This window comes from Myodes glareolus, chromosome 10 (genome assembly GCF_982192425.1).
Source record: "Myodes glareolus chromosome 10, mMyoGla1.1, whole genome shotgun sequence".
Lineage (NCBI taxonomy): Eukaryota > Metazoa > Chordata > Mammalia > Rodentia > Cricetidae > Myodes > Myodes glareolus.
The window spans coordinates 26,592,241-26,644,492 of NC_142035.1; the positions used below are offsets into that span (position 1 = coordinate 26,592,241).

A 52,252-nucleotide genomic window follows, 5' to 3' on the forward strand; every position below is an offset into this window, starting at 1 on the left:
CCTCCCTGCACACTTTCCATTCCCAGACTGAGCCTCAGCCAGGGCTCCTCAGGAAAATTGGCTGAAAGAGACATTTTCCATGCTCTTGACTCCTCCGGTCGTGCCGGCGCTCTCCAGCCTCTTCTCCCTGTAGTGACCCACACCCAGAAAGCTGCTGTCATTCAGCCACCACTTTGTCTCTCTGAGCTGCAGGGTTCTAGTCTGTGAAACAAGCTCCTCAGGCTGCATGTGGTGTTGCAGGCTCTGTGAACCCAGTACGGGAGAGAAGAAGGTGGGAGAAGAGAAAGTTGAGGCTAGCCCGGGGGTGTGGTGAGACCTTGCTTCAAAATCAAACCCAGGAGGCTGAGATGATGTCTCCATTGGAACTGAGCTTGCTGTGCAGATATGGGGACCAGACTTGGACCTCCATCCCTGACAGGTCGTCATGACAGCACACCAGGATCCCAGCGCTCAAGGATATGGAGACAGGATCCCTGGGCAAGCTGGTGAGCTGCACCAGGCTAATTGGTAAGTTCTGGGTTCAAGTAAGAGACCCTGTCTCAACAAATAAGGTGGAGAGAGATTTCAGAAGACAGCTGCTGTCAATCTCTGGCCTCCACAAGCACATGTGCACATGTGGACCTGCATACATGCACCTGTACCCACGTATGTGAAGACATGTACAGGCAGGTACAACATATGAATGGAACACACGAACAAAAGAACCCATTAAATCCAACCAAACAACAATAAAATACCACACATACACACACACACACGCACGCACACACACACACACACACACACACACACAGAAAAAAGGGGACTGGGAGACAGTTTAGTTGATAGAGTATCTGCCATATAGGTAAAAGGGACTGAGTTCAGATCTTCAGAATTCACATAAAAATCTGGGGACAAAGGCACAGGCCTTTATGCCCTAGCCTTGGGGGTAAGGGGCAGGGACAAGGAGATCCCTGAAGCTCATTGACTGACCATCTTAGCCAAACCAATAAGCTGCAGGTTGAGTGAGAGACCCTGCCTCAAAGAGTAAAGGTGAAACCAGGCGTGGTGGCGCAGACCTTTAATCCCAGCACTCTGGAGGCAGAGGCAGGCGAATCTCTGTGAGTCTGAAGCTAACCGGGTCTACAGAGTGAATCCAGGACAGCCAGGTAGCAATACCCTGTCTCAAACAAACAAACAGAAGGTAAAGGTAGAGAGTGACTGAGGAAGGACACCTGATAGTGACTTTGGACCATTACATGCCTGTGCACACATGTTCATGTACACACCCACAGACAGGTTTCTCGGTGTAACAGTTCTGATCATCTTTAAACTCCCTTTGTAGACCAGGCTGACCTTAAGCTCATAGTGATCTATTTGTCTCTGCGTCCCGAGTGCTAGAATTAAAGGTATGCATCACTGCTACCTGACTGGCCTTTTGTTTTGTCTCTCACATCATATATGGCCTGTGACTTTGCACAAGGTTTGAGTCTCTACTCTCATCTTTGGTTGTTGCAAGTCTTAGGGCTCAGTGATATCTACTTCAACCTGGTGTCATGAGACAGGGTCTTATTACATAACCAAGCCAGACTTTGAACTTGGGATCTTCCTGCCTTCTGGGTATTGGGCTACAGGTATGCCTCCCTGCACACTTCATTGATCTGAACTAGATTCCCTTTAGATCAGTCTCTCGCTAGATGTAATCAGGATTTCGTCTTGATCCCACAAAGGAGAACAACATTGCATTTTTGGTAATGTGGAAGAAATGGGGGAAATGCCAGATATATTCTCCAGGATCTATGGAGGTGGTGGGATGGAAGGATAAGCATCATGGAGTGACAGACACCTCCAGGGAGATGTGGGGCCTAGGGGGGAGTTCTATGGCAGATACTGTGGCTCTGTCCAATGGCCCTCACGTCGTTACGGAAGCTATCTTGTTTGGAAAAGTGAGGGAATGAAGCAGGATTGGCCCAAAGCAGGTGTGGTAACCTCGTTCTCATTCCCTTCTGCCATATAGTGACTTTCCATCTTCCCTTGCAACTAGAGGGAGTAAGATTCATTGTGGCCAGTGAGCTACAAAGAAAAGTCTCTTGGCAAACAATTTCCCCTTTGATTGAAAGAAAGAGGAGAGAGGAGGGAGGAGAGAGAGAGAGAGAGTGAGAGAGAGAGAGCAAGAGAAAGAGAAAAGGGGAGAGGGAGGGAAAGAGAGAAAGAGGAGAGAGAGAGGAGAGAGAAACGTCTTTCTGACATTGTTCTTTCTGACAGTGTTTGGGATACCAGTCTGAGGATGGAATGCTTGGCATTGTGGTAGTCATATTACAGTCATGAGGAAAAGCCTGGCACAATTACAAAGTTGCAGACCAGGATCCTCATCTGTTAGGGCTGATGAATCAACCTGAAATTGCCCACCTCTAGACATCTTGGTAGAAAATGTTCTTAGAAGGATTCCCTTCATGCATAGCTACAGGCAGCGTCATAGATAAAGGCATCTTTGAAATTTCACACCATATATTCATCATTGTTTTGATTTATCATTCGGATGAAAATGTATTATCACTGTAATTCTAAGCTCAATTTGAAATATACAGCACCTGGCACTGGGCATCCTTGGTATTCCAAGTGGCAGGGAGTGGCACTGTTGGAGAGAGAAAGATAGTGAGGAATGAATAAAGGAACACACAGTCCCTTGTAATCAGGTCCTAATGGCGAGGAGGGGCCTTGTAGACTGGACGTGGGGGTGATAATCCATTTCTCATCTCTGTTTGGGCTTTCATCAGAGGTTGTAAAATGTTAGCCTCTGGATGCACTTTAGATGAGGGATGTGTACAACTGGGGACTGGTAGACAGTCTCGCCTGGTTTTTATTCTTTTTAAATTTTATTTTATATGTGAGTGTTTTGCCTGAGCGCATGTCTGTGCACCATGTGTATGCCTGGTGCCCTCAGAGGCATGGTGATTGTCTTAATTAGGGTTCCTATTTCTGTGGAGAGACACCATGACAAAGGCAGCTCTTATAAAGAAAAACATTTAATTGGGTGACTTATAGTTCAGAGGTTTAGTCCATTATCATCATGGTGGGACATGGTGGCGTGCAGGCAGACATGATGCTGGAGAGATAGCTGAGAGTTTTACATCTTTTGCAGGCAACAGGATGTGGTCTGTCTCACTGGACATAGCTTGAGCGTATGTGAGACCTCAAAGCTGTCCTGTAGCAGACTTTCTTTTGGGCCACATACCAGCTCCCAAACCATGACACAGAGGCTTATTATTAGTTATGAATGCTCGGCCTTAGGCTTAGGCTTGTCCCACTAGCTCTTATAATTTAATCTAACCCGTTTCTCTTCATCCACATTTTGCCTTGGGGATTTTTACCTCTCTCTCATTCTATATGGCTAGCTGGTGACTGCCTGGCTTCCTGGCCCTAGGCATCCTCCTTTTTCTCCCTTTTTCTCTCTCTTTCTCTTCTTGAGCCTAGATTCCTCCTTCTCTTTATTGCCTCTGCCTGCCAGCCCTGCCTATCCCTCTACTGCTTAGTTATTGTCCATCCAGCTTCTTATTAGACTAATCAGGTGCTTTAGGCAGGCAAGGTAACACATTTTTACATCATTAAACAAATACGGCATCAACAGATGTAACACATCTTTGCCTAGTTAAAGTAATATTCCACCACATAAACAAATGTAACACATCTTTACATAGTTAAATTAATTGTGTAATATTCCTTAACACTGTATAAATATATGTCATTGTGATTGTGTTACTAAAGAAACTGACCAGTCAATACCTGGACAGGACAAGTTAGGTGGGGCTTGCAGACTAGGAGGATGCTGGGCAGAGGGTGGAGTCTGAGGAGTTTGAAGAGAGATGTAGAGGAAGCTGGAGATAAACATGCCATGTTGAAAGAAAGTACCGCAAGTGGCAGAGGGTAAATAAGAAATATGGGTTAATTTAGAATGTAAGAGTTAGCTAGTAATAAGCCTGAACTATCAGTCAAGCATTTACAATTAATAATGTCTCAATCTGGTTATTTGGGAACAGCACTGCTGGGGCACAGAGGAACTCTGCCTACAAGTCATATTCCACAACATACCTCCACAGTGACACATTTCTTCTAATAAGACCACAACTACTCCAACAAGGCACACATCCTAATTGTACCACTCCCTTTGGGGCCCATTTTCTTTCAAGCATCACAGTGAAACACATCTTTAATCTCATCACATAGAAGCCAGAGGCAGAAAAATTCTGTGAGTTCACGTCCAACCTGGTCTACCTAGTGAATTTTAGGCCAGCCAGAGACGCAATGAGATTCTGTCTCTAAAACCAAAACAAAACAAAAATAAAAATATTGAGGATGGATAGATGGTTCAGTGATTAAGAGCATAGGTTGTTCTAGAGGACCTGTGTTCAATTCCTAGGTCCTGAATGGTAGCTTACAACTGTTTGTAACTCCAGTTCTGGAGGACATGATGCCATCTCTCTGGCCTCTGTATGCTCCAGGCACATATATGGTACATAGACACACATATGGGCAAAACATCTATGTACATCAAATAAATAAATACATTAAAGATTTGAGATATTTCACAGAGACATCTGTGTCCTGTTTTCTTAGGAAAATAGATTACCTGTGATGCCGGGCTCATATCCTGACAGCCAAGGGTCAACAGACAGCCCAGTCCCCTCTTCCCTTTAAGAGGCTGTGTTATTTACTTTTCTACTGATGTAATTAAACACATGACCAAGGCAACTTAAAGCAGTAAGCATGTATTTGGGTTTAAAGTTTGTCTGTCTGTCTGTCTGTCTATCTATCTATCTTCTTCCACTGTGTGGGTCCTGGGGCTTGAACTCATGTTTTTTGGGTCAGTGGCAAGTACCTTTACTTGCAGAACTATCTTGTCAGACCCATTGGGCAGCTTTGCTCGGGGGTAAACCATGATTAATCCAAGTTGAAGACTGGCTTAAAGGTGGCTGTACGACTATGTCCTGCCAATGGGAAACTACACTTTCTAGAAGCTTCTGGGAGAGACTCCCAGATGACGAAAGGGATGTGCCCAGGAAGCAGCACCTTTCTCGCGTCCCCTGGAATTGTCATGCTCATACTTGCTATTTAGAGCTGGGTTGGCCACACTGACACCTTAAATGTCGTGAGCCCAGATAAGCTGGGACTTAGAAGACGGCAGAGAGAGCCACGTGGTGGTAGCACACACCTTTAAGCCCAGAGGCAGAGGCAGGCAGATCTCTGAGTTCCAGGCTAGCCTGGTCTATAGAGTGAGCTCCAGGATAGCCAGGGCTACACAGAGAGAAACCCTGTATCCAAAACAACAAACAAACAAAGCAGAGGGCAGAGGGGAAAGACGATAAAAGAAAGTCTGACGTAGGTACTCCATAGTTATAGCAGTGCTGTTTGCAATAGCAAAAGAAGCACAATGTGAAGAAAGAGGAAAAAATCCTGCATGTTTAAAAGTCACGCAATGGAATACTATACAGTGCTAAAAAGTATGAACTTTCATCAGTGCAAACAAATCTCATAAATGCAATATTGGATATGAAAAGCAAAGCCGGAGGATATATACAGTACATCTGAGTAAAGTCTGAAAGCATCCTTCAGAGAGCATACAAACGGGAAAAGGTGTAACGAATTGAACAAACATGTAACTGCAGAGTACGGAGTGCTCACTGCGTGTGAGAAGCATCATGCTAAGAAACAGAAATCTGCATTCTCACACTGACCTGAAGAGAGGGAAGGGTGAGCAAGAGGCGGGTGATATCAAGGAGACAACGTTTTCCAGACATCACAGGGCGGATGCACAGATGAGCCCCCAGCCTATGACAGCACGTACGTGACCCACACAGGTCAAGTCACACCAAGTCCCAGAGAAGGGGAAGTGACCCAATGCCTCATAGCTAGTCAAGAGGCTATTTGTGATCACTAGCCGTTAGAAAAGGAAAAAATTACTTTTCCTCAGTGGAATGACACTGGGCCAACCATACTCCAGGGCACACACACTGCTCAGTAGTTAGCCAACACAGACCAGATTCCATCTTTTTTATTTTGTGTGTGTTTAGAAAAATACCTTTTTCTTTTGGTTTCATTTATGTTATTATTTTATGTGTATGAGTGTTTTGGGTGTATGTGTGTCTGTACACCATGTGCATGCCTGGAAGAGGGCATTGGATCCCCTGGGACTGGAGTTACTGATGGTTGTGAATCATCTTGTGTCTGTGGGGAATTGAACTTGTGTCCTCTGTTTGAGCAACAAGTGGTCTTCGCTACTGAGCTAACTCTCCAGTCCCCCTTTTCCTTTTCAAGAGAGAAAGAACATGAAGATGGGTGGATAGGGAGGGGGTCCTGGGAGGAGCTGGGGTAAGAGAAAGAATATAATCAAAATATATTGTATGAAATTTTAGAAAAATAAATAAAAACATAAAAACAGAGAAAATACCCCACAGACACACTCATGGGCCAATCTGATGGAGGCAATTCCCCATCTGAGGTCCCCTCTTCCCAAGTGATTATAATTTGTGTCAAACTGACAAAAATACTAACCAACACAATGTCCTTGTTAGTCATAAAACTGAATAAATCTTCTCATCCACCCAAAAAAGAGAGGGAAAAGGGCGGCAGTACCCTCATTTTCCAGAGGGAAAAACTGAGTTCTGAGAGATGAAGGAAATTTGTGCTTCCAAATACTTAAAGTTCATTTCATTTTTTTTTTAATTAAAAAAAATTTTTTTTTTTTTGAGACAGGCTCTCTCATTGTAGTCTCAGCTGTCCTGGAACCCACTCTGTAGACCAGGCTGGCCTTAAATTCACAGAGATCCTCTTACCTCTGTCTCCTGAGTGCTGGGATTAAAGGTGTGCACCACTATACATCCGGCACCCTGAAATTCATTTCATTTTATGGATTGGAATTATCACTTCCAAAAGGCAGAGAGACTGAGTGAGCCTGGGGGTGCACAGAGGCCAAGATAAGACCAGCAAGGTGGGACCAAATGCTGATGTCTTCCAGTTCTAAGGCCTGGGTTTTCTCCCAACTGGTCTCATCCATGAAGCATGGGAAGTCTCTACACACACACACACACACACACACACACACACACACGCATGCACGCACACACATGCATGCACACACACATGCACACACACATACATGCACACACACACACACATATGCACATGCACACGCACAAGCATACACACACTTTGGCGAACCCAAAGCTTCCAGCCCATCACTAGTGTTATTTTTAACTGAACCCTGAACTGAAGGGGGGCAGTGCTCAAATTGAGATGAAACTTGTATATTTTTTCAAGCTCTTAAATCTGAATGTTCAAGTAGTTCTTGAGACAGAAACCACCATGTGACAAATTCCATCATAATCTCTCTCTTCTGTATATTTTGATTTGTCTAAGGTCACATGAGTGGCCAGAGTCTAGAGACACTTAATTGCTCTGAAGGAGCCGCACAAAGTTGTTTCTTCCCACATCCCCCCTTCCCTTCTCCTGAGCCAGACAGTTACTCATTTCCATCTCTGCCAGCGATACCCTCTGTGCTCCAGGCCTCGCCTCACTGCACAGACGCTTGGCCATGTTTGCTGAGTGAAGGCAGGGGCCAGCTGGGTCCTGTGAGACCCTGTATTTCCCACCACCCAAGGACAGGAAGCCCGTGGTTGGAACTTGATCCCTTTGGGAGGCTCCAGACAGAAGCCTCAGGGTTTGTGTAGAGAAACCCAACCATTTTACCAACAGGGAGCCTCTGTATTCTGAGCAGCGGCTGGGTTGGCTCAGGAGCCAGGTGGCCTTCATCTCTTCTGGATCAGGCCAGCAGAGTGCATGACCCTCCTCCACAGCAAGATGGGGACTCAGAGGAGCCTTGGGGCCCCTGGGGAGGCATTCATCTTCCCAGTCTTTATCATATTTTTCCATGACAGTGCTCTCCTTTTGAGATGCAGTGGCCCAGCTGGAGGCTGTGGGCCTTCAAGGCACTTTTGTGTATGCCCTGTCCCCAGCCCAGGAAACTAGGTGCAGAGCAAAGACTCCTTGCTTTCCATGACAGTCTTCTCTGGGCTTGCCGTGCCAACCAACGGTGGGTGTGGTGAGCCCCGGCCACTGTGGGACTAGACGGCACTAGTTAGGATTCTGGCTCTATTTGGTAACGTACAATCTTGATTGTGGATGAACATCTCTGTGCTATAGTTTCTCCACCTTAAAACTGGCATGGTGAGCACATACCCTGAGGATTTACTCAGTGTCCTCTGGAAAGCCCCAAGAACAGTGCCTTGTACACAGCGTGTTTGCTGTTGTTCTCACACTGCCCTGTCCTTTCTGTGTCCTCAGTGTCTTCAGCCCTACAATTGAGGCTGCCCCTCTGGGATGCTGCCTCATCCTCTGGGATGCCCCTCTGGGATGCTGCCTCATCCTCTGGGATGGCGGCTAAGCTGAACGGATGCAGGGCCTATTTCTTAGATTCTCTTAGTCTCATCGGGCTCCTCTATAAATGTGCCTTTTGTGGAGGGGGTGGGGGCAGTGATGAAATGAGAAAACAGGTACCAAGGCACAGGGCTTGACACTGACCTCAGAAAGACTTCAGAGTTAGCTGTCGCATTGGTTTTGGTGAGGAAGACCTTTCTAAGTTAGGGTAGGATGTGCACTGTGGTTTTCTCATGTGCCGCCCCAGCTTTGCCTTATCCATGGACACCTACAGTTTGGACCAGAAGGGCATTTTACAGTTGGTGAAGTAATCCCGTCAGCATTCACTGAGCGTCTGTACGGCCAGCCTCTGTGAGAGCCTCTGGAGCTGGAGACGGAACAGCACGTAACCTCTGCTTTGTGAGCCATTTCCTAGGCTGGGGCACCAGACAACTAAACATGGGACTACGTAAATACAATACGTGCTTGGACTCAATCCCTTTCTTTTGAAGATGGGGAAACTGAGGCCCAAGAAAGAAGGAAACTTTTCTAACTTCCTCCAGTGGCATATCCAGGCAGAAACTTGCAGGCAAAGCCTCACGGTTTAGGTTGACTTACCCTCAAGCCTGGACGTCTCCAAGGTCTTAAATGCAATAGCACACGCGTGCAGAGGCTACAGGTCAGCCTCAGTATTGTATCTCATCTGGTATCCATCCGCTTTTTCTTGTTTTATTTTTCAAGACAGGGTTTCTCTGTGTAGCCCTGGCCGTCCTGGAACTTGCTCTGTAGACCAGGCTGGCCTTGAACTGAAATCATCCTGCCTCTGCCTCCCAAGCACTGGGACTAAAGATGTGTACCACCTCAGGTCACCTTGTAAATTTGAGACAGGGTTTCTCAGTGGGACCTAAAGCTCATAGAAGCTAGGATGGCAGTGCCGTGAAGGTCAGCAGCCTGCATGTCTGCCTCCTTGGTGTTGGGGTCACAACCCTGTGTCATGGTACCTGGTTTTTTTTGCATGGGTTTCAAGGATGGAACTTGGGTCCTTGGGCCTGTACAGCACCGAGCCACTCTCAGCCCCATTTTATGCATCTTAAAACACTTACTCCTCAAGTCAAGTTTGGGACAGAGAATTGTCATACATCTTTTTTGTTTTGTTTTGGTTTTTTGAAGACAGAGTTTCTCTATGTAACACTCCTGGCTGTCCTGGAGCGCGCTTTGTAGATCAGCTCTGTCTTCAAACTCACAGAGATCCACCTGTCTCTGCCTCCCAAGTCTGGGATTAAAGGCCTGTGCCACCACTGCCCGGCATACACAAAGAGGGAAGGAAAGGAGTTCAGATGTAGACCCCTGCCTTGTACACACCCTTCCCCCATCCTGGCTTCCTTTCTCTTTCTGGCTTCACTTTTCCTTGATGGCCACCTTTCCCGGTGACTCATTTATCCCAGTTGGTTGTTCTCGAGAGTACCTTCCCACCATGCAGGGTGAGCAATAGGCAGCCAGCAGCGTCTCCCGAGGAACTGGCTCTCTGCCTTGGCACATAGTAGACCCTCAATAAATACCGGTGAAGCAAGAACACAGGGAAGGAGAGCACTTGTCCACGATTCTGAGGCCTGCTGGGAAACTCCATCAGCCTTCCCTCTGGGTTCTCAGTCCAGACAGCTGTCTCCCCCTCCTCCCACCCTCGCACCCGGCCCTCCATCCGGCCTGCATTTTTCCGGGTTTGATATCATTTTTTCCACTCTCCCGGCTGCTGCTGGCGGTCTCTGCCAACTTTCCACAGCTACAGCCTCCCACCCCCACTCTCGACCGCAGGCCGGAGACAACTTCGGGTGGGGAGACCCTCCTCCACTTCCTGGGCATGACTGGTGACCAGTGAGCTGGTGAGCCTGGGGGAACTGGACACCCCAGAGCACTTTTTTTTCTTTCTACACCTCGTCCTCTGGACTGGTCCTCTGGACTTCGTCCTCTGGACCTCCCGTGCAGGCTCCAGGAGTCTGGTGGAGACAGCATTTGGTTGGAGGCAGAGGTGTCAGGAGTCAGAGGCAGAATGATCCAAACAGTTTGCATCTTGTTCTCTTCTCAAAGTCGTGACAGTCCCGCCTCCCCCATCCCACCGACATGGAAACTCCTGACCTCACCCCTACACCCAGCTGGGTCCCCAGGCTAGCGGGAAGCCTCATTGTGTCCTTCATCCCTCACAGCCAAGAGAGGTCAGAGGAGGGGGCTGGGTCCTGGGGGCCTGGAACTCACTGGCTGGTGACCCTGGAGTGCTCTCTGCTCCTCTCAGGGCTCCACTTTCCACATTTGGAAAACGAACGCACTGGACTAAATTAGTGTCTATCCTGGGATTAATGGACTCAGTTCCATGGAATTCCTGCCAGCCCCCTTAAATTATATGCAAAATTGTGTAAGAAAAATCTTTGCCCTTCCATTGTTTTGAGCTAGCGCCAGGCTACGTAGACCTGGCTGGCCTGGAACTTGCTTTGTAGACCAGGATGGCTTTGAAGTTTCAGGGGATCCTCCTGCCTCTGCATTCATTGAGTAGTAACGTTCCAGGTATGTACCTAATTTCCCTGCCCCTTCCCTGGAAGGCTAGATTGGCTTTGATTCTTTTGCCTCACCCTCCTGAGTCCTGTGGTTATGGGTGTGTGCTGCTATTCCCACCTCCCCTATAGAATTTTAACACTCTCCCACTTTTGGTTTTCAGTGTTAGGGTGGGATCAAACTAATGACCCCACTGTTCCAAGAAGCTTGAATCTTTAATCACACCTGTATCTCCTATCACTCTATGTGTGTGTATGTAGGGCAGAGGTCATCTGTTCATCTCCTTTTCAGAGACAATACTTCTGACTGGCCTCAGGCTCACCAAATAAGGCAGGGTTGCTGGCCTGTGAGTTCCAGGATCCACTAGTCTCTGCCTCCAAGGTGCTGGGGTTATAGGGTTGTAGTACCAGGCTGGCTCTTTGCCTGAGTTTTGGGTATGGAACTCAGGACCTCATCTGAGTTCTTTGTCGACTGAGCTATTGATTCACCCTGTCCCCTCATAAAGAGAACTGTGGTAGGGGGCTTGTAGGACCGGGGATCTCGGTGGCCTCCCTTAGAGCAGCTGCATGTTTCCGGGCTCCTTCATTCCCGTTCTGAACCTCCTTTTCCTAAGCGGCCAGAGGAGGTTAGCAGTCTTAGGCAGTGTGTAAAGGGAACACACGCAAACACAAAAATAACAGGGGTTGTGTGCAGCTCCATGCTAGAGCTTCCTAGCATGTGTGACAGGGTGGCAGCTTGGCACAGTCAGCTGGCACCACCATCAGTGCCAGGTGAATTCCAGGGAAAGGAACAAATGGCAGGTCATTCGGAGCTGCGGTAGTCACGTGGTCCACAGTGTGCGTCTCATGGGCCTGGGGAAGAAACTAAATCCAGCAGGGACGAGGAGGGCCTGTGCACATAATTAATTCATTGACTTTATTGATTGTCCAAGACAACAAGGCCAGCAGGCCAAACCAGTCTTCAGTCAAGTTAGATGTTTGGAGAGGAGGAGGAGATGCCTAGAAGAGCCCAGGAAGTGAGGTCCACGCATCAGACAAGACATCCTGGACTGACTCGATGTGGAATGTTCTGAGCGTTGGTCACAGCCCAGGGACAAGAGTTTTACAAAAAGAAACCAACTCTGTAAAAAACAAAAAAAACAAAACAAGAACCAAAACCTACTTGTGCCCAGCCTGGGTTTGCAGCTCCATAGTCCACCCATCACTTCCCCAGGGAAGAAGGTTCCATTCTCAAAGCCCTGGCTACTGGTGATGCTCTCTGGCCATCGTGGCAACAGGCAAAGTCCACTACTTAGACTCGAGACGACACACCTTTGGCTCTTGGTGGCACCACAGTGTCCCATCACCCCAGAGAGGTGCTGGCCTCAGAGCACAGCTAGATTGTGACAGGACTTGGAGCGGGCCTTGAGTGCCCGGCGTCGTGCGCTGCGTGCTGTCAGGCGTGCCAGGAAGCGTCGGGCGCGCTGGCCCAGGCTGGCACGTCGTCGCGGTGAAGGGAGCTCCTGGGCCATGCTGTCCTGGCGGCGCAGGCGCAGTTGACGCACTACGCCCTCAAAGAGCTCCATCACGTTGTGCTGCAGAGTGGCTGAAGTCTCGATGAACTTGCAATCAAACACCACTGCGCAGGCGCGGCCCTCTAAGGGGGGGCGGAGCCATAGATAGATAAAGGTGAAAAAGAGGTGTGTTCAGACTCTCAGGAAGCATCCCCACCCCCACACCCCACACCCCCGTGCTAGAATCGGGTTTCTATGTGTGGCTTTGACCCTCCTAGAGAACTAGCTCTTTAGACCAGGATGGCCTTGAACTCACAGAGATCCTCCTGCCTCGGCTCCCCACCCCCAGGACTAGGATTAAAAGCATGTGAGCAATTTTCCCGGTGCCTACTTAATTCAGGTGTCGGGGGACCCAGAGGCAAATGATAAGGAGAAGCTCGGTCTGGGGACTGGCTGATACTCAGCAGAGCGAGGCTGGGAAGATTCGACCTCACGAGTAGGGCCATTTTAATATTTTATGGGCCCCACTAGAAATATGAAACTTATTAAACTATTCCTCTCACACTGTAAATACAATTTATACCTACCTTTAAAAGCTTTGGTTTGTAATTAATTGGTCAATACACTGTTTCATCCAAAGTTTGAATTTATAATTGCCCCAACTTATACTGGGGTCACTAGAGGCCGTTTTCAGCTGGTAGACATTGGGTGTGGGTAGAGGGTCTCTGCTTACCAGGGAGTTTACGGGGGGTGGTTTAAGCAAAGGTCACAAGGTAAGCTGTGGTTCTGGAAATTTCTGTCAGCTGTCAAGGAGGAATAGGGCTAGAGAAATATAGGGACCTGGACACTGGGGATGGCAAGACAGGACAGAGACTTGGAGTCTGGCGCGAGGGGACTGTAGGACTTGGGTACCGATTTGGGAGGTGAGAGAGGATGGGGCCTGGTAGGTAGTTGCCCGAAGATGCCAGGTGGAGGGTACAGACCTTCTCTGAGGTGAGCACCGGAGCAGGAGCAGTGAGGCTGAAGGAGAGGGCAGCGGTGGGCAGAGAACTCACCTTCCACAGAGACCTCCCTGCAGCGGGCCAGGTCTGCCTTGTTGCCCACCAGGATGATGGGCACGTGGTCGGCCTGATGCGTGCGCCTCAGCTGGATCCGGAGCTCCGAGGCGCTCTCGAAGCTGCTGCGATCTGCGATGGAGTACACGATGATGTAGGCGCTGCCCGCCTGCAGGCACGACTCCTGGCTCCAGCTTTCATCCTGCGGGGGAGGGACCCCAGGCCCAGCCTCAGAGGGTGCCTAGCCCTGGCTGACAAAGAGGCTTTCTTGGTCTAAGGGGTGGAGTCGGTACAGGCTCCACTATGGATAGTCTTGGGGAACAAATTCTATCACAACGCCCCGTGCCACCTTGGGAAAACTGCTGATTCTTTGAGCCTCGGGTTTTGCTAGGGAGATCTGACATAGGCTACCTTGCATTCCTCCCTCTTTCCTTGACTTTGGACAGAAACTGAGTGGGGAACCCTCTCCTGCAAGAGGCATCTTGCTTTGTCTATTGAGCCTTGTCTTCTTCCTCCTCTTTCCCCCTCCTCCTTTCCTTCTTTTGACAAGGTCTCATACTGCAGACCAGAGTGGTTTTGCTCTTGAATCAATTCTCCTGCTTCAGCCCCTGGGGTCCTGGACCTATATGTGTGGCCTGACTCATTTAGCTCTATCTAGTTTGTGAGGAGAGTTTGGGCTTGGGACACGGTTCTTTAGTCTTTCTACAATCCAGAATTCAAAGAAAAAAGGAAGAGAGGGCCACTGAGAAGGCCCAGTGGGTAAAAGAGCTTGCAGTGAAAGCCTGGATATGATTCCTGGATCCCACAGTGGGAGGAGAGAACCAGCTCCAAAAGCTGTCCTCTGACCTTCACGCCTACACATGGAAAGTGTGTACCTGCCCTCATCCACACATACCACCACACAATACAACATACACACTCACTCAAAATTGTAATAAAACAAAGTATGTGTGTGTGTGTGTGAGAGAGAGAGAGAGAGAGAGAGAGAGAGAGAGAGAGAGAGAGAGAAGAGAAGAGAAGAGAAGAGAAGAGAAGAGAAGAGAAGAGAAGAGAAGAGAAGAGAAGGCTGAATTCAGGGGAGGCCTTTCTCAGTACAGCTTTGGAGAGAGAGCTGAAAGGTCACCTGTGGGGTGTAAGGACAGAGAGGGATGGAAGTGGAAAGGGACCCTTAAGTCACAGAGCTCTTTCTAGTCATCTGACTAAGGAAAGGAGAACCAGAATAACAGACAGTGCTTCGGGAGTGCAGATTTCAAAGCCTTTAATGAGGACGAGTTCCTGTCCTCAAGGCTCCTGTTCTGGAAGGTGGGCTATGGGAAGGGGTGGGGAGGGCCATCAGGAGGGACCTCAAAAGTGCCAAGGAAGGAGATGTGGTGTGAGGGGGCAGGTAAAGCCTGAATGGTTTGGGAGGGCTCCCCAGTGAGTCCGTGGGCAGGGCTTGGAAGGAGGCGCAAGCCCAATGGCAGGAAGGCAGTGCAGAGGAAGGGATGAGTCAGCCAGGCTAGGGTGGGAAAGGCTGAATGGGGAGGACTGTGAGTGAGGAGAAGCTGGGACGTGGGACAGGTGAACAGAGAAGTGTCATGTCCTTGCTCGGTAAGGGTGGCTGTGCACGCTCAACCACTGTGTTGATCATTTCTCAGGCCAAGTAGCCTTTGGGTAAAATCAGACAGATGCAGCATCTCGGGGCCTAGAGGTAGGTCAGGGGGTAAAGGCAGCTGCACACACACGAGGATCTGAGCTTGACTGAATTTGATTCCCAGAACCCACATCACAAAAAGTACCGAAAACCAAAGGCTTGGATGCAGTGCTGAGGTCAGACGACAGCTTTCAGGAGTGAGTCTTTCCTTCCACTGTGTCAGGTAAATCCCTGGCTGTCCAGCTTGGTGGCAGGCACCTTTGTCTGGGTTTAGTTATTTTGCAGGTCCCATGCCTGGCTTTTGATTGGTCTGCCCAACTCACCGACTACCCCACAGTATTCTACTGTATCCGGAAAGCAGCTCTTCCCAATATGGCCCTCGAGTTCCATGAGCTAGCACCTTGTCTGACTCATTTACTCCACAGTCTTCAGCATCCTGGTCTGCTACACACACCTAACAATCATTCCTTTCCTTTTCTTTTTTTTTTTCCAAGATGATTTTTCTGTGTAGCTTTGGTGCCTGTTTTGGAGCTAGCTCTTGTAGACCAGGCTGGCCTCGAACTCACAGAGATCAGCCTGCTTCTGCCTCCTGAGTGCTGGGATTAAAGGTGTGAGCCACTACCACCCAGCCTCTAACAAGTGTTTCTAATGAATGAGCAAGGGAAGAAGTGAAATTCAAGCTGAGGAAGGTTCAGAAAGAGATGCTCCCAGGCAGATGGGGACACAGTACCAATATAAGCGGTGGATTTTGTAGATCTGGGCATGAGTGTGCCTGCTCTCTGAGAACTGTAGACACCTTAACCCCTTTGAACACCTGTTTTCTTGTTGACAGAAAAGGAAGTAGAAGATCAACTGTATGTACCGCTTTAACTGCACGTCACAGTATATGCCAGGGCTTCCTAGTGTGGGAGACGGGTGGAGAGAGGGTGCTCCACAAACCCCAGCTGCTATTTTACAAACACCATCATGGTCATCATCCCTACCCAGACTTCCTTTTATACTTGTTGGAAGGTATTGGCCATGCCAGACATGGTGATGCATGCCTGTAGTTGTGGCACTGGGGAGGCCAAAGCAGGAGGATCAAGAATTTGATGCCAGGGCTGGTGAGATAGCGCCAGACCCATATGGTGGGAATAGAAAACCGATTTCAGCAGACTTTCTTCTGACTTCTGCATGTGTCTGCACCCCTCCCACACAAAATAAAAAATATACAATAAAATATCTAAAAAATGGAGATACATTTACCTAATAAATAAAAAAGGAACTGCCCACGTGGCCCCTTCATTCTCTTCTTTGGTTCTATCAGCGGTGCTGTCTGACACTCAACACTGCCCACTTATTTCTTTTGAAACAAGGTCTTTCTACACAGCACCAGATGTCCTGGAACTCACTATGTAGTCCAGGCTGGTCTCAAACTCACAGAGATCCAACTGCTTCTGCCTCCCGAGTGCTGGGATTAAAGGTGTGTGCCATCATTGCGTGGTCCAACACTGTATGCTTAGCTTCCTTTACGGGCTTAAGTTCAGGGAAAAGGTGAAACAACCAGCCACTCCATGTTTTCTGGTGCTCAAAAAGCCCCCTTAGGTGTCATGTTTCCTTATTTGTGTATATAGTACTTGGTACATGGCGGGCAGGTGCCAGGCTTGTCAGCTGAATCCCTGTAGAGAGAGGATATTCCTGCTGCTGTCTCATCTCCTTCTATTCTTCCCTCCCCCCTTTTGATGGCTTCAAACTTCTGCATCCTCTGCCTTTAGTTCCTGGGATTACAGGCATGCACCATACCTAGTTTGTGCAGTGCTGGGGATTGAACCAGAGCCTTGTAATTCAGTGCGCCAACAGGTACTCTACAATTAGGTTATATCCCCCGGACATCTTCAACTAATTTCTCAAAGTCCTACCATAAGCATATGTTACGTAGCAAGAGGAAAGAAACCCATCGCATTGCTGTTCTGGCAGGGGGAAGGGACGGTAACCTTTGGTTTTCCATTTTCACAACCTCCCTACATCACACATCCCCAGACAGTTCTGCCCTCCTGCATAGTGCTCTTTTCCCCGCTCCCCACTGGGCTCCCCACTGCGGAACTGCATCAGAGCTCAAAACAAAACCAGCTGATGATGTGTAGAACCTGCTCAGTGGGAAGTCACGTGCAGAGCTGGCTCTAGGTCCTGGGTTTGGTCCCCAGAACTTTTTGTAAACAAATAGCAGTAGCAACAATTAAAAAAAAAGAAAATGCTTGGCCCATTTATCAGATGAGAAGATCGAAATTCAAGGTAAGTCTATTAATTGCACAAAGCTGCACAACTAGTAAGAAGAAGGAAGGTGTGTGTGTGTGTGTGTGTGTGTGTGTGTGTGTCTCCCTCAGGCATTTTGGGGTCAAATCCAATAGATTTTGTTTTGACAAATGTGGGAGCGCCATAAGGATGAGGAGGCATGCAAATGGAGAGGTTCATTCTGGGATGTCTGCTTGCTGGGAGGGCGATTGGTGAAGTGAGGAAAGAGATTACGGCTGCTGCGAGGTTCTTCTGCCTTAGGAAAAGGTGTAGGTTTGGGGGAGGGGCGAGACAGGTCCCTGCCCTAAGCCCTGCTCTGCATGCACCAGGAGACAGGCATCTACTATTAGGTTAGCATCCCTCATCTTCCCAGGCTTACAGTGTCGTACCAGTTTCTCGGCCTCCCAGGTGTCCATGACCACCAGTGTGGTGTCCTCTCCGTCCACCGAGAGGGTTCTCTCGTACACATCTGCAATCAAGCGGGAGAGTACAATCACAGGGTGGAGTGGGACACTGCAGACACGGTGTCCCTTACTGCCCGTTCTTGTCAGTCACTCCATCACATTTCCTTGGGGTAGGGAGTTCTGTCTTTCCTGGTGGTCAAAAGTCCCTGTTAGGTGTCCATGTGTCCCCAGCTGTGAGCATAGTACATGGTACGTGGTACATGGTACATAAGAAGCTGGCTCTTCTCAGTTGAATGAACATGGACTGGTGGGTGGGGTTAACCTGGAATCCTCCCCAGCCTGTTCTGGACTCCAGCTCAGGCAGATCATATTATCTCAGGCCTCAGTCTCCCCATCTGTAACACACGTGTGAGCATATGTACATGGCTCCCACGAAGGTCGAGACTGGAGAAGGGATCTGGTCAGATGGTCCCCATCCTCTCTCCGTGTTTAGCCACTCCTTCCCTTCATACCTTGTGCCCTCGAAGCCTGCCCCACAGAGGCCTATCTTCCTGTCATGTGACTGACTCTGATTGTCCTGCAGCTCCTGACCTGTGTTCAATGCACTTTGGAGGAGTAAAGCAATCTAGAGCTCAGAACTGGAGATCTGAAAGCCTCTATTTGGAAAGAACATTAGTTTGTTGGTGGCTGAGGGCTGGGAGGGGAGAGAGGTTGAGGACTTGGGGCTGGGAGTTTCTGGGCTGGGTGGAAGTCTGTCATTTCTTGACACACATAGTTTCAGAGTTTCTCCCCTTATAACATGGAGACATATCATGTACTTTTCACCCATTTCCCCTCCTCTAGGCCCTGTCCAGGCCGTGTCCCGCCCAGCCCTAGATGAGCATCATTTACTTCTTAGCATGCTTGACTGCTCCTATATGTTGAACAGCGTGTGACCTGCACACCTCTCTCTTCTCTATAATCCTGTGCCCCTGGTGACAGGCTTTTCAGTCCTGTTACCGCAGCCTGACTCATCCCACAGGGCTCTTACCTCCCAGCTGTTCATGAAGCTCCCGCTCTTGCTTCCCTGCGAAGAGACTGGCCAGACTGGTCTTCCCGACGCCGGGGTCTCCAAGTAGCACTACCCTGTAGAGGGCTTCCCAAGAGCCTTCAGAGTCGCTGGATTCAGAGGACCACCCATCCTGGGCTGGGGAAGGTTTTCGAATGGGAGGGTTGAGGGAGGCCGACTGACCCAGTCGGGGATGCTGGGATTGAGTAGGGGGTGCGGTGCACAGGCGGCCAGGCTGGTGGCCCCGGGATGACAGGGGTAGCGGAGTGCTGGCTCGGCGGCGCAGGGTGGTCTTCGCTTCCTGTTGGGTGTTAAGTGTCATCCTCAGTCTTTTCCCTGGCTCCTTCCTTCTAAAAGAAGGTGGCTGGGCAGTAAGTCCGTGGCCTGAGTGTCTTGTCTCCGGGCCCTGATAAACTGTGGAAATGACTTCTTCCAGAGTCCTCTCTGGTTCCGCGGGGGAAGGGAAAGAGCCCTTAAGCTCCTTAGGGTTGGGGATTGCTGGTTTCAGGCCTAGAGTCCACCGGGGTCCGCCTAGAAGGGGCGAGGGCAAGACTGTAAACACACAGAGGTGTACACACCCAGAAGCAGATCTCCAAATTCCGAGGATGACCCTTTCCCCGTGACACAGACAGGCAGAGTGGCTGCAGCGAGCTGAGACACCCAAAGCATCCATAGCACATGCTGCCTACCGGGACCGGTCCTTCCCCTTCAGGACTTGAGACCCTCCCTACAGAAAACATCGGACCGCCCCATTCCCCCTTCCCCACCAGTCTCCTTCACTTGTTCAGGGTTTGGGGGGGGGATGCTGAGGAGTATTGAGGCCTCTGGGAAGTTTATTCCCGCTGCCTGATACCCCCAGGCAGAGTTTAAAGAGGAAGGGAGGAGCGCGTTGGTGCCCCGCAAGGGCGAGGGGCTCCAGGGATCTCTCTGGCTGTAACCCGAGTGCCCTGGTGCCATGGGAACGGCGTGCCCGGTCCGCCCCTGCGTGAAAAATTCAGAAGCCGCTGGCGCCATGGCCTCCAGTTTTTGTTGGGGGACAGAAGCCGCGAGGGACCCAGCAACTGGTTTGGTGACAGAACAGGGTGCAGGAAGGGAGCCTACCGGGCTCAGGACTCAAGTGTTATTTCGGGGAGTCTGAGCTGGAACTTTCCCAACTCCCGGTCCTGGATGTGAGTCCCAAGTCCTGGGGCGCTCGGGCGTGATGGTGGCGTTCCTTGTGCCAGGCTCCCCTAGGTCTGCCATCCCGCACCCTCCGGGACGCGGGTTCGAGGCTCCCAGTCCTTGGACCACACCGTATGCAGGCGACCGGAGAACTCCGCCCGGACAGGCAAGTTTACCTTGATGCGTGGAGGCTCCGAGTTCCCGCTGCTGCAGCTGCTGAGTACTCCGCTATTCCTCGGCCTCGGTACGCAGCCCCTCGGGCCTGTCCCGCCCGGTCCAGAGCCACCCCGCCCCGTGCGGCCCCGCCCTGTCAAGGCAGCCTGGTCCCCGCCCTGCAGACCTCCGCCTCCGGTCCTCCCCGTAGGGGTGGCAGTGTAGGAATGGAGTGCCAGGAGAGGGAGTTTATTCCTGGGTCTGTAAGTCCCTCTGTGTCCACCTACCGACTACACCAACTTCAGCCCTGGACGGAAGCCTCTCAGGGAACTTGGTCGATGTTCAGAGCCCCAGGTTCCACCTTTCAAGGGAGGCCATGCGGGAGAACTGGGCTCCGAGTTCAGAAGTCTGCATTTTAAACAAACGCCCAAGTGATAACTGATGCAGATAATTCCCAGAACACCCTTTGAGAAGCTCTGGGTGGAGGGTTAATTGTGAAAAGGGGTCTTGGAGGAAGAGCCCATGTACTACTCTACAGGGGAGACTTCGGAATGTCTGATTCTGATATCATTAATTCCCTCATCATTCACTTGCTGGTGATTCGCAGGGACAAAAGAATCTGTCTTTTAGTTTACTGTCCCCTATTAAAAAAATACTTTAAAAACATTTATTTTGCGGGGTGGGTGGGCAGGGAGAGCTTGCCAAGGCACCTATGTAGATGGCAGAGGACAACTTGGAGAAGTTGGTTCTCTCTGTCTATGGATATGGGGGATTGAATTCAGGTTGCCCGGCTTGGCAGCAAGTGCCTCTACCTACGGAGCCGTCTCACTGGCCCTGTCTATCCATCAGTTAGTTATTCATTTAAACCTTTGTAGGCATGTGGGAACAGGAGAGATACTGATCTTGGCAAAGGAAAAAGAAGCTGACTGCAAGGCCAGGACTCCAGCTCTTTCGGCTAGGAGCCCCTTTAGTTCTTGAGAGGGTTTAGGTGTGCGTGTGTGTGTGTGTGTGTGTGTGTGTGTGTGTGTGTGTGTGTGCGCTGTGGAGGCCACACTGTACCTGTGGGTGAGGGCTCCTCGTCGTGGTTGAGGGACTCCAGGTGCCTGGGTTGGAACAGATCCACCCAGCAGGGTATGCTGGCTCGGCCCCCTCAGTAACAAACTCCCTCGGGTCTGACTCCCTTCCGCAGCCTGAAGATCAGACTCTGCTCTGTTCCAAGTTCCAGTAGGACAGTGGCTTCCAGGTTGTGCCTCGCCTCGGGTGACCCCAATTTACAAAGTGGCCGTTGGCTTCATTTTGACTGCACCTGCAGAGTGGCCTGTAGACACTACCACCCATCCAACACCACCCACGAGGTGGAGACCAATAGACAATTTAGTCTTATAAGGGAAAAAGCACCTCTATTAGCGTGTCAGTTCGGACTGGTCCCATCTAGGCTCATTGGGGTATGAAGCCTGCAGCAGACATACAGAGCACCGAATTAGTAAAGGGCACAGCACCCTCTCTGGACCTCACAGAAGGATGCAGCCATGGTACCATCCCCACAGACTTGTCACGTGACCACTTGCTCTGTGTGTGTGTGTGTGTGTGTGTGTGTGTGTGTGTGTGTGTGAAAAGGAACCAACAGATCTCCTAATTATCCAAAGCTTCAGCTCAGCAGAGTCTCCACCCTTTGCCATGACCTTATTGTTACCATTCATCCATCCGTTGTCCATCTACATATGGGGCCAGACTGGTCCTGGCTGCCTCTCTGGCTGCAGCTCAACCCTGTGTCCGGACTCTGTGAACTTCCAGGGGCTCTCCACTTGTGATGTTAGTATGTTGTCTAACCACTGGCAGTGACTTCTATGGTCCTATGTACCCTCTGCTTCCACTAATATCCCTTGACCTCTGTGGCTGCTTTAACCCCTTGTAGCTCCCTCTAACACACACACAAACACACACAGCTATAGACCTGTGTAGACATGTACATACTTGGAACTGTGTGAAGTATAATGTTAATAATCAAGATCAGAATAAAAGACTCTGAGAAAGCCAAGGGCCAGTTATCAAATCGGGACTGCCTGGTAACTTGCATCCAATGAAAAGGACATAGTCGATATATTTTGGCACTGGGGAAAGACATAAATGTGATTGTGCTTCTAACAGGTAGCTTTGCTGCCTCAGCCTCCCTGTTCTACCTGCAGGCTGGGCTGTTCTGGACTAGCACCTTCCACAGTCTGAGAGTGTAGTGATCTGGCTTCCAGACCCAGTTCTGTTAACTCTGTCACCGTGGGAGCTTACGCGAGTCAACTCCCCTCTTTGGGTTTTGGTCTCTTCATTTAAAATTGCAATCTGCCTACTTCTGAGGTGCACATCTGAACTCCAGCACTTGAGAGCTGAGGCAGGAGGATTGTGAGTGCCAGTCAGCCTGGGTTACATAGTAAGTTCTAGGCCAGCCTGGCTGCATAGCATGCCCCCCGCTGCCAATTTAAGCAAGCTTTTATTAAAATATTAAATACTGACCAAGAAGAAATTTGTCAGGACCACCTTCTGGAAGCTTTCTGGCTGTGTGGCCTCAAGGCATGTGTTGGTGGGGCTTCTATGGGCAAAACCCAAAGGGCCTGGCCCTGTTTTAACTCCCAAGGAAAAAGTAACCAGAGGTAACCTTGCTAAGACAGACAAGCAGATGAACATGTTTTTGTCTACGACATGGAAGTCTGAACTCAGCATTTAAGCCATCATGGTGAGTAATCATCCCGGGCCTCTTTTAAGTAGGTCTCGCTGCTGGGACCTGCACTTTCAGGCCTGTTCTGCTCCCTGTGCTGGGGATGCCCTTCCCCTTCTCATCTTTCCTGCTGTAACCTAGACGATTAAATACCAGACACAGTGCATGTGTTATCCCAGTGGCTCTGTCTGGAGTGGTGGCTTAGAAAGCCTGGAAGACTTGCATGGCTTTTGATTCAGAAATTTGGGGTACGGCTAAGGAGCTCTCATTTCTCTCAGGTAGGGTTTGTTGCTCCGGGCACTATGCTTTGAGATCCTCGTTTCATTCAATGCTCCAAAGGTAGTTATTGCTCTCTGTGAGTAAGTGTTCTTCCATTTTCAGAGTAGAGGCTGGAGAGATGACTCAGTTGTTAAGAGCACTGATTGCTCTTGCAGAGGACCCCGGTTCGGTTCTAAGCACCCACATGGTCTCACAACCATCCCTAACTCCAGTTCCGGGGGATCTGTTCCCACTTCTGACCTCTGCAGGCACCATGCATGCACACGGTGCACATGCGTACACGCAGACAAAACACATAAAATGAAATGAATAAATCTAATAAAAAATTAAAAATAAGGTAATCATGTTGTAGGTGGCAGTCTGGGTCTCTTCCAGGTTGGGTGATTTGTTTAAGGTCTCGCGGTGGTTAGGGAGTGGATTAATTACTTCTGTCATTGTTGAGATGCAATCCCTGACTGAAAGAGCTTAAAGGAGGAAGGCTTGCTTGCTTCACAGTTTGAAGGTGCAGCTCATTAGGGTAGGCAGCAGGAGTGTTGCATCTTTGTGTGTCGGGAGGGAAGGGAGGAGGACAGGATGGAGAGAGGGAGGATACTGGTGCTCACTTCGCGTTCTCCTTTTTATTCTGTCCAGGATGATCCCAGCCCATCCAGTGGCTGTTCACATTGAGGGTGAGTCTCCCCACCTCCATTAGCTCAACTAGAAACTTGCTCACAGGCATATCTAAATGTTGGCCTCCGAAGTGTTTCTAGATGCTGCCGAGTTGACAGTCAGTATTCACCATCACATGGGAAGATGCCGGCCTTTCTCAAGTGTTTTCTTACTCTCTCAGCTGGGAAGATTCATCTCTTCTTCCTCCCCTGCTCCTCCTCAATGGACCCAAGGGCCTTGCAGCCTCTGGAGGATGTGGCTGACTAGTCCACGCAGAGCTAGCCATGAGAGAGCTAAACAGCCTTGGGACCACGTGGCTGCCCCTCCCACCTGGGCTTGCTGCCCTTGACTCTGCAGCCCATAAAAGCTGGATATGCAGCAAGACTTTATGCTGGATTCTTCTCTGACTTGGTCCCGGCGGCCTCCTCAGGAGCTTGGTGGCCATGGCACAGTGGATTCTGCTCATTGTAGCTTTCCTGGTCCTGGGTCATGTGCCACCAGGTAATCGTGTGTGTGTGTGTGTAAATGAATATTAGGCTTCCAGGTCCAGGAGGCCAGGTTAGTGTTTAAGTTCTGGTTCCACTGTGGGACAGCATAAAGCCAATTGTTTAATCAGTTCCCTAATCTGTAAAATGGGATTCACTCCACAGAAACTCATTTGAAAACTATGCATTATTATGATTTCTGGAGGCTTGTGGAAAGAGAAAACAGGCAGACAGATAACCTGTCAGGTGGCTACAGATATAAGAACATACAGGCAAATTGATTGTTAGTAGCATGTGGGGTCGGATGGATTGTGCTGGAAGGCTCTGATCAGCTCTTTACAACTTTTGAAGATTTATTTTATTTCCCTGTATAAATTACTCTGTGTGTGTGTGTGTGTGTGTGTGTGTGTGTGTGTGTGTGTGTGTGTTTGTGTTTGTGCAAGTGAGTGTTCAGGTCCACAGAGACCAGGAGTGAGCATCACACTCCATGGGGCTGGTGTTATTGCCTTGTGTGAGCTGTCTGATGTGGGTGCTAGGATCCAAACTCTGGTCCTCTGATAGAGCAGTAAGTATGCCTAACCACTGAGCAATCCTCCCAGCTTCTAGAACCCCTTTTGTTTTGATCTGAGCATGATAGTACATACCTGTAATCCCAGGTCTTGGGAGAGAGGATTGAGAGTTCAAGGCCAGCTTGGACCTCCTTAGTGAGCTTGAGACTCTGGCTTGAAAAATAACAAAATATAAACTAAAAATGAGAGAAAAATTTTCAAAACTTCTGTTTTGAATAAAAATGTAAAATGTGCATAGACAGAGAATGATGTAGCCAGCAGGTAAGGTTGTCTTTTCCTTCCTCTGTTTTGCTTGATGGTACTGGAGTTGGAACCCAGGACTTCATACCGGTTAAATACTTGTTTATGCATTGATCTATGCCCCTCTCCCACAAGGTGAGTTTATTACAGACACATTTAGCACGTGAAAAAAATAGAGAGTAACATGGTGAAATGAGTTTTGAAAACATTTATTGTAAGACATTTTAAGCGGAGATAGGAAACCGTTGAAGAGCCCGTGTGTGCCCATCATACAGCCATAGCGCTGTTTCCTTTCTCATTGCCCTACCTCACACTATATCCTTTTGTAGAAGGCAGGTTTGAGCAGAACTCTGTGTGAACAGAGGATCCAAGGAAGGCTGTTTCAGACCATGGGAATAACAAGCGGCAAACAGCGGAGGAGGCCAGTGTTGCCGGAGTGGGGCACACACAGGAGGGAGACAGCAGCCCTAAGCCACAGACACAAAGACCTGAGAGTAGATGAACGGCATACTGGGTAGTAGAAACCCCAACTCTGAGCCCTTGGGAAGGTCAAAGGGTGTTGACCGTAGGGGAGAGTTCTGTTTCTAAACCTATCGTAGCTCAGTGGTCAGGGACAAGATCCTTTCTCTATCTGGAAAGTGAGGGAAATGCCCTAGACTGGATGCTGGTAGCCTCGACCACCTGAGTTTCACCCTGATAACCTCAGTTCTTGCTTACTGACCATTTACAATGTGCCTGGTTCCTCTGAAGGAGAGTGACATAGATGAAGAATCCAAGGCCAAGGTCACTCGCCCGGGAAGTGACAGAGCCAGGGTCACATAGCATTGTTCACCTTTAGTCCCGCACCATCTTCCCAGGCCAGGCTGTGACGCCTAGAGATTGTGAGACCATTTCTGGGTCTGTCTAAGAGGCTCTGCTGGGCTGGAAGGCAGGGTTAGTAGGGCTAGTAAACCTGTCCACAGGTCTGGCAGCATCCTCTGAGGTCTTGAGGGATCTCTCAGTCTAGGAAGACGGAGGGACGTCTTCCCTTCCTGCCTCCCACTCCTGGTTCTCTTCTCGCTTGAGGTCACATGTCTGGAATGCGCTGTCCCAGGCAAACCTGAGTGCTCCTGTTTCTCCCTCTTACCTACTTCTGCTCCAACTGGCCACCACAGTATGCTGGTTCCACGGGGCGCTAATGCTGGTTCTACGGGGCACTTACCACAAGCTCTAAGTATTTGCTTCATTTTTGATTGCCCTGTCTGCACTTTCATTTTAAACTGTGCTATCCCCGCTGCTCCATAGTTGCTGAGTGAATAAATGAGAGGCTCCATCCATGCCATGGCCCCCAAATATAAGTTCCCCAAAGCCTTAGCCTTTCTGTGAATGGAAACTCTCACACTGAAGCCTGGCATTAAAGAGGTTCCTTTGTGCCAGGGAAAGTTTGTATAATGGAGGCTTTTTTGGCTTTCACTCTGATTTTGCCTTGTGACTATGATGGTTTCATTAAGGTTATTGACTTCTGTGAGTCTTCATCTCTCCACCATTATAAAAGGGATTGAAACGAGACCAGCTGCAATTGTATAGTGCTGTTAAGAGAAGAACAAGGGTGTACCTAGTGGGTGGGTACTTTTACCTGGACAAGAAGTTATTCTTTTAACCAGTGATCTAACCTGTGGCTTACCTAGAATGAGATCTGTAACCTCCATGATAACCCAACGCTCTCATTTATGACTTGTGCTCTAACATCTGACCAGAGAGCTAACTTATCAGCAGCATGGCCCAATCTGTAGTCCAACTTGTGACTAGGGGTCTAATCTGTGACCCACAGGCTACTCTATGATCTGTGGTCTTCCTCCACACAGGAAGCAGTGAATTCAAACGGTGCTGGAATGGCCAAGGGGCCTGCCGGACTTACTGCGCGAGGCAGGAAACCTACATGCACCTGTGTCCCGACGCGTCCCTGTGCTGCCTTCCCTACACGTACCAGCCTCCGCCGGCCTCCAAGACCAGAGATGACTAACCTGCGCTAGCGCTGGCACCCTGCTTCACAATAAAGTTCATGCTGCTGGCTCACTCTGTGTTCTGCGTGCGTGACTGTGTCCCTTTCTCCACGGAAGGGGATGAAGTCGAAGGTGTGGGAGGGATGACTGGAGGAAGTGGTGCCGGGGAGAGTGGGCGCTCATGATCAATCTAATTGTTCCTGTTTTGACTAACTCCAGAAAATTGATTTGTCCTCTTGGCCTCCTTGGGATAGTCATCCGCACAGCAGGGAGAAGGATGCTGGCTGGCGGGTGGGACTTTGCAGAAGGAATGCTGAAGCAAGGCAGAAGGGTGAATAAGGGTTAATGATAACTTGTCAACAAGAGGCTCCAGCCATCTAAGATGAGATGGTGAGTTTGGCTTGAAAGGCAGGCAGCCTGGCTGGGAGGGGAAATGTCTTCCTCTTTCTTCATCTACTCATTGCTCAGACTTCAGGAATCTGCCTAGGTAGGTAGGGCCCTAAGGACTGGAGTAAGCAGTTTTCCTATGGATAGAAAGAGAACACAGAGGAAAGTCCATCCCTTCTGGGATGGGGACTGATGATGCAGGAAGGTGGGAAAACACCCCCTGTCCCCCGCAGAATTAGACAGGTACATAGAGAGGCACAGGGTTCAATTCCCCTCTACCTGTCATGGCTGTGTTTGGATGGAAAAACAGGAAGCTCACCTTTTGGCAGTGGATCCCTCCTCACTATGAAGGAATCTGGAGGCAGGGGATGTGGTTTTGTGGTTTAATGCTTGTCTAGTGTATGTGCAGATCTGTGTGCGATCACCAGTACCCCAGTAACACACACACACCTGTAGCACTATTAATAAAAACTCAGAGACAGATATTGGGGTTCAACCTGAAGGTCAGAAAAGCCAAACATCCAGCCACTGGCTCTTGCCTCTACCTCAGACTGAAATGGTGATCCTGCCTCCACAAATCCTCAGAATGAGACTGTGTGAGAGCTGTCTCCTCCTGTCTTATATTCCTCTCTTGTGCTGGGCTTAAAGGCATGCACCACTACTGCCCAGTTTCTATGGCAAACTAGTGGGGCTACTGGCATTGAAGGTGTGTGCCACCACTGCCTGGTCTGTAAGGCTGACCAGGGCAGCTATTTTACTCTCTGATCTTACTAAAATACAATAAAATATCACTACACACAGCCGCTGCCGCCACCACCACCACCACCACCACCACCGTTCTACAATCCCATTTTCTTGGGTCACTATACAATCACCAAGACTTCAGGGCCCATGTCCTCAATTAACAGTCAGGACAGCCCTCCAACCTGGTCTAGATAACTGGTCACTGAGAGTTTCATCCCAGCTGATTTCAGAAAGCACAGAGCAACCCGTGTTCCACGCACACCCTCAGATGTAGCATGTGTGACTTTGTGACCCTGCTGTAAAGCATCACTGAGAGTGGGGGTCACAGAGGCTCATGTTCTCCTCCCAGCCATGCCACAGATCTCAGACTGTGCGACCCAGGGCAAGTCACTTCCTCAGCCTGTGTGTCAGTCTCTTTGCTGCCAAGAGGAAATCACCACAGCCTGGAATGGGGAGGCTGGCAGAGGGTGTCAGGGTCAGAGATGGTGGCCCAATGCTTTGAAAGCGCCCAGTAACATAAGCCACTGCAATCCGAGCCCAGGCCAACCTGTCTGCAGAGTTCTCTCACAGAAAAGCCTCTGGGATAGTGCAGTTTCGGTGGTTCACCAGATGCTGGCCGTGCTGCATAATTTTATGTCAACTCGACACATCTGAGAGAAGGGAGCCCCCAATGAGAAAACGCTTCCTTGAGATTGGTCTATCGGCAAGCCTGTAGAGCGTTTTCTTAGTTAATGCTTGATGGGGAGGGCTCAGCCCATTGTGGGTGGGGTCATCCCTAGACTGGTAGTCTTGGGCAGGCCGAGCAAGCCATAGAGAGCAAGCCAGTAAGCAGCACTCCTCCATGGCCTCTGCATCAGCTCCTGCCTCCAGGTTCCTGTCCTGTTTGAGTTCCTGTCCAGATTCCCTTCAGTGATGGGCAGTGATGTGAAAGCATAAGCCAAATAAACCCTTTCCTCCCCAACTTGCTTCTGGTCATGGTTCAACAACAGAAATCCTAGCTAAGGCAAGTTGTCCTGACTGTGTTGTCAGGGAAGGAGCGTGAATGGACTTTGGATCTTTGGGTTAGAAGAGCCACTGAGTGTTGAGAGCTCAGTGAACCGTTCTGTAGAAGCTTGGAAGACACGCGTGTTGTGAGTGATGACCATTATCGCCCCAGTGTGCTGAGGGATATAGCATCACCTGGGAAACATTGACAAGCCAACCCCCTGCACAGAACATGAGTAATCACTTCACTTTAGTTCCCTGAAAAACTAATGAGCACACTTCTAGGCACCACAGACTCCAAAGTGGTTATCATGAGATGGGTTCGTGTGACCGGGCACTGAAGTTTTAGATTCAGCTATTCCTATCAGAAGATGTATGTGACATTGTTCACTTATATGAAGCACTAGCCAAGAGGAAAATGAAAGGCTTAGTGATCATAACATATCTTAAATGGAGGAAGAATAGGGAACAAAGGAAGGGACCCACTCAAGACTGCAGGTGACAAAGGTGTGTTCATATTTTAAAAGTATGATCTTTCAGGTGGCCCTTATTTATTATTTATTTTATTACTTATTTATTCATTCACTTAAATAAATAAATTTATTTATTCATTCTTTTAAATAAATAAATTTATTTATTTAGATGCTGGCTGAAGTTTTCCCTCCCTCTTCCCTACTTCTCTCTGTTTCCACCCCTCAATCCATTTCTCCTGTTTAGGGAAGGGCAGGTCTCCCATGAGTATCAACAAAACATAGCATAAAACAAAAGTATACAGACAATTTTATTTTTGTATGTACTAGTGTCTGTTTATTTCTTCTGGGCCTATTATAAAAAATTACTTGTGGGGAAATAGGTTTTTATAAGCTAAATTAAAAACAGGGGGAAAAGCCCAGGGATTAATAACAAAGCAATATTGACGATAAAGGCAAGAACAGTTTGAGTGATTATGACGGACTAAACACAGCTGTGCTAAATGGAAGAAAAAAAAGACTGTTGAGAGCAGGTGCAGACGGAGGCCTGGCAGTGGAGTCTCAGAGGGAAGGCAAAGACTCTACCAGACCTTTTGTGTGAAGGCAACTCTGTGACTGGTCAGCGGAGGGCGAAGAATCGGCTGTGATTAACAAGAGACCAAAACCTTTACTTTGCTGGGACAATGGATGCTGATTAGCTGGGGCTGAGGAATCACCCGTGATTAGGGAGAGCCGTATCTCTGAGGTGAAATCTTCTGGGAAGTGTTTTCCGAGAGTAAGCACATGGTCGGGGATCTCGGGGATCGATGCTGTGGGCCAGAGGCTGCCACAGTCGAACACCGTGCTGGCACCTGAACCAGTAAGAGTCACTCATGTAGTACTGGTTGTGAAGGCATGAAGGGTCGTGGAGATCAGCTGAGGCTTGGCACTGTGTGGTAGGGCTGGATGGAGTCCCTGAAGAAAGCTCAGGAGGAGCTATTGGTGAAGGGCAGCCAGGTGCACAGAGACCCCAGCAGTTTGCAGATGCCGGTGCCATAGGGTGACCACCAAGAGCAGCAGCAGTGGTGGAGTGGAGCCATCTGGGAGCCTGGGAGACAGCTGTGTGTACTGCAGGGGTGGAGCCAGAGCTGTCACCCAAAGCCCTTGGGAGGGGCCCATAAGACAGTGAGTTAATCCCAGATATTGGATATGGACTTATTTACACATTAGAGTTTGGTTTTGCTTTGTTCAGATTGCAATTGTGCCCTGGTTCTTCCCTTTTGACGAAAGAAATTATTTAACTAATTATTTTTATTTTCTGGGAACCCACAGCTGAGAGACTTTGTATTTTAAAGGTATTTTGGAGTTTTTAGTGTTTGAATTTTAAAAGGGTTTAAATTTGTTAGACGATGGGACTTTTCAGTTTGAAAATAGTTTCTATTGTGATGCCAATATTAATGTGTAATCTTGGGGCTGGATCAGAAGGAAATGCTGCGGCTTAGCAGTGATGTGGCTGTCAAGTTGACATGCGGCCAGTGGTGTCGGCTAGTTTCATGTCAACTTGTAACAAGTTAAAGTCATCTGAGAGGGGGGAACCTCAATTCAGATAATTCTCCCATTTTCTACCTTTGCCTCTTGTGAGCTGTTGGCTTGTAAATTTCAGGTGTGGTGTCTTTTATTTCACCCTTTTGGTTGACTTATGTAACCACAGAGAATGTGATTACAACCAACTGTTAACAAATGGAAGAGCCCCCATTGTTTAGTCTTCAGAGGTCGACCTAGATTTCACGGTCTGGGAAAAGAGAACACCCGGCTGTCAGCCCTCATATTTCTTTGGTCTCCTTGCCCTGAGTCTAGCAGTGTCTGGGCTAGTGATGCAGCTCAGTTTATGGAAGGCTGGCCTATCACGCAGGAAGACGTGGGTTCGATTCCCAGCACCACATCAGTTGAACACTGATTATGTATGAGGGTAAGATTAACTGCAGAACAAGTTCAAAGCCAGCCTGAGGTAAAGGAGTCACCAACATTCGTCACGTGTCCGGCAGGTTGGTTTATGGAGTGACCTTTGGTTTGAGTGCCTGGTGTTTACTAATGACTGAATTGGACACCACACGTATTATTAGCCAGAATGTTCCAAAAGTGATGTTGTCTCTCAGTGGGTCATATAAGAGAAAGCCACTGGCCTTGCAATGCCTGAAGCCATAGCAAATTATGTGGTTTTCTAAACCCTTTTCAATATTTTATTTTTTAATTTTAAAATTATTCCAAAATATGTGTGTGAATGTGCATGAGTGAGTGTGTATGTGGTTATGTGCACATGAGTGTGTGAGTGCTCTTGGAGGTCAGAGGCATTGGGTTTCCTGGTCTAAGAGTTGCAGGCAAAGGGAGTTGCCTGATCGGGCTGCTGGGAATTGAACCCTGGTCCTCTGGAAGAGCAGTGCGTTATCCTAACCACTGCACCACCTCCCCTGCTTATCATAGCACTTTGGAAACAATGTTTTTTTCTAATTGTTTAAAAACTACACTGTTTATTGTGCAGAAAAGCAAATAAAAATGTGTAAAATGTGGTTTAAAAAAGCAGGAAGCCAGGCAGTGGTTGGCACCTTAAATCCCACTCAGGAGGCAGAGGTAGGAAGTATCTGACTTTGAGGCCAGCCCCAAGCAAAGCGAGTTCCGGGATAGCCAGGGTTACACAGAGAAACCATCTTGAAAAACCAAAAAACAAACCAACCAAATAAACAAAAAACAAACAAACAAAAGCCCCCAAAACCCCCAAAATGGAGTCAAGCAGTGGGTACTTGGTGTCCTTGTATTTTTGTTACTCCAGAGAATTTCTGGGCATGCTTACATATTCTTTCCCTTTTTATTTTTTAGAGACAGTCTCTCTATGTAGCCTTGCCTGTCCTGGAACTCACTGTAAGACTAAAACTGACCTTGAACTCATAGGAATCCACCTGCCTCTGCCTGCTGAGTGCTGGAATTGAAGGCATGCACCACCACACCCAGCAAAATTCTTTCAAAAAAAGATGTTTACTGCTAAAATACCTCCTAAAGTTACTTTAAGGTATTTGCCTTTTCTAACTTCAATAGTATTTGGAAGCATTTCAAGGGCAATGCAGCCCGCACCTGTGAGCTCAGCACCTGGAAGGCTGGTGCCGAAGGATTATGAGTTCAAGGCCAGCCTGGGCAGGTTCGTTTGAGAGGCTTTAAGACTTCATGCAATGGCCAGATTGAGTGTCATGGGAAGATACTGCCCTCTTGTGGTTTTTTGGGGAATCTACTAGGCACATTTTGAATGCAAGGGGGCACTAGAGCTAGGGATCTTAGGAGGCATGCAATGTGTGTCCAGGAGAATGAAATAATGGTTTATTTCCCAGACTTGTAGGTGAGGAATTCAAACGCAAGTATTTCTTGACAACTGAATGTTCCTGGAACAAAACTACTCCTCAAATCACAGGACCATTATTCTTTGTTCTGGGAGATTCTTTTAAAAATGTTTATTAATTTTTATTATTTATATGTTTGAGTGTTTGCTTGCATGAATGTCTATGCACTGCATGAATGTAGGCACACACAGAGGCTAGAATAATGGCACTGGATTCCCTGAACTGCATTACAGGCCATTGTAGGCTGTAGGGAACCCAACTCGGGCCCTTTGCAAGAGCAGCCAGTGTTCTTCATCACCGAGCTGTCTCTCCAGCCCCCAGGAGGTTCTTCCTCACTACTACTTACTGCTTAAAAACCTTTTTACTTATTTTATCTGATGTATGGGAGTGTTTCTCCCATGTGTGTCCGGTTCCTGCAGAGGTTGGAAGAGGGTGTCAAACCTCTGGAGTTGGAGTTATTTCTTCGGAACCCCTCTGGTTTGTGAATGGAGGCTCTCTAAATGATGAACGTCTCTCTGAGCACTATCTTAACTGTCTTACAAAGGCTCTGCTAAGGTACATTTTCATTTGATTCTAGGGTAAAACCTTTTTCTTCCTTGATTTCTTCAATGACCAACCGATCATTGAAGAGTGCACTGCTCACTTCCCACGTGTAGGATCATGTCTCTTGCTATTGACTGTAGGGATCCTGGAAAGCCCTGAGTGTGTGAAGTCCTGAGTGGACGCCCATGTGGGCATGGACACAGCTATGCCAAGGACCGAGGCTTCAGACCCGTGGGAAACTGGCAAAGCCTTTCCCCATATTGGCGAGGCTCAGAATTGGCAAAGCCTGCTTCCTCTGGTCCAAGTGGAAGTGTTTACAATTGATCAATGTGTGCAAAAACTAGCAACTGCAGCTCCCCTTGGCTGGATGTTTACAGCCTGAGACTGCCAGCCTGGGAGACTTTCTCTGAGACTAGCAAGCCCCTGCCAGGTGCGTCCCCCAAACACAATGGTAGTTGCAGTTCCATTAGAGCACACATCTCACTTGACCCCAGCTTTTCTGTCTGTGTGTCTGCTCCTTCTTTGTTCCTCCTCAACTTGCTTTTTGGTCAAGGTGTTTCATCACAGCAATAGAAATTCCAACTAAGACAATATTTAAAATGCTGTATAGACACATCTTCCCTTCGGTGATGGTATAGTTTCTCCAATTAGGCAGCTGAAATGCTTGTTAATACACTTCTGCAAATCAAGGTGATGGAGGACTCTTATGTCTTACGCAAGGAAGGTCTCAGAATTTCAAATTAATGATTTTGAGGTCACAGAGGTTAATTAATATCAAAGGTCATTTGTATGAGGGCAGTGGGATTACTGAGTCAACCTCTGAAAATGACTGCACGTTAAGCCTTCTACCTAAATAATCCTAGAAATACAAATGCACACAAGCACATCTCTGTTAGCTGCCCAGTGGTTGTGTCATCCAATGCCTCATGGATTCGAGAACATTCCACCATTCACCCATGAGAGACAGAGATGTCACATATTTATTATGATGGTGGTTATTATAGTTTTGACTTCCCAAACCTGAAAATCGCTAGTCTAGGCAAGCAGGCTACACAGGTGTCGGCCAGGTGCATTTATTGACTGAGCGCAAGAGCCCATGAGCTCAACCTAGGACAACTTTGCCAACTGCATTCTCCAGTCTTCAGGGTACTTAAAACATCCATGGCTTTGGCTTGGGCTGGTACTTGGGCTTCACACAGCACATCCTCCCGTTTGTGCAGTAGACATAGACACTCTCTTTCCTGGAGCACCGATGGCGACACTTGCCATGGAGGTTCCAGCATCTCTGAGCATCGCCTGGTATAAAGGAGAGTGAAAGGAGATCATGTAAATCCTAAGGAGACGGTGGCTCCGGGCTGGAGGAGCTGACACGGGTGGGAAAGACCCTCTGCTTCCCTTTGACCCCTCGCACCTACTGTTGTCTTTCTGACCCCATTTCTCCCCTACCTTCTTAGACCGTGAATCTAGACCAAATGACAAAGGATGGAACTTTGGAAATCTGCTTTTAAAGGAATGCTGTACTCAGCCCGGGATTACATGAAACTTGGTCAAAAACAAAAACAAAAACAAAAACAAACAAACAAACAAAAAAACCACAAACCAAGAAAGAAACAGAGTTCTGATAGTCACGAGAGGAGACAGCTGCACCAGTTACCACAGAGAAGGGGAAAAGATAGAAATGAGGTCCAACTGTAGGCTGTGTGGGGTGACATCGCTTGCTGCCTGAAACAAAGCAAAGGCTCCATACCCATTCTCCATGAAGCACCCGTTACTCTTTGACCTACAGATGCCTTGGTGTCCCTGAGATGAATAACATCTTTAAGGTCCGTTTGAAGCATGGGTTTCCTTTTGACAAGACTGACTGAGGCCCAGACATGGGGAAGGGAAAGGGAAGCCTTTGAAGGGGAGGCACGGAGTTCCAGCTCCTACACCCTCGGCCACAGCCTTGCCCTCTCTGGCGCTTTCCTTAGAGCTCGGAAGGAGAGCAACATTTCCAGCTGTCACCAAGGAAAGAAATGACAACAAATGTCTGCCGGAATGTGAGAGAAGAGGAACTCTTGTTCACGGCTGGTAGGAGGGAGAACCTGCGCAGGCATTATGGATTTCAGTATAGAGGTTCCTCAGCAGGCTGAAACTAGCATGGCCATAGAACCCACAGGTAATGCTCCTGAATATGCTTAGGGCCTTTACAGTAGTCTGTGCTATCAGAGATACTCGCACATCTGTGTCTATTGCTGCACCATTCACTATAGCCAAGATATGGAATCAGTCTAGAATTCCATCCACAGATGAATAAAGCAAGCGAGGTTCATGTGCACAGGAGATTGTATTCAGCTATAAGTGAAATGAAATCATGATTTTTTTTTAGGAAAATAGATGGAGCTGGGGATTATGATATTATATAGCTCAGAAACAATGCCTCTTTCATGTATAGAATCCAGACTTAAATGTATATATGCACATATGTGCACTATAAAAGTATTAAACATTCTGTGAAAGTATTACATGTGCACATGTATGTATGCACAAATGTATCCATGCACATATGCATGCCATGAAGATAGAAAGGGGACCGTGAAAGGAAAAGATGTCTAGAGGTGGGAACATGGAACAGAGAGGGTAATATAGACACAAAAGCAGAAGGAAGGACTATGTGGGGAGGAAGGGGAGCAGCCAGAGGGCAGAGGGGAAATCAGGGCATAAAGTGGAAGGAGAGACTCAAAATATAATACAGATGCATGGAAGTGCCGCAGTGAGACCATGTACGGGAGTGCCGCAGTGAGAAAGTTAATAAAAAAATTAAAAAGACTAACAGCAGCTATTTTAATCAGCATTAAAAACTTCAGATGGGACCAAGAGAAACTAGAAAAGAGGAGAGAAACAAAACAATACAATGAATCAAACAAACAAACAAAAAAGCCCACATTCCCACACTGTGCAGGTCTCCAGCGGGAACCCTCCTATCTTTGAACACTCATCTGAACATACACACAAGGAAACTATCAAAGTTCGGGGAAGAATCACTGAGAAGAGGCAGGTGGAACTGTCTTCAGGACAGAGAATGTCCTGTGTGTTCACCCACCAAAGCCAAAAGACTTTATAAAGCCTGTAGGGTTTAAGGGGCCAGAGGTTAAGAGCACTTGCTGCTCTGTCAGAGGACCCAGGTTTGGTTCCCAGCACCAATGAGACAGCTCACAACAAACTGTAACTTCAATTCCAGGGGATCCAACAGCCTCCTCAGGTCTCTGCAGACTCAAAGAATGTATACGGTGCACAGACATATGTGAAGGTAAAATACACGTAAGATAGAAACAAAAACAGTCTACTCAGGGTAGATGCAGGGACTTGGACAAGGGCAGTCTACAACTTCCCATCACACGGGTATAAACTCACTAGACACCTCTGTTGAACAAAGGGTCAGAATGCTGAGAAACCTGGTTTTCTGAAATAAAGACCCCGATTGACACTTTGTATCTGAAATCCTGTTCCTGGGAGTGGACCATCCCATAGCTCCCCCAAGGAATCAGGTTTCCCAGCATAGAAAAACAGCTTTGACATCCATCAGTGCTGAGGAGGTGCTGAGGGGCAGATGAGAAGTTTTAAACAAATTCTCCCCCTCGCTCACCCCCTCTCCTTTTCTCACGCTCTATTTTAATTTGGGTGGACAGGGATGCTGACCTTGCACTGCCTCGCCTCCCAAGTGCTGGGATCACAAGGCGTGTGTCAGCCTGGGTCTGAATGTCAGCCCTTTACAAACCGCCTGTGGTCCAGCCTTGCTTGGGAGCCTCCCCAGCATCGTTTATGCTACACTTAAGCCTCATCCTTCTTCTTTTCCTCTATACCCAGTGGTTCTCAACCTCCCTAATGCTGCCACCACCCTTTATTACAGTTCCTCACGTTGTACATGAAATGCTTGTTCCACAGGATTATTTCATTGCTACTTTGTAACTGTGATTTTGCTCCTGCCATAGCAAATAATGTAAGACCCAAAGGAGTCAAGACCTACAGGTTAAGAATGTTCGTCATTGGGTAAGCTGTTGCCAGTTCCACTGACCCTTAGGGATGCAGGGTCCTTGGCGGCAGGGTAGTGTGGTGAGATTGCAGGGCTATGGGGGGAAGGTCTTCTTAAAGACGGACGGACATCACACAAGTTACTAGGATATTTAAAATAAAACTCATGAGTCAAAAAGCCCCGCCCCCACTGAGGATGGGACAGTTGAGGTCACTAAGAGCAGTGTGGTGGTGGCACTCAGGAGGCAGAGGCAGGCGGCTCTCTCTGAACTTGAGGGCAGCCTGGTCTACAGAGTGAATTTCAGGACTATACATCAGAGGAATACTGTGAATTCTACCCTGAGTGTGCAACTGGCAAATCCTCATGGTGGGAGGAAGCCGGCCAGTGACCAGCTATTTCAGGAGAACTTGTAAGGACAGAGGGATGAAGGTCAGGGAACTATTAAAAGGCGTATTTTAAAAATAGATGCCTGTCAGCCGGGGCTACACAGTGAAATCCGGTCTCGAAAATCAAAAACAAACAAAAAGGTGTCTCGGGATGTCACCTTGACAACGAGTGTTTCATGAAGAAATGAAAAAGAAATTGGTCGCTGTTCAAGTCAGGACACTTAGGGGAGGAAGGGAGCTGCACTGGGGTGTGCGGGGAGGGCTGGGGGGGGGGGGCGTCACAAGGACCTGTCCTTGGCAGCATTTGCTGGCAGCCTATTTGCTTTCTGTAGCCGTGATTCTGCCTTGTTTCACAACAAAGATAAGGAAAACCCAGCATTTGAGATCTCATAAAAAAATATTTGTTTTTATTTTATGTGTATGAGTGTTTCTGTCTACATGTATGTTATGTATATGTACATTTGTACAGCAGCTGCAGAGGCCAAAAGAGGTGTTGAACCTCGGGAACTGGAGCCACAAATGGCTGTGAGCTGCCGTGAGATCTCAGTTTTTAATGCAAGCATGACAAGATGAACCACCATGTTGTGTGTGTGTGTGTGTGTGTGTGTGTGTGTGTGTGTTTCATGAACGCAGAGGCTGGAAGAGAATGTGGGGTGTTCTCCATCACTTCCCACCTCGTGACTTTGATGTGAAGATCTCTCTGAGTTGGAAATTCACCCTTTGGCTAGCCTGGCTGACTAGTTAGTCCCCGGATCTGTCTCTACCTTCTAGCACTGGGGTTATGTGCAGCCCCGTCTGGCTCTTTATGTGGGAGCTGTGGATTCAAACTCAGGTCCCCTTGCTTGCACAGGCAGTGTTCTTCCTCCCGGAAGCATCCCGCTAGCCCTTAAGCATTTAAAAATTACATTTATTTATTTATTTATTGCTTGCGCACACCAAGGACAACCTGCGGCAGCCAGTCCTCTCCTACCACGAGGGGTTTGGCGCTGAAGCTCTCAATGTCAGTCTTGGCAGCAAGTGCCTTGACCCGATGAGTCATCTCACTGACTCTGTTTTATACACTTTTGAGTAATGTGCATTTCGGCCCCCTTTCATCATGAGACCCTTTGACTGTTAAGAGGTGGAACTGAGTATAATCTCTGTCCTGTGGGGCACCGGAGAACAATGGTTAGGATGCCCGTTGTCAGCTTAAATGAGTTGTTTCAGGTCATAGCAAGGCCATACTTTCAAGAAGCAAAATTTACCAAGAAAAGTCCAGGACTAGGTAAAGCCTGTTGGGTTTGCACAAAGTCACCTGACTGTGAGCTATAGGAGACGAAGGCCGAGGGTGACCAAGGTATGAGGCTTCCACACAAGGCCTCTCACCCGCTGGGACTACACACACAATGTCATCACGGTCATTAGAGAAACATGCAAACAACCCTCTGAACACTGGTGAGGGCTGAGGGCTGCCAGGGTCACAGGCAGACAATGGTGAGCCACTTGCCAACTTGGGCTTTTGGCTTTTCTTTCTCCCTTAGATAAAGGGCGTTTCAGGGTCACAGGAGGAAACTGAGGTCAGCTTGTTTAGAAAAATAGTATGTACTGATTCTGGAAAGTTCGACAGTCCTGGGGTAGACAGAAGCTCTGCCAAGTGAGTGGAGGGGGCAGGTAGCTGGTGCATGTGTGTGTGGGGGTGGGGGTAGGAAGGATAGGGGTGACCTTCTCCAGCTAAACTCTCCTATGGTGCTCACCTGGCCTCTCAGGCAACTTCAGGCTGCTTCCTCTCCTGCTCCCATCACTCACTCCTGCCTTTGCACTGGGTCCCCACAGGCTGCATGCTCCCCCCCACCCAGGGATGCTACTTACCCTTATCCCACACCTTTGCCTCTCCACCTCTTCCCCTCTCTCACCTAATTTCAAGTCACTTTCCAGGACTCTGCTGACCTCAGGCTAACTGGGCCCTACTCATGTGTACCCAGTTCCCTGGCTTCCCTTTGTCATAGTTTTGGGAGTTTAACTGTGTCTGAGGTCTATGCCCCTTTCCTCCGTAATCCTGGCTCTGGCACAAAGCATGGCACAGAGAGAGGGGAGATGCACACACCAGCTTCTGTGGCAGCGGCTTTTACTAAGCCTAGAACATTCAGGGGACTGTTTTACAAGGGATCATTTGTTGCCTTCTCCTCTTTGGCTGCTTCTGTCCCCACACTGGCCCTTTGCCCGCCTGGTAGAACCGAGGGAGCGTGGCGTGGGTGATGAATGAGATAGATACTCAGGATGTTGTCGTTGGTACCTAAGATCAGGTACCTGGCAAGGGGGCTGGGAATGGTGACGGCTCCGAGACCCTAGGCAGCTGCTCCTCCTTACCCCTGGGTGTTCGCTGACAAGGCCAGGGTATCCCTGCCCGACCCCTTCCCTGAGGAGATCTGCATTACCTGGAGTGAGCTGGGACAGGAGCAGCAGGGTTGCCAAGGTCAGCAGCAGGAGCTTCATGGTGGTGAAGCTTCGCGTTCAGAGTGGTGGCAAAGTCAATGGCCAGCCGGGGAGGCCGAAACTCTCTGGCTGAAGTCCCTCGGATCGCCAGGAGCAGCCCACAGGCACGGCCCTGTACCCCGGGTCTACAGTGTGGAGCCACACCCACCGAGTCCACAGCATCCCTTTGTCTGTTGGACCAGGAGGGTGGTGAGGACAGCCAAAGTCCAAGGCCACACAGCACAGGCCTTCCCCCACCAGCTTTGCACCACCTTGTCCAAGGCACCACAAGGGGGCGCCACGCACACGAATACCATCAGTGGCTACCAAAGACACTGGCAGAGAACAGGAAATGGGGTTCCAGGCAGGGCAAAGTCTGGTCAAGGGTAGAAAGACACAAGAGGAACAAACACTGGAGGGTGGAGAAGAGATACCAACTCACTGACAGCACATAAGGCCGCTCCGAGCTGCAGCCAAGCACAGGGTTGATATGGGCTCAGGGGTGAGCCCCTTCCCCGGGGATTCAGGAAGAGATGTTCCCTGCGCCCTGGTCTGAACGTTCATTCTAGTTTCTTTAGCTCTCTTAGCTGAAGCAAGGTGGCTGCTCCTGCAGTTGGTAATACTCTCTTCAGGGTCCTCGTTTTTCAACCTTCCAGCAAAAGCAAACAATTCCTGCCATTAACTATCTGTCCCAATTATTTATGCGAATTCTTCTTGACTGGACCCTCCCGATATAGAGGTCAAGTGAATCAAGGCGCTCACAGAGCTTACACGATAAGATCGTGACTGAGCCATCCTGAGAGACAGGAAATAGTGGATGGGCTGCCAGAGATTTACATAAAGGCAAATGAAAGCATGTGTCAAGTAATTCTTTCAGGAATGTTTACAAGGAAGAGAATAAGAGAGGGTCTGGGAAGGGACCCAGTGACCAGCCCTACAACTGGACCACGGTGGCTTGCCGCCTCTTACTTCCTGTGAAGTTTTAGTTGGAGGAGAGCCCCTATCAGCTTCATAGAATAAGGAATCTATGGTAAAATTAGTCTCGGTTTAGTTGTTCGAGGACCTGGTCAAGCAAGGACTTGACAAGGAACAGAGGGGGTATTAGTTAATTTCCAGGGGTAAGGGGCCAAGACTTGAAGCCGCCCTAGGACTGCGATGAGGAGGTGCAGGACGCTGGGGAATTCTTGGCTCCACCGCTACTGATGTCTGTCTGTGGCGGTCACTGAGAAGTGGTTAGCGGTGAACCTGGCTCCTGGGGTTACTTTGGTCAGCAGGGCTGGAAGTCCTGCTACCAAAAAGGGAGAACTGAGGAATTGCTGAAACTTGCCCCTTGTCCTTACCTCCTCTCACCAGCGGCAACTTCCAGAACACAATGACTGCCACTTCTGATGGCTGCTGTCACCAGAAAGCATTAAAAATGTAAAAGTTGGAAAACTACAAGGGAACAGACCAAAGCACAGGTAGCGTGTGATCTTACCTTTTCTACTTATCTTTTCCTCTAATAGGTGCGGTTGTTTCTTGTGGTACAGTCACAGTTCTAGCTACAGCCATCTGAACTTTGAATTCACTGGCACCTAGAAGATTATTCAGCAGAATCTCAGACAGCCCAAACCACACCTATTAGAGGAAAAGATGAGTAGAAAAGGTAAGATCACACACTACACTACAAAGAGCAACACAAAACCCGTAAAACCTGAAGACCCTACAAAAGCAAGACCTGAACAACCAAATATGGATGAACCAGAAGAAAATGGCCTAAAAAATAACTGCAAGAGAATGTTTGAAATTCTTAAAGATGAAATGAGAAATTCCCTTAAAGAAATGGAGGAAAAAACAAACAAAAAATTAGAAGATATCAGCAAATCACTTAAAGAAATCAAGAAAACCAAGAAAAAGAAACCAAACATATAAAAGAAACTATTCAGGACTTGAAAACTGAGATAGAAACAACAAAGAAAACACAAGCTGAAGAAATTATAGAAACAGAAAGCATGAGAAAAAGATCAGGAACCACAAATGCAAGCATGAACAGCAGAATACAAGAGCTCGAAGAAAGAATCTCAAGTGCTGAAGATAAAATAGAGGAAATAGACTCATCAGTTAAAGAAAACACTAAATCTAACAAAAGCTTAACCCAAAATATCCATGAAATAAAGGACACCATAAAAAGGTCAAATCTAAGAATAATAGGTATAGAAGAAGGAGAAGAAGTTCAACTCAAAGGCACAGAAAATTTATTTAACAAAGTCATAGAAAAAAACTTTCCCTACTAAAAGAAAGATACACATATGAAGATACAAGAAGCTTACAGAACACCAAATAGACTGGATCAAAAAAATAGTCCTCTCGCCATATAATAATCAAAACACTAAACATGCAGAGTAAAGAAAGAATATTAAGGGCTGCAAAGGAAAAAGGCCAAGTAATATATAAAGGTAGACCTACCAGAATTACACCTGACCTCTCATTGGACACAGTGAAAGCCAGAAGGTCAAGATCAAGCATTATACAGACATTAAGAGACTACAGATGACAGCCCAGACTACTATACCCAGCAAAACTGTGGATCACCATAGAAGGACAAGACAAGATATTCTGGGACAAATTTAGATTTCACCAATACCTAGCCACAAACCCAGCCCTACTCAAAATACTAGAAGGGAAACTCCAACCCAAGGAAGATGGCTACACCAACAAAAACACAAATTGATGACCTCACAGCAGCAAATCCTAAAGAAGAAAAAAAATGCACAAATTAATATCACCAACAATGAAAACTAAATTAACAGGAGATAGCAACCACTGGTCATTAATATCCCTTAATGTAAATGGACTCAACTCACCTATAAAAAGACACAGAATAACAGATTGGATACGAAAACAGAATCCATCTTCTGCATACAAGAAACACATCTCAACCTCAAAGACAGACATCATCTCAGAGTAAAGGGTTGAGAAAAAAATATATCAATCAAATAGACCTAAGAAACAAGTGGGTGTAGCTATCCTAATATCAAACAAAATAGACTTCAAGCTAAAATCAATCAAAAGAGACAAAGAAGGTCATTTCATATTAGTCACAGGAAAAATCCATCAAGAGGAAATTTCAATACTGAACATCTATGCCCCAAATACAAGGGCACCCTCATATGTTAAAGAAACACTTCTAAAGCTTAAATCATACATTAAGCCACACACACTAATAGTGGGAGACTTCAATACTCCCCTCTCACCACTGGACAGGTGAATCAGACAAAAAATGAACAGAGAAATAAGAGAACTAATAGATGTTATGACTCAAATGGACTTAACAGACATCTATAGAATATTCCATCCAAACAGAAAAGAATATACCTTCTTCTCAGCACCTCATAGAACCTCTCAAAAATTGACCACATACTTGGTAACAAACCTCAACAAATACAAAAAAAATGGAATAACCCAGTATACCTTATCAGATGACCATGGAATAAAACTAGAAGTAAACAGCAATACTAATTCCAGAAAACCCACAAACACATGGAAATTAAACAATGCTCACCTGAATCATCAATGGGTCAAGGAAGAAATAAAGGTGGAAATTAAAGACTTCCTAAAATTCAATGAAAATGACCACACAACATACCCAAATTTATGGGACACAATGAAAGCAGTGTTAGGAGGAAAATTCATAATACTAAACGACTACAAAAAGAAGCTAGAAAAATCCCACACTAGTGAATTAACAGAACATTTGAAAACTTTAGAACAAAAAGAAGCAAACTCACCTAAGAGAACTAGATGGCAGGAAATAATCAAATTAAGAGCTGAAATCAACAAAATAAAAACAAAGAATCAATGAGACAAAGAGTTGGTTCTTCAAGAAAATCAACAAAATAGACAAACCTTTATCCAAACTAACCGAAAGGCAGAGAGAGAATATCCAAATTAACAAAATCAGAAATGGAAAGGGGGGCACAACAGCAGACACGGAAAAATTAAAGAGGATCATCAGGCCATATTTTGAAAGCCTGTACTCCACAAAATTGGAAAACTTAAAGGAAATGGACAACTTTCAGGATAAATATCACTTACCAAAATTAAATCAAGACCAAATAAGCAAATTAAACACACCTATAACTGCTCAAGAAATAGAAACAGTCATCAAAAGTCCCCCCCCCCAAAAAGCCCAGGACCAGATGGTTTCAGCTCAGAATTCTACAAGACTTTCAAAGAAGAACTAATACCAATACTCCTCAAATTATCCCACACAATAGAAACAGAAGGAACATTGCCAAACTCTACAATTACCCTAATATCCAAACCACAGAAAGATATTACTATGAAAGAGAATTACAGACCAATCTCATTCATGAACACGGATACAAAAATACTAAATAAAATACTGGCAAATCAAATCCAAGAACACATCAGAACCAACATCCACCATTATTAAGTTGGCTTCATTCCAGAGATGCAGGGATGGTTCAACATTGTAGAATGAGGGCCGGCTTGTTGGGGTTTCTGTCCCACCCGGTACCCCACAGCCGGCAAGTCCCAAAGAAAATCTCACAGCGTCTACATTAGGTTATAAACTGATTGGCCCATTAGGTCAGGCTACTTATTAGCTCTTATAACTTATGTTACCCCATTCTCCTTATCTATGTTAGCCACATGGCTTGGTACCTTTTTCAGTTGTCAGCTTACATGTTGCTGCTTCGGTGGTCTGCGTGGGAGTGCAGGGAGCTTCCTGCTTCCTAGAATATTCCTAGTCTCTTTGCTCCACCTCTACTTCCTGTCTGGCTCTCCTACCTATACTGCCTCCCTGGCCAATCAGCGTTTTATTAAAATATGATTGACAGAATATAGACAATTCTCCCACACCATTTCCCTCTTTTTTTTTTAAACAAAGGAAAATACCCTTAGTCCATTTGTTGGGAATGTGGACGTAGTATTTCAGGCTACTTCCTGCTGGTTGGGGGCACTGATGATCTTATGGGGACCTAAAGAAAATTTAGAGTTATAATCAAGGCCTGACTGGAGTATCCTGTGAGTCTTGATCATCTCAGGCAGCAGTCTTGAATCTGTTCTGGATGTAGAACTCTGTCATCTGGGCCATCTGTTCCTATCAGAGATTTCTCAGGTGGTCTTCCTTTTTCGAACCTGATTTTTCTTAACTCAGAATGAATCCACAGCCTCTCATTTTCTGTGGAAACAAAAGCAAAATCTCTTCTCCAAAGTAACAAACCTTTTGACTTCGGTTTTGAAGCCAAGGTATTTTCAAAATACCTATCTTGGGTTAGTTCAGCAGCATTTATAAACAAAAGTCTTTTAGCAGCTGTTGCTCCTTGCTCAGCATTCAAACAATTTAAAGAGAGCATAATAGCATACAGTATCAAGATTCTCTGTGTATTTTCCATCTTTATTTTAACCTCTATTTCTTTTATTTTTACTTTTACTTTTTGAGACAGGTTCTCTGTATATCTTTGTCCTGGAATAACTCTGTAGACCAGGCTGTCCTTGAACTCACAGAGATCCTTCTGTCTCTGCCTCCCCAGCGTTGGGATTAAAGGTGTGTACTACCACACCTTGAACTCAGAGATCTGTCTGTCTCTGCCTCTCAGGCATTGGGATTAAAGGTGTGTGCTACCACACCTTTAAGTCACAGAGGTCAATCTACCTCTGTCCCTTGAAGTCTCAGAGGTCAACCTACCTCTGCCTCCCAGGCATTGGGATTAAAGGTGTGTACCACCACACCCAACTACTCCCTTTTTTTCTTTTTTACTTTAAGAACTTTAACTTTTAGCCTGCATATATTTTTAACACACCGTAAAACATTTAGAGGTTTTCTTCCTCTTTGAATCTCTCTTTACTGTATATCTCTCTTTTTCTGACCACACAAGTCTTCAATGGGTAGGACTAAAGCCGTAGCTTTGACAGTTAGATCCAGCCCATTCCTTAGCTTTCCAGCCTCATGGCTGAGATACCAGCCAGAGCTGTGTTCACTGCCACAACTCTATGGCATTTCAAGGTCCTTGCCAGCAAGCAAGCTGCAGCATTCTGCTCACAGACCACACTCAGTCGGACTGCCTGCCTGAAAGAGTCAGAGTTTGCCCTGGCAGGATGGCCCAGGAAGCCGGCATTTTAAAACAGTGCAGCTTTTTTCCTGCTACAGCTGAAAACCCAAAAAGCAAGTATTCAGCTTTTCACCAACACTGTTTAAGTGTTTCGTAGCAGGACCTCTTAATGAGCTACAAAGTTTTGCAGCTAAATCTGAGTCAGGAAGCCTCTCTTAGATGAAAGTGCTTGCTTGCCTCTAGCAAGCAGCGCAGACCTGAGAAATTGCTGCCACCAAGAAAACATGCTTTACTCTATTCTTTCCCAAGCTTTCTCAGGCTTTCTGTGGATGCAGTTATCCACGTCTGGGTGCCATATGTAACATGAGGGGGCCTGGCTTGTTGGGGTTTCTGTCCCGCCCGGTACCCCACAACCGGCAAGTTCCAAAGAAAATCACATGGAGTCTACATTAGGTTATAAACTGACTGGCCCATTAGCTCAGGCTTCTTGTTAACCCTTGTAACTTATATTAACCCATTATTATTATCTATGTTAGCCACACGGCTCAGTACCTTTCTCAGCTGGGCAGCTTACATCTTTCCTCTCCGGTGGTCTGGGCAGAACTGTGGAGGGAGCTTCCTGCTTCCCAGAATACTCCCAGTCTCTTTGCTCCACCTGTACTTCCTGTCTGGCTTTCCCGCCTATACTACCTGCCTGGCCAATCAGCATTTTATTTAAAATATGATTGACAGAATACAGACAATTCTCCCACACCACAACATACAAAAATCTGTCAACGTAATCCACCATATAAACAAGCTGAAAAATAAAAGTCACATGATCATCTCATTAGATGCCGAAAAAGCTTTTGACAAAATACAACATCCCTTCATGATACAGGTCTTGGAGACAGCAGGGACACAAGGAACATACCTAAACATAATTAAGGCAATATACAGCAAACCAACAGCCAACATCAAACTAAATGGAGAGGAAACTCCCAGCGATTCCACTAAAATCAGATACAAGACAAGGTTGTCCACTCTCTCCATATCTATTCAATATAGTTCTTGAGGTCCTAGCTAGAGCAATAAGACACCAAAAGGAGATCAAGGCGATACAAATAGGAAAAGAAGTCAAACTCTCACTGTTTGCTGATGATATGATAGTTTACATAAGTAATACCAAAAATTCTACCAAGGAATTTCTACAACTCATAAACATTTTCAGCAATGTAGCAGGATATAAGATTAACTCAAAAAAATCAGAAGCCCTCCTGTACACAGATGATAAAAGGTCTGGGGATGAAATCAGAGATTCAACAGGCTTCACAGCAGCCACAAACTGCATAAAATATCTCGGAGTAACTCTAACCAAACAAGTGGAGGACTTGTATGAAAAAAACTTTAAAACTTTGAAGAAAGAAATTGAAGAAGACACCAGAAAGTGGAAAGGTGGTCCATGCTCTTGGGTAGGCAGAATTAACATAGTAAAAATGGCAATCTTACCAAAAGCAATCTACAAATTCAACACAATGCCCATCAAAATCCCAGCAAAATTCTTCAAAGACCTTGAAAGAACAGTACTCAACTTCATATGGAAAAGCAAAAAACCCAAGATAGACAAAGCAATCCTGTACAATAAAAGAACTTCTGGAGGCATCACAATCCCTGACTTCAAACTCTACTACAGAGCTACAGTACTAAAAACAGCCTGGTACTGGTGTAAGAACAGACAGGAAGACCAATGGAACCAAACAGAAGACCCAGACTGAAAGACCTGGATGAATTCAGACCCTCTGGCAGGAAGAATGGAGCCAAAAATCTAGGTTCAGTGACTCTGTTTCAGGCACTAGTTGAACATAAAGTTAGATTATAATCTTGAGTATAGTCTTGAGAAATAAGGAGTTGCCCCTTTGTGATTATCTCTGGTATTTTTGGAATACTCTGTTTCAGGGACTAGCTGATTGTAATCTTGAGAAACAGGGAGTTGCCCCCTTGTGATCATCACTGGTATTTTTGGAGTTTTCAATGATACCCTCCCTACCCCCTTTGGATTACTGGGTTGTGGCTTCTTCCCTTAAAAGCCCCTTCTCCCAGTTACTCGGGGTCAAACTCCTTCCCTGCATGGGTTATGAGTCTCAGCCCCAGTGCACTGGTTCCTGTCCTGTCAAATAAACCTCGTGTAACTGCAGCAAGGATGGTCTCTCATGAGTTACTGGCGGGGGGCGGGGGGTCGTGTTATCCTGAGACTTGAGTGAGAGTCTTCCTATACTGGGTCTTTCAGGATATCAATTCACACATCTTCGAACTCCTGATTTTTGATAAAGAAGCAAAATATAACAAATGGAAAAAAGAAAGCATATTTAACAAGTGGTGCTGGCATAACTGGATATCAACATGTAGAAGAATGAAAATAGATCCATATCTATCATCATGCACAAAACTCAAGTCCAAATGGATCAAAGACCTCAACATAAAGCCAGCCACACTGAACCTTATAGAAGAGAAAGTGGGAAGTACACTTGAATGTATTGGCACAGGGAACCACTTCCTAAATAGAACCCCAGCAGAACAGACATTGAGAAAAACAATTAATAAATGGGACCTCCTGAAACTGAAAAGCTTCTGTAAAGCAAAGGACACAGTCAACAAGACAAAATTACAGTCTACAGAATAGAAAAAGATCTTCACTAACTCCACATCAGACAGAGGTCTGATCTCCAAAATATACAAAGAACTCAAGAAATTGGACACCAAAAGATCACATAATCTAATAAAAAAAATGGAGTACAGACCTAAACATAGAACTCTCAACAGAGGAATCTAAAATGGCTGAAAGACACTTCAGGAAATGTTCAACATCCTTAGTCATCAGAGAAATGCAAATCAAAACAACTCTGAGATTCTATCTTTCACCTGTAAGAATGGGCAAAATCAACAACACTGATGACAACTTATGCTGGAGAGGTTGTGGGGAAAAGGGAACACTTCTGCATTGCTGGAGGGAATGCAAGCTGGTACAGCCCCTTTGGATGTCAGTGTGGTGATTTCTCAGAGAATTAGGAAACAACCCTCCTCAAGACTCAGTAAAACCACTTTTGGGTATATATCCAAAGGATGCTCAATCGTGCCACAAGGACATGTGCTCAACTATGTTCATAGCAGCTTTGTTTGTCATAGTCAGAACCTAGAAACAACCTAAATGCCCCTCGACTGAAGAATAGATGAGGAAAATGTGGTACATTTACACAACGGAGTACTACACAGCAGAAAAAATAATGAGATCTTGAATTTTGCAGGAGAATGGATGGAGCTAGAAAACATCATTTTGAGTGAGGCAACCCAGACACAGAAAGACAATTATCACATGTACTCAGTCATAGGTGGTTTTTAGGCATAAAGCAAAGAAAGCCAGCCTACAAACCACAATCCCAGAGAACCTAGACAACAATGAAGACCCTAAGAGAGACTTACATAGATCTAATCTACATGGATAGCAGAAAGTAGAAAAAAACAAGATCTCCTGAGTAAATTGGAAGCATGGGTACCTTGGGGGAGTATTGAAGGCAGGGAGAGGAGAGGTAGGGCAGGGAGCAGAGAAAAATGTAGAGCTCAATAAATATCAATAAAAATGTATATAAAAAAAGAAAATGTAAAAGTTGGCTGCAAATGCCCGACTCAAGTCCGCAGAGGGAAGGAGACTGAGAAGCAGCATTTCGTCCTGGACAAGGCTGGTACCTGCCAGCGGATGCTGCTACAAAATAGCAGTGTCGGAATGTTGGAACGTGTGGGGCGGGTGGAGGGTGCATTCCTTCTTAGGGAGAATGTAGGTATTGGATTCCTTTCTTTCTTAGAGTTTTTTCACTGCTGACAGTGCCTGGGGGTGTGAAGGAGTTCTGCACTGAGGGCAAGAGCTGAGAGTATTCAGTGCCTAGCACTGACTTTCTCTTCCATCACCCTAATCTTGGAAAGTATTTTAAACCTTATCCTTCAAGAATGTCAGAACATAACATCTCTTGATCTTATTTACTCCCCATCACTCTCTCTCAGTTTTTCCCACACCTTATTTTGGAGACTCAGTCTCCTTTAGCCATGGCTGGTCTTGAGCTCTCAACATAGCTGAGAATGACCTTGAGCTTCCGACTTTTCTGGGTGCTAGGCTGAGAGAGAGGCTTGTGCTGTCACGGCTGGCTTTATAAAGGGTGGACTAGAGATGAACCCAGGGCCTTGTGCCTGTTAAATAATCACTCCAGCAACAGAGCCATATACTCAGACCGCCTACAAACTTAATTTTTATTTTTAAAAAGGATTTATTTTTATTTAGTTAGTTTTATGAGCATTGACCGGTGTTTTACCTGTATGTATGTATGTATGTATGTTTGTTTCTTTGTTTGTTTGAGTATGTCAGATCTCTTGGAACTGGAATTACAGACAGTTGTGAGTGGTCACGTGGATGTTGGGAATTGAACCTGGGCCCTCTGGAAGAGCAGTCAATGTCTTAACCCCTGAGCCATCTCTCCATCCTCCTATTTTTATTTTTAGCTATGTGTGAGTATGTACACCTGTTTTCATGCAAGTGCAAGTGTACTTGGAGCCCTGAAGAAGGTATTAGATGCCCTGGAGCTGGAGTTGGGGATGGTTGTACCAACTCTATCCTCCACGTGGTTCCTGGGAACCGAACTTAGTTCCCCAGCAACAGCAGAATGCATTTTCAATTGCTGAGCCTCCGCTCCAGTTCTTAACTGATTTTAGAAGCTTTTGATTTTCAACGCTAAAGCCAGGGCTTCATGCATCTCAGGCAAGTTCTTTGCCCCCTGCCACATCCCCAGGAAATCTACTTTCTTCTGGGTTTTAACATATTTCACCAACAATTTGAAGTAGATGAGCTGGGGGAATCCATGCATCCATCAATTTATATGGTTCTGTAGGTGTGGAAAAGTGCAACACAAGAATTCAGCACCCAAGCACGGCAGGGTGATGGCATTCTCACCCACAGAGTCTTGGGATCAGCCACCCAGTCCCTGGAACCCTTAGACTGTGGAGCTTCATTTGACTCCCAACCCCAAATACCCTATATCACTTTGAAAGCCACACTCTCAAGCTCCCAGCACTTGGGAGGCAGAGACAGGTGGATCTCTGTGAGTTCTTAAAGGACGAATGGAGAGAGCAACACTTTTACACTTTTATTATAAACATCAGATTGTTGCATTTTTTTTTCAGGGAGCTTGCCAAGACTCAAATCATAAAATTGTGCTGGGCTAGTGTCTTTACAGGTAGAAGGCAATTTGGACAGAAATACAAGAAAATGTTAGGTGATGATGGAGGTAGAGATTGAGGCTGTGCTTTTTTAAGCTGAGGAATTCTAAGGGTCAGCAGCAGCTAGGATCCGGGGAGAGAGGCGTAGAGCATGAATTCCCTCTGTGTCTCTGGAGGATTCAACCTTGCCACCATTCTGACTTTGAACTTGTAGCCTGCAGAATAGTGGGGGAAAATATCTGTTTTTACAAACCACTCCACTGTAGTGTGTTGAACGGCGTCCTAGGAAACAAGTAGGCCACCATTTCAAGTTTGTTATTACAAAGCCATAAGACATCTGTGACAGTTCCCTCCCTGTCAACCTGACGGGATTGAGAAGTGTCCCGGAGACTAGGGGAGCACACCTCGGAGTGTGTTACCCCTCCCCCTAGGGAGCTTTCGATTTTACGGGCTGCCTACACTCCTGCATATAGTCGTGCGTCTAATAACTCTGTGTATAACAGACTGAATTCTGGGTAAAATGGGCTGCCAAGAAAAGTAATCCTTTTCCTGGAAGT

The 52,252-nt window shown here is 47.1% G+C and overlaps 3 protein-coding genes across 4 annotated transcripts; 1 reads left to right on the forward strand and 2 right to left on the reverse strand.

Moving 5' to 3' along the window:
• Nucleotides 1-11,819: 11,819 nt before the first annotated feature.
• Rem1 (RRAD and GEM like GTPase 1) lies at nucleotides 11,820-20,294 on the reverse strand. Of its 2 annotated transcripts, none has more exons than XM_048445598.3 (5): nucleotides 20,173-20,294; nucleotides 18,818-19,366; nucleotides 17,773-17,852; nucleotides 13,480-13,681; nucleotides 11,820-12,567 (listed from the first exon to the last, which is right to left on the reverse strand). In XM_048445598.3, exons 2-5 carry the CDS (start codon nucleotides 19,155-19,157, stop codon nucleotides 12,296-12,298), a joined length of 894 nt encoding a protein of 297 aa, XP_048301555.1. In that variant the 5' UTR covers nucleotides 19,158-19,366; nucleotides 20,173-20,294; the 3' UTR covers nucleotides 11,820-12,295. The 2 variants fall into 2 exon arrangements, with proteins under 2 accessions (XP_048301555.1, XP_048301554.1); XM_048445597.3 differs by lacking the exon at nucleotides 20,173-20,294 and adding an exon at nucleotides 19,937-20,161.
• A 3,479-nt stretch (nucleotides 20,295-23,773) lies between these two features.
• Defb124 (defensin beta 124) lies at nucleotides 23,774-27,119 on the forward strand. Its single transcript, XM_048445641.3, has 2 exons — nucleotides 23,774-24,284; nucleotides 26,922-27,119. The coding sequence occupies exons 1-2, from the start codon at nucleotides 24,227-24,229 to the stop codon at nucleotides 27,077-27,079; spliced, it is 216 nt and encodes a 71-aa protein (XP_048301598.1). The 5' UTR covers nucleotides 23,774-24,226; the 3' UTR covers nucleotides 27,080-27,119.
• Nucleotides 27,120-34,609: 7,490 nt separating this feature from the next.
• Nucleotides 34,610-40,574, reverse strand: Defb123 (defensin beta 123). Its single transcript, XM_048445522.2, has 2 exons — nucleotides 40,365-40,574; nucleotides 34,610-34,848 (listed from the first exon to the last, which is right to left on the reverse strand). Exons 1-2 carry the CDS (start codon nucleotides 40,420-40,422, stop codon nucleotides 34,703-34,705), a joined length of 204 nt encoding a protein of 67 aa, XP_048301479.1. The 5' UTR covers nucleotides 40,423-40,574; the 3' UTR covers nucleotides 34,610-34,702.
• Nucleotides 40,575-52,252: the final 11,678 nt, after the last annotated feature.

Coding starts and splice junctions, on each gene's coding strand:
- Defb123 (XM_048445522.2), bottom strand. CDS start 40,422: ATGAAGCTCCTGCTGCTGACCTTGGCAACCCTGCTGCTCCTGTCCCAG. Junction 34,849..40,364: donor CCTGTCCCAGCTCACTCCAG/GTAATGCAGATC, acceptor CCTTTATACCAG/GCGATGCTCAGAGATGCTGG.
- Defb124 (XM_048445641.3), top strand. CDS start 24,227: ATGGCACAGTGGATTCTGCTCATTGTAGCTTTCCTGGTCCTGGGTCAT. Junction 24,285..26,921: donor CCTGGGTCATGTGCCACCAG/GTAATCGTGTGT, acceptor TCCTCCACACAG/GAAGCAGTGAATTCAAACGG.
- Rem1 (XM_048445598.3), bottom strand. CDS start 19,157: ATGACACTTAACACCCAACAGGAAGCGAAGACCACCCTGCGCCGCCGA. Junction 17,853..18,817: donor GCTTCATGAACAGCTGGGAG/GTAAGAGCCCTG, acceptor GCTTGATTGCAG/ATGTGTACGAGAGAACCCTC. Junction 12,568..13,479: donor CAGGGAGGTCTCTGTGGAAG/GTGAGTTCTCTG, acceptor GCCCCCCCTTAG/AGGGCCGCGCCTGCGCAGTG.